Raw genomic sequence first — 52574 nt, forward strand, 5'->3', positions numbered from 1 at the left:
AATGTTGAGTCTAACTTGCCAAAGGAATTGGTGTAAGAAACACTATGTCGAGCCACACTCGACATATGTTAAAATAATATTAAAAAGATTATCTAACTTGGTCAAACGTAATAAATTTAGTCTTTATTTATATATTACAATATATTTGAAAGAAAAAATTGATTTTAGAAAATACGCTGTATAATGTCGAGTCTAACTCGATAAAGGAGTTGGTGTAAGAAATACTATGTCGAGCCACACTCAACATAGGAGTCCTAAGGGTTAAGAACAAAAATTAAAAAAATAACCATAAATATACATCTAAGTAAGAGAAAACATTATAGACAGAAAATTAGACAAAGATTCTAATTAAAAATGGCACTCTATGAAATTTTATTTGATAAAATTGACAGTGCATTTAAATGCATCTTAATGGAAAAGATTTACTTTCATTTAATTTAAAGTTAAAAAAAAAAAAAAAACAGTTTGAGAATACATTATTAAGCATTCTTATGTATACCGAGTATATATAAACACACAATATACAGGGTGTTTATAAATGAATAGTACAGTTTTAAAAACTGATAATAAATTGATGTATTACTTTATATGGGCAAACCTTACAGCATAAGCAGTGGCAGTTGTCCAAAGTTTCCGATGCATTAATCACAATCCTTCAATATATGCACCCTTGATCACACATCTAAACCGTAATTGAATCCTTTCCATACTGAGTGTAGTATGTCCACCATGATGTTCTGCAGTATATGCTTTATCCAATCGCAAACTTTCTCCAGGGACGTGGCCATTGGTGGTACTTAAAATCAGTCCTTAATGAAGCCCCAAAGAAAGAAATAGCATTATGTTAAATCTGGCAAATTGGGTGGCCAGGGAAGAAGTCTTTTGTCTGTTGTTGCAGTATGTCCAATCCAGCATTGGTGAAGCACACGATTAAGCTCTCGTACATTCCTGTGAAAATAAGGAGCACCATTCAGTTAAAAAAAGTAATCATCATGATTAGTGTTCAGCTGAGGTAACAACCAGGTTTCCAACATGTCTAAAAATGAGTTGCCGGTCACAGTTTCTTATTCAAAGAAAAATTGGCCATGAACTTTCCTGCAAGACACCACAGAGATAATGCTCATTTTTGGAGAGTCGCACTAATGCTCTATCTGTGTATGTAGCTTCTCACTTTTCCTGATACGGACACTCAGTTTGCTCATCTTGCCAATTACAGTCAAAAGTCGTTAATCCGGACACGTCGGGAGATTCCGGATTATAGATCGTCAGTTTAAATCTCGTAAGATGGCATGCAGAAGTTCTAAAATTAAAAATATGAAACCGTAATTTATGAAATAAAGAACAATTATGATCTAAAGGGTATCAAAATTTACAACAAAAAAAAAAAAGCTTGATATTTATTTATTTACTTTATTAAACATTTCTTTCAATGTAAGTTGTTTAAGTTGCTTCGTTTTATGTGATAATACTTTCTCCTTAATTCTATAAACAGGCATAATTTCTTGTTCAGTTACAAAGTTCCGCTGTTCAAGTCCCGTTAATTGCTGTTCCGAGAATACCGACTAACTTGTCAATCGAAATTTTTTCGTTTTCACTAACCTCTCTGTCACATTCTTCATGTCTTTATCCATTTTTTGGAGCAATTCCACTTTTTATTTGTTGGACATCGAAACATACTTTCGTTTTGTAGATCCTTTGGAAGTTCCAGCATCGGAAATCCTATTTGACATAATCGAAATTTCAAGTTTACTTTTATAAAATTGCTCTTACAGTCTGCAAAAAATAATAAGCGGGATCCAATTCGAAGATTAAGGAACAAAGCAATCATTAACATTAACTGAAATAGATAATTAGATAATTTTAGCTTACACCGTCCGTTATACATTAAACGCGCAGGCGAAAACGTATTCTGCACTTGCGCACACGCATATGCACAGTAGTCAAGGTCTTACACGCACGCGTAAAACGTCTGTGCGCATGTGCCAACGCGGCGCATGCGCAGAAAGTTTTTAGCTTTGAGGTCCGGATTATAGATCATTCCGTATTATGGGTGTCCGAATTAACGACTTTTGACTGTACATGAAATGTGGCTTCATCACAGAAGATGAGTCTTTCTACAAAACAATCTTCCTCCATTTTTACCTGTTTCTCTTCACAAAAGTTACGCCACTTTACTTAGTCTGCTGGCGTAAGGGCCCACACTAATCCCACTTTGTACAGTTAAAAACCATATGCAATACCTTCCACATACTATTTTTTAGCATATCCCATTTCCTGCTTGCTTTACTTACTTGCAAGGACGTTGCTGAAATGCCTCGCACACTCTTTCAGTGTTTGTATCAGACACACGAGGTTTACCAGAACTCTTGCCTTCACAAAGGCATCCAGTTTTCATGAACCGTCGGTACCATCTACTTACGTTATTCTTGTGTGTTGGGTCTTTCCTAAACCATGTATAAAACTCACACTGCACTGTAACACAGATCTGGGCACCTCAAAACAGAAAGACTTTTCCTATTGCAATGCCATCTGGGAAGATGATGCTGTGGCTATGTAGGGAACAGCTTTAGTATTAGTGCTTTTGACGATTTTTTGATTTAGCAACAAAATTTTGTCATCAAGGCAGATCCGGATTGGACAACTGGAAAAAATGGTGGATCGTCAAAAAACCCATCAACAAAATATGTATTTAGACTAAATGACAATTCTAAAAATTATCTCTTGTAAGTATACTGCAAAATACTGCCATTCTCTAGTTTTCAACACTTTAAAGTATAGATAAATTCTTGAAATACAGCCATAAATAAGTCGTATGTTATGAAAAATGAAATTTACAAAAAGTTAGGGCTCTACTAACTTTTGACTCTATATGCACCCTAAGATCACCCAAATGTGGCAATGTGTTCTGCGCTGGTTTTTGGTGCGATTCCGTGCTGTGGGATGGTTTGGTGGTCGATGCTGTTTGTATGGCAAACCTTTTGACGTTGAAACTTAGAGACATGGTGGCAAGATTTCAATCATGTATTTTAGATTGTGTCGAAAGTAAATTAAGAATTAAAAGGTACGATGTTGGAGTTGTTAATGAATCTTTTGTTCACGGGTGTGTTTATGTGGATAGAAAAACATTTTTGAAATTTCTGTGAGAGTCAGGACTTTTGAAAGAGTTGGGTGTGCCAGAAATGCGGAGCTGATATGAGACGTCGGACGAAGAATGGTGTTTCTGATAGACTTGTGTGGGTTTACAGTCAAATGGTTACTGCTAAAGTATGTGGCTGTCAGCGGAGTTTAAGATTTGGATTGTGGTTTTGGAGGAAGTTTTTATCGTTACTTTTGAAATTTTGAATCACAGAAAGACTTGTGATATAGCAAAATCATGGCACTTTTGTTGACAGACGTGTCACTGGCGAAATTTTACTCACATACGTATTATGGTAAGTGCATTTTATTTTGTAGAATGCTATGTTCATTGTTTTTTTACTATTAATTTCCGTTGTAATTTATTTTAGTTTATTTTGTTGATTTGTGAGCAATGCCTAGATTGTGCAATTCGTAGTTGCTTATTTAAGTTTAAACAGAATGCGGTGTACATGGTATTCTTTGAAATTTATTATTAAAGGGAGGTGTGCGTAGTTCATAGATTCTTTCGCTGCCTAGATTGTGCAATTCGTAGATGTTTTCTTAAGATATCGCTGTGTACATGCATTCTTGTCAAATATTTTTGGTTATAAACTTTGTTTTTGCTATCTAAATTTTTTGTTTTGGATTTTTAGCTTAAATTGTGTGCTCAAAACGTGGTTTTTGCATGTGTGAAAACTGCGTTTTTGGAGACATTTTTAGGCTTAAAGTTCGAAATGTAGACAAAAAATTTAGATAGTAATATGGCACTGCGCAGTTTCTCGCCAAAACTGTTTGGTGAGAAATTTGGCGACCTGAGGGCGCATAAGAGTAGTTCCGAAGTTCATAATGCATTTAATGTTAGTACATGTTACTTTAGTTTCTTAGATTCTATTATTAAAGGTAAATAAAGAAATGTTTAAAGTTGATGTAAATCAAATTAACATGATGAATAAATTTTGTATCACTAGTAATAATACAGCGTTAGAAATACTTTTTGTGAATTAAATTATGTAAATGTTAATAATATTATTAACAAGCATGTATTTTTTAATCACTTAGTTTATTACAAATAATTTATAATTATAATTTAAAAGATAAAATTATTATAATGAGTAAATTTTGTATCGATGGTAATAATTCACAGCAACAATTGTCATAACTGATTTCTATGAAAGATTCAAACAGTTGTTGGAATCCACTAGTGGTGGATTGATAAGCCACTGAACACTGGTAGTTTAAGCTGACTGTATGGGGAGCTTTTGTGGTTTTCTTTACATGTAATATGAATCTGAGCATATTCCTCTTAAAAAATCCTTTACGAAGGCATCCTTCCTCAGCTAGCCTGCATATATATTTACTTTCTATTTATAAATTCTCTCTTTTTAAATGCATATCCCTCTATTTTGTTTGCCCTTTTACGACAACTATCGGGCAACAAAAATAAGCTTGTTTTAATAAAGGAAAAAAAGAATATTTTTAATTACAAGTTAAACGAAATAATTTGAAAAGTAATGCAACTTTTTATTCTTCATATTGCTATAGCTATTCACACCATTTTTATACGAAAACATTACATACCAATGCTTTAAAATTGTAATAATATTTGTAGTTACCTGACTTTTTTTATTCCGAAACAGTTTTTCCAGGGGCGTAGCTAGAGGGGGGCATCTGTCCCTGGGCGCAGAATCGAAGGGGCCCCAAACTGATGTTACAACATTTTAGAATTAAACGTTTTACATCCTTGGCAAGCAGTAGGGGGCGCGAAATCTTCAGTTGTCCCTGGGCGCTGAAAACCCTAACTACGACTCTGAGTTTTTCCAACTGCAATTGAGTGATGTTTGTTACCACATGAAATTAATTGATTTCTGAATTTGAGAATAAACCTTATTTCTGAAGTGAAGAAGTGTCACATCTATAGGCTGAAAAATATGGTCAATATGTTTACGAAACCGTGTTCAGTTTTGGACATTTAAATAAAGTAAATAATATAAATAATACTGTATAGGATACAAAAAAAAAAAAAAAAAAAAAGTATTACACTGTTTCATGTAGGAGATAATTAATCAGGGAACCAAGTATAAGGTAAGGTTCCTTTATTTTAAGTAACAGTTATTTTATGTTTTGGATCTTTACAGTCACTTCCCCCTTCCGTTTTCCCACCAGAAGTTTGCATGTATTTATGATGAGGTTTTTAGTTTTGTAAAACAAAGCATGTTCTGCCTCTTGAGAGCACATTACTTGGTTGCTAGATAAAACTTATAGTGCCTGGCCTTGTATTACAATTGCCGACAGTTGAATTCCGTGCCATTATATTTATAGTGCCCGGTCTTGCATTATAACTGCCGACAGTTGAATTCATTGCTGGTTAAGTTTTGCGCCAACTTTGCTTTAAAGTAATATCTATATGTTGTTTCTAGCTTTCCCAGGATACAGACAATATGTTTGTTCACCTTGCCACCTACATGGAAAGAGGCTTCATTGCATAAGACGAGTCTTATTACAAAACCATTTCCCTCCATTTTTAACTGCACCTTTCCACAAAAGTCACACCTTTTTCATTTTGTCTGCTGGTGTAAGGGCCTGCAATAATCCCACTTTATACAGCTTAAAACCTAGCCCCTCATGCAATACCTTCCACACCATATTCTTTGGCATACCCATTTGCCTGCTTATTTCACTTGATTTGTAAGGACTTCGCTGAAATCCCTTGCTTGCTCTTTCAACATCTGCATCAGACACATGAGGTTGATCAGAATTTCAGAATTCTTTCATAGAGGCATTCAGTTTTCACAAAGTGTCTTTACCATCTACTTACGTTATTCTTGTGCGTTGGGTCTTTCCTAAACCATGCACGAAACTCGCACTGCATTATAACACAGATATGGATACAAAAAAAAAAAAAAAAAAAAGGAACACGCATAAAAGCCTTTTCTTATTGCGATGCCATCTTGGAAGCTGACACTGTGGCTACATAATAAGCATGATAAGCAAACAGTAGGTAACACATGAGAAACTTGGACAGTTGCCAATGCTTATGTTGTAGGTTTTACCAAATGTAAAGTGAAAAACCAATTTATTATATATTTTTAAAACTGCACTGTTCAGTTATAGATACCCTGTATATTAAAGAAGCAAAAGTAAATATTAAAGAATACTCAAAATCACTTATATGAGCTTTACACACTGTCTTTTGTTTTATTTTTACCATGTTACATGTGATTAACAATAGTATCAGGTAAAATAATTCATCCCTCTGCAACGAGATGGTTCTGACCAATTTTGACTATTTCATATATTACAATTTGAACTAGCTTTATATAGTATATTACACAGATCTGTAAAATAAATTACATAAATATTAGATGGTTAAATTTAGGCTACAAGAATATTTATTATTCTCTTGTATTTATCTCTGCAGCATTAAACATACACCTAAATTACATACTCATTTTACATAACACATAGATACTTACAAACATAGTCTGCTGAACATCAAATTATCATTTATGATAAAAACTTACATGTATTTTAAAGATTACATATATAAACTTTTCACAAAATAACCAACATCATCTTAATTGTGCTTAATGCATAGTATACATGTTCTCAACAAATGTTTATTACTATTTGGAGTACAGGAAAAAAAAAAAAAATCACTAATTTATCAATACATTAAGTAGAAACTGCAAGAGTTTAAATTTTACGCACATATTTCATTCCAAAAACGCACAATTTTATATTTTGTAATAATCTTAGCCCTTTTTTTTTTCTCAATATCGCTTATGCTACTCAAACTGAAATATAAATGGTCAACTGTATGCAAAACAAACTCTGCAATTAATCATTACAGAAATAAAATACCTGTTAGCAAGCTTCAGGAATTTCAAATTAATTTAAATACAAAGTGTCAAAAAAAATTTCAGTTTTAGTTAAAAAAACCTAATGTTTTTACCTATAATAAGCAAGCACGGCTAGTAACTTCTTCCGAACAGCGTAAAATATTTTGGCCTATTGGTACAGTTGGGATTGATGCACTTTGTATTTGGCATTATTTCAGCAGGTTGCTGGAAAGGAATACACAGACTTTTTGCACCCATTGATGGTGCTCCAGGATCTACTAATTCATCAGTTGTTTTAGCACTTTCTTTCTTTATTTTTTCTTCACAAGGTATATCACCACAAAAAGGAGCCATTATTATAAAGCGCTTGTCCAGTTTTTCACAAAAATGAGTCCAATTATATGACACACAAAGATGATCGTCTAAACTTTTCTTAGCTCTATCATACATATTATCATGAATATTGTCTAAAAGTTCAAGAATGGAATTTGGTGCACTATCAATACCCATGGTAATTTTTTCACTGGTATCTCGTCTTGCTGCAACAAACTGATTTCTTTTCATGTCTTTCGGACCAAGTTCAATTCTAATTGGAACACCTTTTAACTCCCAGTAATTGAACTTCCACCCTGGGGAGTAATTATCTCGATAATCTCCCTTAACAGATATGCCAGCACTCTGCAAAACAGATTCAAATTCACTACATTTGACTAAAAGAGCATCTTTTCTGATTCTTTCAGCGATACAGTTATACCACATGGTACGATTACAACTTGATAAGCTGCAACACGAGGAGGGAGGACAAGTCCAGTGTTATCACCATGAATCATAACCATAGCTCCAATCGTACGAGTACTCAATCCCCAAGAATTTTGGTACACATATTGCTTTTCATTAGTTTCAGGATCTTCAAAAATTATTTCAAACATTTTAGAAAAATTCTGGCCTAAATGATGAGATGTTGCTCCTTGTATTCCTCGACCATTAGCTGCAACATATGCTTCCGTAGTGGTAGTGAAATCAGCACCAGCAAATTTCTCTTTTTCAGTTTTTTTACCACGAATAACTGGTATTGCTAGTAAGTTTTCATAAACCTGTCCGTATAAATCTAAAATTGTAAAAACTTCATTTTCTGCCTCTTCCTTTGTAGCAAAAGCAGTGTGGCCTTCTTGCCAAAGAAATTCTCTTGTTCGAATAAAAGGCTGCGGATTTCTAAATTCCCACCTTACTACACTGCACCACTGATTCAGTCGCAAAGGAAGATCTCTATGAGATCGGATCCATTTAGCATATGATGGATACATTACTGTTTCACTGGTAGGTCGAATGGCAATGGGTTTTTCAAGCTCTGATGATCCAGATTTCGTTACCCAAGCAACTTCTGGGGCAAAATCAGCAATGTGAGTCTTTTCTTTCTCTAATGCAGTAGATGAAACAAACATAGGAAAATAACAGTTGGTAACACCTAAGGATTTAATAGCTGAATCAAAAAACTTTTGAATAGCTTCCCAAATGCTATATGCCCAAGGTCTCAAAATATAACAGCCACTAACATCATAGTATTCTATCATTTCAGCTTTCGTTAATACTTGGGAATACCAATCTGCTAAATTTTCTTCTTTCTTAACTTCAAGTCCAAGTCTTGTAATTTTTTTAACATTAGATTCTACAGATTCATTATTAGGCTCTTTATTCTTCGTACTTTCAATCTCTTTCAAAGGCTGTTGCTTTTTCTGCTTCTCATTGTGCGATTTAGCATTCTTGGCTATTTTGCTTGGATTTTCATTTGGTTTGCTGTCTGGCTTCCAATCCTTACCACAAGAATTTTTGTATTCTTCTTTTAATTTCAATAATATTTGAATATTAGCATCAATAAGACTTTTCTCTGCCTTTTCTGATTTCAATTTTCTTACAACATCACCTTGCTCTCGAATTTTTTTATCAAGTTCTTGAACATGAGCATCTTCAATCGCAATGACATTATTATTTTTTACTTCTGCAACATTTGTATCCTTGGCATCATTGCCGAGTTCTGCATTACTTCCTTCTAGCTTTAAATCGGGTTTCCAATCTACACCAATATAAAGTTTAAATTCTCCTTTCAATTTTAAAAGCTCTTGGACATTTGTATCTATGACATCTTTATCGACTTTTTCAGACTTAAGCTTTCTTACTATATCACCTTGAGATCTGATTTTTTTATCAAGCTCTAGAGCAACTTTCAAATTAGTTGAATCAATTTCCTTATTGCTTTTCTGCTTTGTTCGTTTCGGAGTTTTAGCTTGTTTTTCTGTAGTCTCACTCAATTTCACATCTGGTTTCCACTCTTGTCCAGTGCAGTTTTTATATTCATTCTTCAGTTTTAGGAGCAACTGAACATTAGTATCAATAACACTCTTCTCAGCCTTCTCAGATTTTAATTTTCGAATTTTATCCCCTTGTTCTCTAATTTTAGAGTCCAAGACAACCGAAATACTACTTGTAGCAAAATCAACCTCATTATTACCAGTATCATCTACAGTAATACTAATGTCACCTTGAGACACAGAAATATTTTTTTTCTCTTCTTGAGGAGACTTTTCTGCTGCTTTTCTTTTCAGAGTATTCAGTTTTTCTTTCTCACTCTCGACTTTTTCTCGAAGTTTTCTCACAGCATTTGGTAAAGAACTTGTATCTTTTGATCCATCAGGTATTGAAAAGAGAACTAAAGGACCTTCACGACTAGTATACCTAAGAGTTGTAACATCATATGGTTCATCACATATAAAGAAACCTTTTCGCTGAATTTGTATTATGTCTCCCTTTTTAAGGCAAGCGAGCTGAGGATCACCAAGCATATGAACAACAATTTTAGTATTTTTATTCATAAAGTTTTTGAAATCTTCATCCTTTCCCAATACTGGCTTTGATATCAGGTGGTCATAATATATACATACACAAGGAATTAAAGGAGTTTCTTCTGAATCTACAACCCACGTAACTTTTAAGGTCTTCTTGTAATCTTTATTTTCTAAATTTAATTTAGCTTTAATTAATTCAATCTGCCCATCAGGTTTCTTTTTAACATCCATAATTAGAAGATTTCCCCAATTTATAAATGTTACATTGTCACCTGTTTTCATACATTCAGCATCTTCACTATCTACAAGTAATTTAGGACCAATATAAATATCTTTTGTGCCAAGTTCTGGATTTTTAGGATGCTTGGCAACTTGAAGAACCTGTTTCGTAGCACCTTCAACATGTACAGGTACATAGCTGTCTTTCTCGATTGCATTATAACGTGGTGATACTGGATCAATAACTTTCTTATTAAATGCCCAAATTTTATCCCATTCCATAACCACTACTGATCGAGATGATCCTTGGGCGATAATGAACTGTTTTAAACCTTCTACAGTCATCCCTCTTCTCAAAACTCCTCTTACTGTTGGCATTCTTGGATCATCCCATTCATCAACAATACCCTGCTCCACAAACCATGTCAATTTTCTTTTAGAAAGAACAGTATTAGTCATATTTAATCTTGAATACTCATAAATATATGGCTTCCTTAATTTCAAAGCATCTAGTACCCAGAAATACTGATCATCCCTATCATGATATTCTGTTGTTCTTAAAGCATGAGTTACACCTTCTATACTATCTACAACAGGACAAGCAAAATCATAAGTAGGATAAACTTTGTATTTATTTCCAGTACGTGGATGAATCATTGCTTTGCAACGGTATAATGTTGGGTCTCTTAAACATCCATTATCAGAATTCATATCAATTTTAGCTCGAACACAGCAATGTTTTCCATACTCTGAACCCTTTTTCATTTCTTCCCACATCGACCAATTCTTTTCAAAATTGTTATTTCGATTTTTTGATTCTTGTCTTTGCTCACGTTCATTTTTCATCACTTCAGGATCTGTGTCATCTACATAAGCAAGATCACATTTAAGAAGTTCTTCACATTTTTCAAGAATATAATCAAAATGATCCGAAGTATATGTGAAAATATCTGGTATGATCTGAAGCATAGATACATCTTCAAGAATAACTTTTTCAAAATCTTCTTTCTCCTTTTCAGGATTAGTGTCATCAAAACGCATAATAAATTTACCTTGGAAGCTAGTCTGATAATGAGCATTCAAAAGTGCAGCTTTTGCATGGCCGATATGTAGGTACCCACTAGCTTCTGGTGGGAATCTAACAACTACTTTACCTATTTCAGCTCCAGGGAGATCTACAAATTTACCTTTATCTTCAGTTCTCACTTTATCTTTGGGGCCAGTTTCATTTCTTTCACATTTATTATTTTCTGGAACTTGGGGAAATCTTTCTGATGCAACTTTAAAAGGTTTTTGACTGGAAAGGAAAGTGTACCAGCGCTTTAAATTTACAGGTGCTTTATTTTCATGTAACATGCTGAGAAATTGCTTATTTCCATACAGCATAACCCACACACATATATCTGCCAATGTGATGGAATCACCAACAAGATAAGTCACAGAAGAAAGTATTCTATCAAGACGCTGTAAGCATTCTTTGAATTCTGGAACAGTGTACTTTCTACTGCAGAACTCTAACCAGTGATCTACTTCAGTCTTCTCCAATATTGTAGATCCATACAAAGAATCAGAAGTAGTTCTCGCAAGAAATCTACATATTGAATAAACAGACGAGAAACTTATCGGCTGTCCTTGTTTCGAAATGATTTCTAGTCCTGTTGCTTGGCCCCATTCGATATTAAGAGTTCCTTTAGTTAACTCGGCTATAATAAGAATTGGGGCAGAAGACAGTGACTCGTTACAAGTTATTTTAATATTATGTAAAGTATGCATGGCAAAACAATTCTGCAAATTATATCTGAACTTGAAAGAAAATAGTAAGTTTTTATTTCAGAATTTGCTGAAGCACGATTTCACATCTGCACAACGTGTCAGAAGCAATGTAAAATGATACACAGTTACATCAGAACCGCTTAAGTAATGTGGTTGTCAGCATTAAATTCCACAGCTTCGCAAAACCTTGATCGACAAGTTTCTTCAAGTTGCTAGTTACCCGGCCAAAACAGTTGTGAATATCATTTCTTTCTACATACATTTTCATTAATTCTAAATAACACCAAAAACATTCCATCTGAAGTTAAAGAAAAGTTTCAATTAAGGAACTAAGAACAATTCCAGCAAAAATATGCCTAAAAGCTCTCATATCTGTAAACTCGGCGAATTACTGATATTGACGAAATATTAGGGTTTCATTAGAGTAACGTATCCCTATTATGAATGAATATTCCGTTTACTACAAGTCTATATCTTTCGCATTATAATAAAAATTTTATTTTTATCTTCCACTTTTAAAATAAATGATGCTAGCTGCCTACACATCAGAAGCGGTCCTGTCGTTATTAACACTAACCTTGTAACTTCTACAAACGATATGTAAACTCTTAGCTTTTGATAGGGTATAACACAGGGGATTGTCTACAAACTTATCAAGTTGAACTTCCCAGATCATTGCATTAGACTGTTGGCAACAATTATTATTGATCATAATAACTACAACTACTTCTACTAAATAATAACTACTACTTTCCCTTCACGTATAGTTTCAGTTTGGTTTCGAATGGCTGAAATCAGAGTTTGAACAATTATGTACAGCCAAACCCCAAATGTTTACGGAAAAGTGTACTTTGCTGTGATTGGTTGGAGGGTTATCTTTTTCACGCCAAACTGGACCTGGCGCCAAATACGTAAATCTAGTAAAAATAGAAATCGTATTCCGCCATTTTCGTCGGTGAGTGTTTTTTCTGCACGTGCTAATTCTTAATTTGGTTTTGTTATTTGTATTATTTTTATTATGTCTTTGTCTAAGCAAACAGGAAAAATGAAAATACTTATAATCGGAGATTCGATGATAAAATATTTAAAAGAATATTTATTGCTGAATTTACTGGATTATGAAGTTCATTTTCATTGTTTTCCGGGTGCTACGATTGAAAGGTTGACACGCAAGATAACCTTGATAGACAATCAATTTGAGTTAGTTTTGGTTCACGTTGGTACCAATAACTCTTGTGACACTTTGGATAATATTTATCATAAATATGATTGTCTGTATAAGGTTATTGAGCGTTTAAACCCGAAGATCATTCTCTTTTCAGGTGTCCTCCCGCGTGAACGAAATTTATTCGAGAATGGTTTCAACCCGTACAGTTTAAAGAAGCTGAACAGAAAATTAGCTCGGATAAACACTAATCTCTTCGAAGCATTCAAAGGCCGAGAAGCTTTTTCTTTTTGCAGATCTGGTGAGTACTTGTCTGTCAAGAGACGGATTGCATCTGAACCGTAAGGGTAATGCACAGCTTGGGAGAATTTTTGTGAAGGACATAAAGAGCGTTTTGAGTGTGAAATCCCTTCCAAAGGTAAGTGCTATATCTTTTTCCTCTGTATCTGCTATTGAGTTTCCAGCTTTATCCACTGTTTCAGGAAAACATCCTTCTGTACCTATCACGATTTTGGATAATTATCCTCGTGCTTCTGTCATTTCAGATACTTCAAGTACTCACTCTAAACCTCTTTATTCAAGTGTTTTGAAACGGGTTTCTTCTGTTTGCAGCACTTTGGATAGTCATCCTGATACTTTAGGCTTATCAGATTCTAGTGTTTCAGTTTTGTGTGCTCCTTCAAGTGTTCCTTCGAAACCACTTTATTCAAGTGTTTTGAAACTTTCGCATGTCTGGACTACATTGGATAGTCGCCCTAATGCTTTAGCATTACCAGGTGTTTTGACTGATTTGGATAACCATCCCATTATTTCAGTATTGTTGGATTTTCCTGATGTTCTTTCTAAACCTCTTTATTCAGATGTTTTAAAATATGGTTCTACCAACACGTCTTTGGATAATCATCCCAGTGGTTTCTTGTTATCGGATTTTCCAGTTCTTGAGCCTATAGCCGACACTGTTTCGAGTATTCTTGACATCACTGCACCAGTTTCTCAGAATTCCAGTACTCCATCTGTTTCTCATTTTTCTGCTGATCCAAGTGTATCTGTTTCTCAGCTTTCTGGTTCTTTGTATCCTGTTACAGTTGCTTCTGAGCTTGCAATTAATTCCATTTCATCTGCTTTATCAGATTTTCTATTTCTTGAAAGTGCTGTTAACATTGGTCCAAATAATGTTGATGCCATTGCATGTGTTCCTCAATTTTCTGTTGCTTCTGTGCTCAATTCTGAATCTTCTGCTTTTCAGGTTCTCACCTATTCTAGTTCTCCTGTTTCAGACTCGGCTTCTTTCATCTCATCAGATCTTACAGTTGTTGATCTTCGATCTCTCGGCTGTTTTTCAACCATTTCATCGATTTCACTTTTTGAAGATGATAATGAATGTTCAAACTTTCAGTTTGGGGGTGCTAAGAGTCCAAATAAATCTGAAAATAACAATAAAATTGAACTCGTGAGTAATTATGATAAAGAAAATTGTGCTTCTAATGGAAAATCTAAGATTTGCCCTAAATGTAAGAAACCTTTTTCTTCTAAACAGTCCTTATCTAATCATAAACATAACTGTAAAGGTATTGTAGAAATGAAATATCCCAAAGTGTGTGAAGTTTGCATGAAGTCGTACTCCACTAGACAATCATTTTCCAATCATAAAAAATGTTGCAAAGCACCATCAGCTGAATGTATTCCAAAGGCATATATTTGTGACCGGTGTGAGAGAGATTGTAAAAGCCGCAGTAACCTTTTTCATCATAAAAAGATCTGTAGTATTAAAAATCCTACATCTAATAATTCTAAGCCATGTGTTATTTCTGATTGTAAGGAAATATTTTGTTCTGATAATGAATGTAATAAACATTTGGCTGAATATCATGATATGAGATGGCTATGCAAGAACTTACATTTTCATCAATAGGAGAATTTCAATTCTGGTTAGAATCGCATAGTAAGCAGACATTCAGTTCTTATAAAAAGTCTGCTGGAAGTAGATGTAGGAATGATAAAATTTTTCATTATTACTGTTGTCAATTTAATGTAATGCATAAAAAGAAAGTTCCTGTTTCCAGTAGAAAAAATCTAAAAGATACTTTACCTTCCAACTTTAAGTGTCCATCAAAAATTTTAGTTTGTGAAGAATCGCACCTTGTCACAGCCATATTTTATTCGAATCATAATCATGAATTGTCTTTTGAAAATAGCAGGTTCCACCAACTTAGTCAGAGTTGCTGTAACAAAATTAAAGCTTATGCACAGTTAGGTGTATCCACGGATCAAATTCAAGAATTTATCAGAGATAGAAGTGGACTGCGGGATAATAGGGAGGGCATATATGATAAAGATGTCTTTGTAACACGAAGAGTGATAAACGCTTACAAAAAGCGGTTAGTATGTTCCTTTCCTGGTGATGATTCACTTTCAGTTGCCACAATAGTTGAAAAACTCAGGCAAGAATCATATGATCCAGTACTTATTTATAAACCACAAGGAAAGCCAACATTGTACGGTCCAAAAGGGCTTGATGAACTTTCTTCTACAAATAAGTCTTTTGCATTAGGATTGCAGACTAAACAGCATAAAGATATGATGATTAAAGGTTGCTCCAGGATTTTATGTATTGATTCTACTCACAAAACAAATCAATATGATTTTTATTTATTAAATTTAATCGTTCCTGATGAGTTTGGTAGTGGTTATCCTGTAGCGCATTTCATTACAAATCAGTTAGACCAGGATACAATGTATAATTTATTCCTTAGTATCAAATGTGTAATACCGGAACTTTATGTCAATTGTCTTATGACAGATGATGATAAGACTACCCATCCTGCATTTGATAAAGTGTTTGGTCCTTGTATTACACATTTGTTATGTAAATGGCATGTGCATCGTGCTTGGCAACGTAATTTGTGCCGAATGGTTTCTAATCAAAAACTTAAAGATGAAATCTATTTTAATATGGTAGTATTACTTGAAGAAACCAATTCTGCTCGATTCATAGTGATGATGGATAATTTCCTTCAGAAGTTTCGAACTATTGCACCATCTTTTATACAATATTTTGAAGAACATTACTATAGCCGTGCTATTCTTTGGTCAATGGCCCATAGAAACTTCCCTCATGCGTTCACAGATACCAATATGTATTGTGAATCGTTTCATAATAAATTAAAAACTACATATTTTAGACGAAAATTTAACAGGCATTTAGATAAATTAATTGAAGTACTTTTAAAAATTCAAGAGGATACATACATGGCTCACAGCTATAAAATTAAAACTAATTACAAGCAGAGTACTTGTCCACCAACATATAATAAGCGACATGATTCGAGAATAAAAATTTTAGATAGTGATGTAACAGGGGCTGGTTTTTTGTTGTGGATTGTAAAATCACAGACTTCTAATATTCAGTATACGGTTAAATGCTTATATGAGTTATGTCCTCAAACTGATCAGTTACTCTAAATGTATTAGCTTATCTTGCCTTAATTTGTGTAGTCATTTATATAATTGTAATTGTCCAGATTTCAGTCCATTATGTAAACACATTCATAAAGTACATTCAGTCAGACAAAGAGATCCATCCTTCTTCGTAACAGAGGGGATGTTTCCATAACCGGCACTTGGCGAAATTGCGGATTTGTTTACATCGGAAGTGAGCGTACGTGCGCCAGAATATGGTAACCCTGATAATTGTTGCAACCCACACAGGGAATTTTCCTGAAGGAGGAAAAGGGAAATTTTCTGTTTACTTTTCGAACATTACGGTAAGAGAAAATAAAGTTTGAAAGTCGCAAATCATTATTAGTTCATATTTTCGCAAAACGTTTATGGGGTTTATTTTTCGAACATTACGGTAAAAGAAAATAAAGTTTTTTATATTTTCGCAAAACGTTTATGGAGTTTTGGGAGTTCGAACATTACGGTAAGAGAAAATAAAGTTTGAAAGTCGCAAATCATTATTAGTTCATATTTTCGCAAAACGTTTATGGGGTTTATTTTTCGAACATTACGGTAAAAGAAAATAAAGTTTTTTATATTTTCGCAAAGCGTTTATGGGGTTTTGGGAGTTAAAAAATGAAGCAAATTATTATTATTAACATAACAAAAAGTTCCTTTTTTAAGTATTATATATGTTATAAATATTGCTATTGCCATGAAGACAAACTGGGCAAAGTTAAAATGAAACCAACAACAACAGCATTTAATTTATTATAGCTTTTTTTCTTACTTTTACTAGAATTCTAATGATAAAATGATCAGTGCATTTAAATACATATTAAATGAAAATATTAAAATAAATATGGAGATGCATTAAATATGATTTGGACTAATTTAATTATGTATTCTTACATATATAGCTATGCCCATTTAATTTTTCTCAATAAAAATAATTAAGCTATCCTTATTATTTTTATATATCTATACATTTTTTAACTCTGCACATAGCTACTCAGAAAGAAAGATATATGGGTAGGATATAAGAAGATAAAAATTATTAATCTTCCCTTCAAAGTCAAATGGATATAGCTGTAGTATATGATTTCAAAAAAAGTAAATCATTAGAATATTAAGCTGAAAATATAAGTCTGAAGGAAAGAGATTTTTCTTAAATTCAAACTGTGCACAAAACATTTCAGATGCATTCAAACTCTGAACTGGAACATGCTAATTTATTGTTGTGGAACTAATATGAAAATAATATTGTTGACAGTATAGTAGTGTACCACCAAAGAATTTATGCTGGGAGAAGAAGCAAAGCTTCGATGACACCACAAAGCCAAATGATAACTGGCTTAATTTTTACTCTTTTTATGCATAAAATGTCATAGTTGTTAGTATCTCATTAAAATGTATTTTCTAATAATATAATGATTTGCAAATGATGGAAATTTACCTGTCATTAAAACATTTTGTTCTAAACATGCTTCAGCTTATCAAAGAAGTTAAAGCTATTCCAACCTATCCCCCATATTAAAGTTTTTTTGATTAAATCAGGTTCATGTCTAATGCATCAAAAATATAAATAAACCTTCTTTAGTATTTGTCAAACATCAGTTCTCATGGCCTTAAATTGGATGCAAGATTTATTTCACAAAGTTATGTTTTCACTTATGGGGCAAAACTTTTAAATTTGTTATTTGAATCTGTTACATTAGTTTTTATTTTAAAGAATATATTGTATGTCATATGGCCATGAAGGCAACCTGGTTAAAGTAGAAATGAAATCAAACTTTCTAATTAATGTGATTTGAAGCCATTGTGTTATACTTCGAGGAATATGTTATATGGTAAATAGGTGTGCTCATGTTTTTCCTGGAAAGGGCATAACATTTTTTTACAGAAATAAGTTACCAACCTAAATCTATTGTCATGGCAATTAAATTTTTCTGAAAGAGCAGGATTATTTATAAGCCAAGTGCTAAATCTTTGTATTGTTACCCTGATCATGAAATTTTAAATGGTGATTTAATTTCTTTTTTCAGGTTGAACTGCCCTTCAATGAAAGCTTTTGCTCGATGTGTGGCCTGTAATAGCAATAAATGGGACTTTTGTGAACTGAAATCTGTTAGGCTTTCCAAAATCCAGAAAGATAAAGTTTAACTTTTTATTTAAGCCTAATGTTCTTAAAATATATTAGAATATCCATAGGTGACATTTGATTATTGTTTAATAAAGACACCATAACAAAATAAGCTGATTGAATCACCAAATTTGTAACTTGTAACTTTTAAATATATCCAGACTGTCTGCTTTAATAAGGAAGTAACATACAGTGCGTATATAGTAGTGTTTTGATTTTCATTTATCATTTTATTCTGTTTTAAGTATGAGTTCAGCAATGCTCCAACATAAGGTATTCCAATTTATATGAGCTTTAAGTCGTACAGCTCCTTATTTTATTTTGCATATTTATACTTCTTGTTTTGAAATTGTCAATAATTCATAAAATGCTGATGAGCTAAACATTACTATGCCTATATATAAGAATTAGCTTTAATGAAATAAGAAGCAACAAAGTATATGCTAATTGCCCTAAAACTCCATACCCTTCTTCAAAACAGTACTTCAGTTATAACTGTGTTAACAAACGATGCAGTTGTTCAACATTTTTATACACTGTGCTGTTACTTTCATACTTTGGTTCAGGAAAGTAAATGGGATTTGATATTCTATATTTCTTCTTTTTTCCCCACATTATAATTATGAATCGAGTTATCAGAAAAGAATAATTAATTTTATGAAACCATTAGCATCAGAATAACTCCATTTCTTGCACATGTACTTTTTGTTTCCAATGGTGGATGCTTGCCTTTTCCGGAATTGGCCACTCCTAAAATCAGATATGGTGATCTATTATGGAGGCACCTAATAGGCAGGCCACCTTTGCCTCCTATGAAGGGACAGATAATTTACATCCATGCCTTGTTCATTATTCGAACCCGGGTCCCTCAGTATTGTACTCAGGCTTCCCTAATCACTATACCATCCGGGCAGCTACGACTTTATTTTAATATGCTATTTTGTATTGATATGTAATATGAAAAATACATTTTTATTATGTATTTTTTAAAACAAGTGCTTTTTAGTCATTGGTTCTATTTAACTAGAATTCACATGTATTGTTTTATATGCAAAATAAATACGACCCAGACTGATTGGAATCTGACTTCAGAGCTTTCGCTCGTTGCATCTGTCACATAGCTTCAGAGCTATAACTGTGTTATATTTAATTTTTAGTACTTAAATATTAATTTGTTAAAGTTAAAAAGTAATAAGGCTGAAGAATGTCTGTGATATATTTCTTAACAATAATGTGCAGTAGTCCCTCTTTAAAAATGGTTTTGATTATCTGCAGACAATAAAAATTGAGAAAGTTATGAAAATTAGATTATTTTGTTGAATTCAAATTGGCCAAATGATAAAGATATACTTGCATATAAATCACTTCTGCATATGATTGAAGCTTTACAATATGTGCTTATTAACTTCAGTTGTCTATAGTATTATTATTATGACAGTTTAACACTTGATATTTGCAGCACATTACCTCAGATTAGAACTATAGGATAAAATGTAGTTGAAAACTTTGGGAGGTTATAAATGAAATAAATGCAGAAGAAATTAACTCAAGCCATTACTATTGTGAATGAATAACAGAGCAGTTAGAAAATTTATTATAATTCAGAATTAATGTTTAGTACTGGCAAAGAGAAAGTGAATAGTGTATTAAGTCAGATAGTTTTCACAATAGAAATATTAACTTAAATAAAAAGAACAAAACTATAAATTTTCCCTCATTAATTATTAATATTTTTATTATGTTTCATTATTAAACATGTTTATTACTTGTGTATCCTGCCAAATAGACTGGCTGCATGGAAGTTTTCATAATTTTCTCTATGTGTGACATGAATTTATGCATCCAAAATGCTAACCTTTGTATGCAACACTCACTCATTTCTAATGCTTTAAAGTCCTAATACTCGTTTAATTTAGCATTTGCAGTATCAGCGTTGTTACACTATGAGTATTACTAATATTTTAATTCAGGGCTGCTTTTTATTTACTTTCATATTTATTTTATTCAAATAAATTAACTAAAATATAAAATTTATTGTGAATCGATTTTGTAATTATTTATGTTTATAATTTTTATCCCTTCCAGCTGATTAGGTGTGCAGAAGCAGCAGACTTGTAAATGTGAAGGAGCTATTTGCTTAGTTATGCAGTAGAATTCACCACCCTGCGGCAAGCTTCATTAAAGCTGTGAACAGCCAAGCTAACCATCTTCAGGGAAAGTGGCTGCATCAAGCAAACCCAGTGACATTCCAAAGAGGAATATCAGTCAAAATAAAAACTTAATACCTAAATCTCGGAAAATCAGACAATTAAACCACAAATCTTGTGACCAATTTTTCAGTTGCTGTGCTTAGTGCGATAAAGTTATATGGCAATAAACTGAAAAGCTATGGCAGGTATTCTATTGTACCCTTTAATGAAATCAATTTAAAGCAAGCTTATCATATGATAAGCAAAATGATTGTATCATTGGATATAAAGACTATGGTAATGATTGCATTGCTGGGTATGCAGGCTATGGTTCTACAATGAGCCAAATGTATTATCTCAGTATGCTGTGACTATTAAAATTATAACTTATGTATTATTACTTCATATTGGTCATTATGTTCCAAAATAGATGCTCTTTTTATATAGAACTATATAAATGTAGAAAATCTGAGAAGTTAATTTTATATGTAAAGCCTTCGTGCAAAATTAATAGCATCTTGTTAATTTCATATATGTTTTGTGAAAGTAATTGCTGCTGAATCTAGAATTAATGCATTATCTCAGATTTGAGACAAAATTTGTCAAATTAGAAGATAGTGAAATAGATAAATAGGAAATGAAACATGAAATTTATATATTTAATATTGAAATAAATATCTCAGTAAAGTGGCTGTATGTAAAGTATAATGGTACAATTTTTATAATTTTTTACTAAAATGCTAAAATTATGTGCTATGAAAATTTTATTTTCATTAATATTTATAATTTTTCCCTCGCAAATTTTTATTCAAGGTGTCTATGTTTTAGCTATTTTAGATTTTTCTGTTTTAATGTTAAAAATATCTTCTTTATCAGCATTACATTAAAATATATCTCATAATCATTTGAAAACGAAGGAAATTTCATTCTTTTCAATAGTTTAAGAATATTTTCATAAAACATAATTATAGAAAAAATGAACTGATACATTTATAGTTATATATATGTTAAGAAAATTTTTTAGAAGGATCCTTTTTTCCACACCAGAAACATTTCATGAGCTGTAATATGTAATATTAGTTGGCCTAATATGTAAAAGGAATGTTTAATCAAATTATTTTTATTATGCTTTTATAAATATCACTATAATTTTAAGAGTTATTGAATTTAAAAGTGAAAGAAAAAGCTACAGTTATTTCAAGACTCTTTAATAAAACAATTCTTTATTCTTGTATTCTCGTATGAAAATTTTCTGTATATTTAACATAAAATTGTATGCATGTAAATAAATTTTTTAATTTATTATTATCATTCTGTTAGCTTCAATTTTTATTCTCAATAAATTTGATACATATATTTAATATTCAGCTAAGTTTTATTAACCATGACTGATAAGCATTTTAAATTTCATCCTGTCAAAAAATTTAAAATTCCCTTTTTTTCTTGTAATTTTTTCATACACCTCTCATTTTCTGTTTAATTGTAAATATTGCATACTTATAATTTTATAAAGCATAACTTCCCTTCCCTGAAAAAGCACACAGATTCATTCTTAATTTAAAATTCAATTACAAGTCCAATGTGAAAATGAATTAGCCAATGGAACAAAATAACACATATGTCTTTAATAGAGGACAACATATCAATAATTCCCTTAGTTTCATTTATCCCATTAGCTTTTTTACCTATTAAAAAAATTCTGATTCCCTCCCCCCATGAGTGTAAAGTCATAAATACCACTAATGCACACATTTACATATACACATTTGATGCCCCTTAATGTAGTATAAGTAATGTTACTCTTCATTGATAATGTTTATTTTTATTTTAACTTTGCTTGTATCATTCACTTTTAAAATAAGCACAAATTTCTATTCTGTTTTTTTTTTTTTTTTTTTTTTGGTTATCAGTATTTATTTCAAGATTCACACATCTGCAATTTCCAGCTTCATTTATTAAAATATATTATGCATTTTACTCATTATTTACATTATTTATACATTATTACTGGTATTAATCTTATTATCTTTTATGGATTGTAAACGGACTCTGGATGAAGGAAATTTCCATTATTAAATATTTTCTATTAGCTTAAATAAAACATAAATACACACACACAGAATGTTTGAAATAGGTTTTTATGCTTAGTATAATGACTGATCTAAGGATGGAAAAATTGTACAAATAAAACATGTAATTTTGTAAAATCATTTCATTTGTCAAAGTAAGAAATAGGGCAAATATGCAAAATTCTATCTGCAGTGCCAGACTTAATTATCGATGCTCAGGATGGAAATCTCACTTGGTCACCCTATATTGGAATGATCACCATACAAAATGTCAACACAAATATAAAATTAACATTTATTTAATTAAAATTAAATATTTGAATTGATTTGAAAAGCAAGTCTTAAGATTAAGGGGAAAAATTACATTTAGAAAACAAATTTATATTTAAAAATGCTTATTAATCAGCTATTTTTGATGATTTAAAAAATATTGTTAACTTTTCTAAAAATAAAAAGGCTATAAATGTTTTTAGTGAATTTTGGCTATAAATGTTTTTAGTGAATTTAAATAAAAAGTTTGTTTATAGTTTTGTCAAAAATTAATTAACATGTTTAGCTACCGTATTTTCAATGCACAAAGACTGACAAGCCATTAAATCTTGGCACATTGTTGATCGAAGATAGTTTTTAATCTACTTCAACTTCGAAAAGCTTCTCTAGCATGGAGCAATTGAAACATACACTGTCCAAAAAAAATCTTGAGTGCCAAATATGAGTTAGGGATTGATTCTCCCAATACAGACCACATTTTAGCTTCGTTTTTTTTTTTTTTTTTTTTTTTTTAATATATACTTAAAAACTTAAGGTTCTTCGGAGGCCTCTCCTCTTAATCAGTGGCCTGGCTGTTCTGCTCCCCCTTTTACTCTTCTGCCTAGCCAGAATATGAAAAAGGTGCAATACCCTAGCCAAATTTTCCATTGCTAGCAGTACTTATTTCTAATTACACCACGGAGGCATGCGGTAATAAAGGAGAAATTTCCTTGCATTCTCCCCCACTTCAAGGGCGACAAGGAAGGTAAGGATCAGTCGCTAAATCCTGATAGTGACATATTATAGGCTACCACATTTTACTTCAGGCGCCAATAGGCAGGAAAAATATACGTTTGCCTCGGCGAGTTTTGAACTCCTAACCTCATGATTTCTAGGCGGGCGGGCTTCCGATTATACCGTTAAGGACCGCTTTAAAGAGCAAAAAATACCTATAACTCTTCCTATTAGTAAGGATTAGTTTTTTTCCGACTTGTTTTCCAGTAAATTAGATTAATATGACGCCATGTTTTATAGTTTTATTATATAATATTCAATTTGTTTTTCGTTATGACATAAATAGAAATAACTTTGCTTTGTTAAGTTTCCCAATTTATAGGTAACCTCTCGTGCATCGGCAAAGTACAATCCATCTCTCTGTTATATACAGTTAAAAGTCGTTAATCCGGACTCGTTGGGACTTCGGCGATTCCGGATTATAGATCATCAGCTTAAATCTGGTAAGATAGCATGCAGAAATTATAAAATTAAAAATATGAAACCGTAATTTATGAAATAAAGAACAATTCCCATCTAAAGGATGTCAAAATTTACAAAAAAAAAAAAAAAAAAAAAGCTTAATAATTATCTGTTTACTTTATTAAACATTTCTTTCAATGTAAGTTGCTTCGTTTCATGTGATAATACTTTCTCTTTAATTCTATTAAACAGACATAATTCCTTGTTTAGTTACAAAGTTCCGCTGTTCAAGTCCTATAATTGCTGTGTCGAGAATACCGACTAATTTGTCAATCGAAATTTATTCGTTTTCAATAACCTTTGTGTCACTTTCTTCACTATCGGAAGCGAATTATAATGACAAGGAATTTGATTTAAATCATATCAAAGACGGAGTACATCAAGATGAAATACTACATTTAGTAAGGAATTATAATCCAAATAAAATAAAAACATCTGCCCTGAAGATAAGGTTATTGCTGACAGATCAACTTCCAATTCATTGCGCGCCGTGGCGTTCCCCCCGCCGCAGAACAGCGTGAAATTGATAAACAGATTTCAGAATGGTTAGATAAACAAATGATTAGGCCTTTATACATTTTTTGCAGCAATTCCACTTTTTGTTTAATGGACTTCTAAACATACTTTTGCTTTGTAGATCCTTTACATATTAGTAAATATATATCGGAAATTCTATTTGACATAATCGAAAGTTCAAGCTTACTTTTATAAAATTGTTCCAACAGTCTGCAAAAAATAATAAGCCGGATCCAATTCGAAGATTAAGGAGCAACACAATCTGCTACATTAACTGAATTATATAATTTTAGCTTAGCTTATACCGTCCATTAGACATTAAACGCGCATGCGTAAACGTACTATGCGCCTGCGCACACGCATCTTCGCAGCCATAAAGGTCTTACGCGCATGCGCAGAAAGTAGATAGGGTGGGGCAAGGGGGGACATCTGTCCCCGGCCGCAGCATCCAGGGGTCGCTAAATGGATGCTACGGAATTTTTTAATGAATTTTTTTCCATTCTTGGCACATAGAAAGGGGCGTAAATTCTTCAGTTATCCCCGGGCGCTAGAAACTCTAGCTACGCCCTTGCCCTTAAGGGTAAGAATGTAGAGTGTCAAATGGTAAAGATCAACCCAAACACCTGGCATGTAGGAGGACGGGTCGCATGTTATGGAACATGTGTATATATGCTTATGCCAAAACTAAAATGCACAGACATACATGCAGTTGTGGTTCCAACAGGAGTATCTAGAATAAATGTATATTATGCAGCTCACCTTGCCTTTCCTTAACTTCATCTGCAATGTGCCCAGTTATTACGAAGATAATCTGCGATGTAAGATATTTTTTTTGCAGTGGTTCTTAATGACACCTTCATAATGGTACCCAGATATAAAGGTGAACACACCTTTACAAAGGTGTTCGCTGTTCAAAAAAATGAAATTCTTTATAAGGGTTCCTTGGCATAAAGGCGTAAGTTCCTTACAAAAAATCAATCTCTTATTTTTTTTAAAATGCAACCTCTAATAAGGATACGGACACTTGAAGCCAGGGTTCTTTATGCGAATGTGTTTTTCATTTGCATTACAGATTAATTAATGACACAAGATGGAATTAATTTTCCGCACCTTTATGAAAAACATCTTTCTACGAAAGCGCCCGTTACACATTTCTGCAGAGGGTGCAAAGTCCAGTGGAGTGAATTTGCATAAAGGTGCTGAAGATTTATTTGATCCCCTGCTTAATTAATCAGCAATGAAAAAAAAATTAACTTACATAAGGATGCACTTTTATGAAGGGTGCTTTTCTGAAAATGATACTTATCAGGGTTCAAACGGCCGCCGATTTGCACATGGGTGCAAATATCTTTATGATGCAGGTCCGTTCCTAGTGAGAGTGAAGCGCATAAACGTACGCTGGCTTCGAAAATCATGGGCGGCCGGACCTTTGCGATACCACACCTAAATATTGAATAGATAATAAATACAGCAAAAGTATTCAATTGTTTTGGGGGAAATATACAGAGCATGTCAACGTTGATGCTTTCAATGCAATAAATTGTATTTTCTTAGTGATTTAACAATTTAAATTTTTGTTATTTAAAACGATTTAATAGAGCAGTTTTAAATACGCAGATAATTCATTCACTGCAAAGCATTTTATTTTATTTTATTTTATTTTGTCTGCGTGTGCTTTTGGGACAAATAATCCGATAATTACCAATAAGAAAGGAGGTATAAAACAAGATAATTTAAATAGAATGAAAAAAGTACATAGCCCATTAGTAGGCAAAATGTATAAGATTGCTGAGACATAAGTTAGAATATCAGCGAACGCGCTGAACGAGCTTTTATGGTCTTCCTTATGTATAAAGTAAATATAAACCAGTTTTTCTTAGTAAGTCCTCCACAAATGGGATGGTATTCCTTCCCTAGGCATGTGTATGGAAGGCATCCCTTCCCTAGGCATGTGTATGGAAGGCATCCCTTCCCTAGGCATGTTTATGGAAGGCATCCCTTCCCATACACAGATAACTTCTTTATGCTTTGCTGTACAAAATTAAACAAACAATATATGAAATACTAATTATAATGATAAAAATTTAATGCAATTCAAAGATCATATACATCGTCGCCAGCAAGCCGAAATCACGAATTAACAACATCCCTTTCTGATGGAAATAATTTTATTGACATAAACTTTATTTTGCAAAAATCGATGTTCTATACTGTATTTCTAATATGCTTACCAAAAACTTCAATCAGTTTTAATTTTTCATCATAATGCAAAACCGAAAAATTAAAGAAAAATAATTCAATATTAATTTGAATCAAGAATTCAATATTATATAATTAAAGTGTATCACCGTTATCTTCGGACGGGAATGCAAAAATATTGGTCAATTTTTTTCCTGGTTCTTTTACATCATTTAATAGTTTAGATTCATTGCTTAAATTTTTAAAAGGATAGTTATTGATGGGCGTAGCCAGCTAAAATTACGGGGGTTGCCCGTTATGATGCTTATGGCTATACTGTTCTACTACTCCTTACAGCATCTTCAAGTATATAGGTAATTATTACGTGACGAATATATTATATTAATGGCAGTTATCTTAATATTATTAATAATGATATTATAAATTGTATTAATAATATCATTATGTAACATAATTATGGATATATTCCATTTAATTATCGTATTCATAATTATTACCTCACAGACATATTAATTTGCGTAACTAATTATTTTTCTTTTTCACCTTAACCGCTTTAACCTTTGTTAGAGCAATTTTAAAAACGAAATATAAATAACAAAAATAGAATAATGCTAGTAAAAGTACTTCTAGTATTTTACTTTCATTTCTGATGGTCACACTCACATACAAACAAAGAAATATTTAAAAAAAATTGAAATTCATCTTACTGTGGTTTCATAATACAACTATACATATAATTACATAATATTGAATGATCTAAAATTCACTTCGAAAACAAGTTTTTCTAAGCGAAGGTGTCGAAAGACATTTACTCAAGTATTTTGTAAATTTTACTACATAAATTGCTTTTCACTCGAAATTTATAAGGAATCTAGTATTAGCGAAAATGTTTCATTCAGAATGAGTTCTTTGGTACTCTACTTATATTCAAATAAGAAATAAATCCCATCACTTCACGGAACTACAATTTTGGCCTAACTTAATTTGCCAGTTTGGCATTATCATTCTTACTTGAGTAAAAGACAAAACACCTTCACATTTATTAATTATTGTTCATTGAACGGGAGTTGAATGTCAACTAATTGAAAAGTCAACTAATTTCCGATCAATAGCGATAATTACTTGTTTTTAATTTTTAATTTCTTTTTCAAAGTTTGAAATTTTATTCTTCATGATTTAAATTCAAGTACCCGTAAAAATTTTTTTATCATAAATTACATTCAAGTTACTTTAAAACACAATTTTCGGAATTAAACTTCCTACATATGGGTTTCCTCTTTTTTATTTATTTATATTAGGAGATAATATAACCAATATTTCTTTAGTAAATTAATTATATAATAAATATATTGAATTAAATACATAAAAGTTGTAAATGCACTTTTTATTTTGGACATAAAGTTAAATTGCAAATAAAAATAAAAGAAGGCAAACATTTTTCTGGCCTTTTATTTTGTTTCGGGAGTTAAAATATTCCCGAATTCCATTTTCCGTGGCTGTAAACTGATAAATATATCAATAAATTTGTCAAATGATATCTTCTTTGGTATAATGAATACGTATTCATGCCAAAGAATTTATGCGCTCTTCCGTCATAGTAGTTCTATTATAATTTTCTAACGTTTACAAAGCACTTGCGGAAAGTTCACAGTCACAAGATGTTATCGGCAGTCTAGCGTCTATGTGCAAAAGCACATCAATATTTGGGGAGGAGATTTTATTCGAAACTTTTAAAGCCAAAACTTGTGTGTCTGGGAGCTAGATACACATAAGCATCTAGTTTTGGTTGAGCACACAATGGACGCTTTTTATGTTCTAGTCAGTATCCTAAGTGATTTACAATTTTTCTCTTACCAATCTTCATTTAAGCGATTGATTGGAATTTATTATTTGAATATAAATTTAAATTATTTTATCTGTATTATTTTATCTTTGTGAAATTCGAATGCATTAAATACAGCGTGTTATGGTCTTCTAAAGAAGATGGTCACGATAAGAGGAATTCATGTATTTAATTTGTTTTTAAAACTGAAAAATGGAACATATATTTTTCTCTTGATTAATAGTATTCGAATATGTTGATATATAGCTTGAAGAAATAATAATATCTTACAAAAAATGAGTTTCTTTTATTAATTTACTTTTATGTCACTGGGATTATCATTTAAGTCTAAAATTATTTTTAAGCTTTTATTTTAATTCTGAATTTATTAGTTTATGGATTAGGAATTTATGAAAGCTTCAATAACACTTTAGATATACTCGATCACATTTAAAACTTTTTCATAAGTCAAATTATATACTCTGTCTTTTTAATGTGCCGCACAAGTTAACTTATTTGTTACCGCTGATTCCTAAGTGTAAAAGAGTTAGAAAGAGGGCTTTTTAACTTTTTCTCCCGTCAATGATTCTCATATTTCTTAGAATTTTTAATAGAGCATAAGAAATTAAACAATTCACTTCTTGGATATAGGAGCAAGGATCACGTTATAGCATACGGATAAATAGAAAACATTTCCCTTTTACAGCTCTATAAAATCGGTGAAGTTGAGACATTATTAGTCAATTTTAATCAAGTCATTCCTTTGCGATTAGTATTGCTCTTCGATGAAAAACTTGGAATATGAATTCAATTTAGAAGTCAAACAACAAAATCAACGTTATATTTTCAAATTTTCACAGGACTATTTTTGATGGTTTTACCGAACCACCATCCTCAGCTGCAGAAGCGCAAATGGTTCGGTAAAATCATTGAAACTAGTCCTGTGAAAATTTGAAAATATAACGCTGATTTTTGTTGTTTGACTTCTAAATTAATATTTGCTCGGCGTGTTATAGCATCTTAACTTCGAATATGAATTAAAGTAATAAATAAAAAAATTATCCCTCAGCCCCCTCAGTCTTCGCCAACATCAACCCCTCAGTCCAACCGTATGAAACAATCTTTGGTGTTCTGGAACCGTAAGGCTCGTGATTTTATAACTGCCCCGTGGCCGAGACTGCCAAGGTACAGATCCTTATACATAAGGAAAACCATAAAAGCTCGTTTGCTGGTATTCTAACCTATTTTGTTGAACTATCATTGTTCAGCACTCTTATACATTTGGCCCATTAATGGGGTATTTTTCTATTCTATTTAAATTCTTTTGTTTTTTTACTTCCTTTTAATTTGTAATTGGCTGATTATTTGTCGCAAACATAGACTCACACAAAGTAAATAAATAAATAAATCTGAAGGCTTTCAGATTTTACGTTACTATCAAAGGGCGTTTTTTGAACGTTTTGTGCGTTACATTTATTTATTAAACATTATGTTCTTCACATTTAAACCGTAAAATTCAATTGAACAGCAGTATTAAAAATAAATTAAAATTATCTTTAGAATTTTCAGTACATAGTCTCGCACGCTGGAGATAAACAATTTTTTTTTTCGTACACTGTTGCCATTGCTTGCTTTGAAATGGTTGTGTTTGTTATCCAAAAATTTGTTAAAGTTTTACAAAACATGAAATAGATAATAAAACAAATTCCAAACTCCGAATTTGGGCCTCCAGATGTCCATATTCGAATGAAGGACTACATTATTCAAAATTTGATGTCTCTAGGTACTGTTGTTTTTCACATTGCGAGAAACATACATACATTCATGCAGATTCTTCATTATTTAATTTCACCAGCGGCTGAGCGGTAAAGTCGCTGAACACTGGTAGTTCGGTCCGAGGTTTGAAGCCCGCGAACGGGCTGGCTGCATAGGCGTGTTCTTGGTTTCCCCCATGTTGTAACGTGTATATGAGCCAGTTTCTCTTAGAAAGTCCTCCACGAAGGCATTCCTTCCCCAGGGGCGTAGCTAGAGGGGGCAAAGAGGGCATCTGTCCCCTGGCGCAGAATCCAAGTGGCGCCATGATAAGAATACTTTTATTAAGAAATTTGAGCTTGATGTATTTCATAATTTCATTTATATTTGGTCGTAAAAATGACGATGCTACTCTCATATCATCTCTACATTTAACATTATTGATCTTTTTTCCGTTTTTATGTTGGTTAATACGGAATATCCGAATTAACCCAAATAAGATGTAGAAAACTGTAATAATATTTTTAGAGCATTTTTGGCCATCATGGGATAATCGCATCTAATGTTAATGCAAAATGAATTAATTGATTCTTTCGAATATTTTAAAGTTAAATCTCGATTATTAGAAAGCGAAATTAGTTCTTCCTCTTCGTTAATTCAATTATAGAAGTCTTCAGCACCCAAATCGACTTGGATACCACAATTGGCGGGCTTAATGTCTTAAAAACCAAATTTCTCCAATTCTCATGTGTACCATTTACTAGGATTAAACCAATTATAATTTTTACTATATAGGTACATTTCTAAAATTTTGCGCGACACTTTACGAATTTGGCGGCACACAAAAGTGCCACGGCACAATGGTTAATAATCACTGGTGTAGAGCATTGATTTCTGAAAAATTCTTAAAACGACTTTTTTTTTTTTTTCTTTCAGTTTCAAAGCTTGTAGAAACATTAGGTTATTTCGAGGCAGGAGAAACGAAAAATGTGCAATGCCCTCGCCGGGACTCGAACCACGGTCTTCTAGAATACGACATATTCATTGCTCCTATATCCAAGAATTGAACTGTTTGATCTCTTATACTCTGTTAAAAATTCTAAGAAATGTGAAAAACATTGAGTTAGTGACTGGGAAAAAAAGGACAAAGCCCTTTTTCTAACTCTTTTACATTGAAGAATAAACTATAAACAAGTTAATCTGTACCCCTTCTGTCAATTTAAAAAAATAAAATAGTTGAATAATACAGATATACTAATTCAATTTTATACTGAAATTAATGATTTCCAATAAATCTTTTAAATAAAGAGAGAAAAATTGTAAATGTCTCAGGTTATTGACTAGAACATAAGAAGCGCAAAAACCGCATTCTGTAGCTCAGCAGTCGTTAACTCTTCTTACAGATAAAGCATTGCTTGAAATCCATTTTTATTCACATTCAAATTATTGTTTTTATTAAATATCTTACTTAGATTAAAATCTGTGAAAAAAACTGTCATAAGACAAGTTTTAAATACTGTTTAAAATATTCTTCTTATGCTGCTATGAATTTGCTGTTCTGTGTAAGATCATTAAATGGCGAAGTTTAAATATAATTCTATTTGTACCTTATTAGTGTCTTACGCTTCGGTGGCTAATAAATTTTCATTTACGGTTACATTAAACCATCGAGTCTCCCTCGAAAGGCTTTCAGAAAGTGAAATTCACAAATTGAATTTCACATTCTGTTTCTTAGACAACTTTGAGTTATTTCTAAAATAAAATAAATTCTTTAAAATTCTAATTAATTAAAATAATTCTTGAAAAAATATTGCATGCATTGTTATGCACTTATTTCATTATGCATCATTGTAAATAAAATAATTATTTACAATCTTTTTAAGGATTACAAATGAGAGTAATAATTTATGTAATCTGGTTTTGGATGTATTATAAATGTACTTTAAATGTAAAACGTACATGAAAGAGAATTTCCGAAATTCTTAAATAGTACAGAAAACTTATTAGCTCGAAATTCAAATCCCAAAGAATCCGAAATTATCGAAAATCCATAAATGTTTCATATTAAATAGGTTTTTAAATGGGCTTTTGTTTAATTATTAAATCGAATACACTAGATAATTTATTTAAATAAAAGCAATACAAGTGGAGAATATCCCATCAATTAATAGTGCAAAATCTGTCTTGAAAATGGATTTATTAGTCATTGTATAATGAACAATCATTGTAAAATGACTGCTATTTTGATTTTGGGGAAATTCCGTATCTTTTTTTACACAAAGGCCTTTAGTATTTGTTTGAAATATCGGTTCGCAATTTGTGGTGAAGTGTAATAAATAATTTTAAACACATTTGAATACACACGTTAAATTGAATAGGGAAGAGAGCAAGCAGTCTTTAAAATGTTGAATCCCATGGCAGAGATTTATCTCATTTTTAACAGTCATTGACGATTTTTGTGAAAAGCTGCGGCAAAGTTAGAGAAATGAAGAAGTCGCTTGAAGTTTAATGGCTCATCAATAGTTGTCAGTAAAACAATTTTAAACAAAAGGCTTAGAAACTTTTCACAAGCCTCCACTTCTAGAAAGTATCTTCTAACCGGTGATTCTTGGAAAAGGAACAAATAAACACATCAATGGTAAATGTTGACCTCTCCTTAGAGGCGATCCCCTGTATGGCAGTGCAAAATTTCTTGGAACTTCAGGTGTAGTCGTTTTGGGGAATCATTTTCATTAATGAATTTCTGAGAACAGAAAATATGCAGTTCCCCGTGGAAAGGTGTTTGCGATACCTGGAAAAACAACATGTATAGACTTTCTTTGACCAGGGGTGCCTGAGCCCAGGCTACCTCTAGTAGAACAATAAGTAATTGTTCTAATTTATTTTTTCATAATGAGTACAAAACTTTCCCAGGTATAAGTATAGGAACCGGGAAGTTACATTTCGTTATTTTTCGAGAATTATGTTGTTTTAAATTATACTTAGCCAAAACATTTTTCGTCATTTAAAAAACTTCTGTAATTGTAATTTCGAAATCTTGGTCGTAGTCATATCCTACGACCAAGATTTCGAAAATAAAAGGCCGCGTAAGGGGACGATTATAATGTAAATGTACACAGGCAATTGCAATCAAAAAGAAAAGTTCACAAATGGAGATTATAACATCCCCCATGTGCAAACTTTCAACGGTACACGGCTAATCGGTTTTGAATTATGCGATGCATATATATATGCATACATACGTACGTACATCGGAACGTACAAATGTCCAGAAAAAATCCCTTTTGAATCCATTTTAAAATCGTTTTTGAAAAAAAAATCCTGTCTGTATGTACAGACGTCACCACGATCAAATAAATAAAATAAAAAATAAACAAATGGATTCGGCTTGGTTTATGAGATTACTGCAAAGTCTCGAGGGCTATCTTCCTAAGGGAAGGGATGCTTTCGTGTAGGTCTTTCTACGGGAAACTTGGTCGTATACACGTTACACATGGGAAAAACTACGAAGGCCCGTGAAGCAAGGCCGTTCGGGGAATTCAAACTTCGGACCGAACTACCAGTGTTAAGCGACTTTACCGCTCGGCCGCTGGTGGATTCGAGAACAGTCAAAATGGATATTTCCATTGAAATACGGTGATCAAATATTTTCGCGATTTCGATACTTTCTTTACTTTGTACAAAGAAATAAAAAAGAGAATTTTAACTTCATCCGAAAGATTTGTTTTAAACAAATACTACTTAAAGAATGAATTAACTCATTTTATGTTGCAGAATTCTTATATTTAACAGTGCTTGAGAGCATTTTTATAACGTCATCCATTCATCACAATGTCATATTCTTCAATAATTTGACATCAGATAAAAAATTAGCTATGTATGTAACCATTTTTATTTTTTGCTATAGTTGTCTTGATTTTAATCTCTCTAAAAGTTAGCGAAATTGATTTCCCTTTTACAGATTTTTCCATTATTTGATCCAATACAGTTATTTCTTTCCCAATTTTCTTTTCAATACAGCTTGCGATATGATGAGAACTTCTCTCGCGCTTTTCTTGTACATCTATCCTCATTTGAAATTAACCAACATTGTTCGCAATAATCTTTGTTAAGTTCATGTGAATAACAAAGCAAAATTTGTCGCTAAAACGGAGTTATTAATCCTTCCATAATGAACAGAAGAAAATAATTTGTCTTTATTTTGAGGGAGTAAGCAATATCTGGGGAGTAAGCAGGATGTGGCAAAAGCTCCCAATTAAATTCACTAATTTTTTGCAGCGTTGTTTGAGCTTTCGTGGAGGACTGTATGCGGTCTAGCGTTATCATGATGAAGTAACACTTTCTTGATATTCACCAATCAATTCACCAATAATTAATAAATATTAATTATAATCGTTTTTTGATCAATTTTGAGTTTAGACGGCAAAGTTGTTCGCTATAAACTTCAGAATTAATCCTTTGATTTGGTTCTAACAGTTCAAAACGTCCTGAAAATGGGGTTCATCATCAATGCTGCTTTTTACAACTTTAAATTTTTTAAACCATTTCTGGGCAGTCCTTACACTAATAGTGTGTTCATCATGTACACTATTAATTTTCATCGCTGCAAACCTGGCAGATTCACCACGCATACTCTTAATGTGCAGGAACTTATGGACTGACCAGCATTTTCCCGCCAGTTATTAGCTGAGGAAGGATTTTTTTTCTGATCTAAATGAAAAATCGTAGATTTTCCGTTCATTTTTTTGTTAATCACATGAATATTTTGGGAACCTGGCAAGCAAAATTTTAAAAATTTAAGCTTTATCTATGGAAAATTAATTAGCCCTTTTTTTAAGTATAGGTAGTGGTGCAGAGGGAGGGTGCCCGGGGGCACAGGCCCCTTTTCCCTCACTGGCTACGCGCCTGGCATCAAAGTAAAAGAAAATAATAATAATAAAAATAATAATAATAATAATAATAATAATAAAAAAAAAACCGGCTTGGACATTCAGTATTAGTGGTTACCATGGAAGGCCAAAGACAACAAATCTAATTTAATAAATATATCACAATGGTTTTCGCGAACATAGAACGAAGTTCCTCAGATACATACGTAACTTATCTTTTATCTGATGTCAAATTATTGGCAGAATATGACATTGTGATGAATGACGTTATACAAATGCTCTTAAGCACAGTTAAATATTTGAATCCTGCCACATAAAGTGATGATTATTGATTGTTTAAGTAGTAGCTGTTTGAAAACAAAGCTTTTTTAAGAAATTAAAAGTTCCCTTTTTTATTTCTTTGCACGAAGTAGAGAAAGAATCATAATCGCGGAAAACTTCGGTTATCATACTTGAACAAAAATATCCATTTTGACAGTTCCCGAATCCATTTGGTGCCCACCAGCGGCCTAGTGGTACAGTCGCTGAACACTGGTAGTTCGGCCCAAGGTTCGCAAGGGCGCCTTTGTAGTTTTCCCCATGTGCAACACGTATACAAACCAGTTTCCCTTAGAAAGTCCTCCACGAAAGCAATCCTTCCCGTAGGCAGATAGCCTTCGAGATTTTGCCTTAATGTCACAAACCAAACCAAATCCATAAGGACTTTTTTTTTTGGCGTGACGTCTGTACGTACAGACTGAATAAAGGACTCTTTTTACAAAAGGGATTGTAAAATGGGTTTGAAAGGGATTCAAAAAGGAATTGCTCTTGACAGCTGTATGTTCGCACGTACCTATGTATACATGTATATACATATATCGCATAACTCAAAACGATTAGTCGCAGAGTGTTAAAATTTTGTGCATGGGGCTGTAATATCCTTTTATGCACTTGTCTTCTTCATTCCAAAAACTTTTCCCTAATATACTCAATATCATGACTCTTGACAAATGGAAAACCTACCTAAAATGCACACTTTTTCATAACTACATCAAGTTTCAAAATCAACTTTTTAAACAAGTCAGAGGATTGCCAATGGGCTTACATTCCAGCACCTCGATCTGTAATATCTTTTTATTTGTCAAAGAATTTAACTTCCAAAAAAATCTACAACCACAAGAGTTAAATTACTACAAACACACCTACAGATTTATTGATGACCTTATTACAATTAATAATTTTGGTAAAATTGAAAACTCCGACATTTATCCGAATTGTCTTAAACTTAATAAAACTAATAATTCACAAAATAGCATAGACTTTCTAGATCTTCAAATCATTAACTACAAAAAAATTTTACTTTTTGACAAAACAAGAAACTTCAATTTCAATACTAACAAATTAATAAATTGGAACTCCAACATATCCAAAAAAGTAATTAACAATACTATAATTAATCAAATACAACGAATTAAAACTATATGCACAGATACAATAGATTTACAACGCGAAATTTTGATCCTTATCAAAATTCTCAAAAATAATCTAATTCCCTTTCAATTTATCAACCATTGCCTTAAAAGAGCAGGCGTTAAATACTCACTCTAAATCATTTAACTGATAGGGATATGATAATTTATTCCTAAACCTGAGAAGGCGGTATAAGTTGGATGACTGTCAGTTGAAAGATTTGTATATAGTGTAATTACTCAATTGTATATATTGTAAAAAGCTAATTGTCTTCAGACATATACTGTTACTAAAAAAATGGGCCTATTTCCTGCCTTTAGACTGTCTACTAGCTCTTGGATAGCGAAAATGCCTTTTTCCTTTCTTAAATTCTTAATCATTGCGACACGACAATTAGCCAGAAATTAATTAATTTCCATTCACTAGTATTTTTAAAAAAATCTTAACAGACGGTCTCTCTCAGATAAGAACTCCACAAAATACATCCCTCAAGAATTCCAAGTCCTACCCACTACCATAAATTTCTTCACCCAAGTCTTGCCGACTGATATAATTCAAAGCCCCTACTGCCGCTAAGAATTTTCGGACACCCTACACTTCTGAGTCAGACACGAAGAGAACACACTGCCAACTCCCCCACTAGAAAGAATGTAAGTTACTTAATACCTTTCTGGCCTTTATATCTTCATGTACATTCACTGATCTTATTTATATTATTTTCTATTTTATTTTTATATTATTTTTATATTCTCTTTGATTTGTTTTTGCAAAGTTTGCATTATTTATCTTTTTTATAATCTTCTATGTTTATTTCAACTTTACTTTGATTTCGATTTCATAATGACAATTTCCAATGTTTAATTTCTACAAATAATATAGTACTCAAATACATAAAGATGATAGTGTCGGGGACGATTACTCGAGTTTTACAAGATTTCTCTACAGTAATTGATTTTTACTCCAAATTGAATTGACTAAAATGCTTCATGAGAATCAGTTCTTTGAGTAACAACTATTCGCGGAAATATTTGGCCTGACTAGAATTGCCGGTTTGGCTTTAATTTATAACTCGAGTAAAGACGAAACACTTTCATATTTACGTATTTCTATCAATTATTGATCATTGAACGGGAGTTGGTTTGTTCCCCTTGAAAAGTCAACTAATTTCCGATCAATGACAATAATTACATGTTTTAATTTTTACTTTTACAATTGTAATATTATTCTTCGTGATGATTTAACTCCAGTCCCCGTTAAAACATTATTAACATTTTGCTTTCAAATTACTTCAAAACATCTTTCAAAATATAACTTACCAGTATGGATGCACACTTTTAAAATAATTCTACTTTAATTAAACTTAGGAGATAATATAATCAATTAATCAATACGGTTTAGGAAATAAATTATTATTAACTAACTTTGCAGCAATTGCGCAAGTAATAATAACTTGTATTCGCACTAAATGGATTTAAGTTCATACAACATTTGATATGCTAAATAGCAGCTATTAGCGCTATTTATCTCTTACCTAATGTACCCACTTTATATATTATCTCCAACCTTTTTAAGTTTTAAAGTTCTTATACAAAAACTTTACTGTATTGAAGGTTAGCAGCCTCCTTACTTTTATATCTTGCTAGTTTAACTCATATTGAAATCACTAAATGTCATTCCACTAGATGACAAACTTGAAAATTTAACGCCATGCCTGCTACAGGTAAACCCAAAAAACAATTTCTATGAAAAACATTTAACTGTATTTACATGATTACATGCGGTACTTGACATATTAAATATATAGGACAGACTAAAAACAATCTTAATTTTCGAATCAATAACCATAGAGCTCAAATCAAAAAATTCAACGCACAAAAAATAACATTAAAATAAGTACACCATCACAACTTAATACAGCAGAATTAGAACACTTTAAACACCATGACTTCAACTCTATTCAACTTCAGATACTAGATATAATACCCAATCACAAAACACGAATTTTTCAGGAATCTCTCTATATACTAAAACAACGTTCACTTTATCCATATGGACTTAACACTTATATACATAGTCATAGAGATACTTCTAAGAAGTCTATTTTCAGCCAATTTAAACTCTACAGCATCAAAACGCAGAGAGGAAAAAGAGGAAGCAAAATAAAAAATAATGCGGGATTTTTATCCACTTTGGATACACTTGCATTGAAAAAACAATTGAAATGTTTTTTTGACTCAGACTGTTTTCCCAAGAAACTTCTCAACTGTTACACTCCTGTACTAATAAATTCCTTATCAAACTAAAAAAATTCATTCAATAAAGCTACGACGACACACAAATCATTAAAGACATGATTCTCGATTTTAGTTTTTTCGGACTCTCTAATAGTCTCACTCAACGCAAAATTTATTTTAAAGTCAATTTTCTACATCCGCAGTTTGACAATATTCATTTCTCAAGAATCATCAGAGATTGTAAAGATTACTTCCCCGCAGTTGATACATTAACTATGGTTGCATTTAAATATCAAAGGACCTTAAGCAACTTGCTGACTAACCACCATGAAATAGATGAAACTGCAGAATGACATTGTAAGACACCAATTTACAGCAATTACGTAGATTCTCATCACCAGCACATAATTACTGGCAACCTGAATATCATACAAAACCATCAACTAAAAACACTAATGAGTTATGGTACAAAATTTAGACCAGTCAGAAACATGACTACAAATTACTGTTACAAGACTTTCGAAAACAACATCAACGAATTTATAGTTAAAGCAAGCTATCAACTGAATTTTCCCATAGATACCTTCTTAAAATGGAAAGCTAAAATTCTTCAACGCATATCCACAGAAATCAGTCACCTCAAATTTAAAAGTACACTGAACTGGTCGCAACTTACATCTGATATTAGTAAATTAAAACAGCTTTTTACTATTACAAAAATAGATAAAGCAACTAATAACTTTAGCATTATATGAAAACAATTCTACACTGAGATTATTCATAAAGAACTTCTCAACGCAACTACTTATCAATCAGCCAACCTTACAGAAACATCTATAATAAACAGGATTAAAACTTTTCATAAGAAACTCAATATTACTTTCAATGCAAACTACAACAGATTTACTAATCTTTATGCGATTCCCAAATTCCATAAAACACCATTAAAATTTAGATTTATAGCTAATGGAACTAATAATTACAAGAAAAATATAGACTATTATTTTTCAATTCAACTTAATAAAATCTGTAAATTTATTTTCAATGATTGTAACACTAATCATAACTATTGCTGGATCATTCATAATAACACTCCTGTCATTAATACCATTCATACCATTAACATCCAAAACATTAACTGCTATGATTTTGAAAACTTATATACCTCACTTCCTCTAGAAGAAATCTATACCAGTATATATATATATATATATATATATATAATGTTGTATCATCTTAAATTCATTCAGTGCGAAAACAAGTTACTACTACTTGCGCAATTGCTGCAAAGTTAGTTAATAATAATTTATTTCCTAAACAATATTGATTAATTGATTATATTATCTCCTAAGTTTAATTAAAGTAGAATTATTTTAAAAGAGTGAATCCATACTGGTAAGTTATATTTTGAAAGATGTTTTGAAGTAACTTGAAAGTAAAATGTTAATAATGTTTTATCGGGGACTGGAATTAATTCATCATGAAGAACAAAATTTCAATTGTAAAAGGAAAAATTAAAAACATGTAATCATTGGCATTGATCGGAAATTTAAAATATAACCGGCCTTTTATTTTTGCAATCCTTGGTCGGAGTCATATCTCCCCATCACAGAAGTGATTTAAATGACGAAAAATATTTTGGCTATGTCAACTTAAATAATAATAATAATTTTCGTCAAATAACGAAACTGAACTTTTCCTGCGGTCTCCCGGTTCCTATACTTAAAGTTTTATAGTCCTTATGAAAAAATAAATTAGAAGTTTGACTCCCATATGACAAAAACTGACCGGGATAGGTAATTCAACATTTGAAGTTTTTGATATCATTTTCATTGAGTTCAAATATTATAATTTTTAAAGAAGTTACAAGCATTTAAAATGTGTAAACAACGTAAACTTTGCCTTTTAAATTTTGGAGAAAATGTAAAAAAAATTATTTCAACAGTTATTTACTGATAATTTATATTTGCTCCAAAGAAGTGTTCATTTCTAAAAAGAAGGCTACAAATGTCAGTACTGACAACTATTAATGAATTTAACTTTGTTTATGTAAATGCTACACACATTAAACTTCGAATCACATAGCAATTTGCAATATGTTTCTTTTTGTCATATTTAATATTATGAGATTAAAAATAATGAAATGATATGAAAATGATATCTATTGTTTCCAAATTCACATTTAAAGTTAATTTGCTGTTTCTCATGGCACTTATAAGGTAAGTTTGAAGAAAAACCTTAAATTCGGTTTTTTTCAAAAAAAAATTCTTTCGCAGTTCGTATCTTTCGAAATGCTCCATGCCTCTCACTTTGAGTTAAAAATGAATGATATTCGAAAGAAACTATCTTTCATAAGTTACAATAAATCAGTGTATGCATTTTTGGATTTGAGTCTATTAAGAAGTTTAAACTTGTGATAATGTTTAACAAAAGGTGACATTTTTCCGAAAGCTGGGTTTAAGTTCTCAAAAATCCTTTTTTAAAATTTCTGATCCATAATATTCAATAATGGACATACAAAAACTTTATAACTAGCTTAAAGGAAAAAAGTCTTCCTTTAAGTTAGTTATAACATTTAAGTTACTTAAAAGTAAGTCTTCATAACTAAGTTTACGGAAAAATTAGGAAAAAATATTGTAAAATTGGATCGCAAGGAGCATTTTAAATCTTTAATTAAAATAGTTATTTATTTGGTTTAAAATTTTTAATTTAAAATACATTAAAATTTTGAACATATGTTTTATAAACTAATGTTCTAATAAGTATAAAACTTTTTGTTGAAAACACAAAAACATAAAACAAACTAAACAAAAGAACAAAAAGGTGCTTAAGTTTAATTGCAACCGCTTATGGTTGAAAGAGATAAGAAACGACCTTCAACTGAGCCAGTTCGTCCTATAGGGAACCAAATGAAAAATGACGTCAAAATGTAGACACCAGCCCGCCAGAGTAGATAGCCAATCCTCCTGCTTCTAGCAGAGGTTGTTTATTAGCTGTTTTATTAACTGAGAGCATATAAAAGTTCCTTTAACAGATCAGCAGTTCTGTTCAGCAGTTAGTTCATTCTAACATTTTTTAGACAAAACTTTTGCTGTTTTCTTTTTGCTGTTTTTGCTTTTTGCTGTCATCTATTTCAATATTATTGTGTTACTTAATTGTTTGCTTTTATTTCAGCATGGATTCTGCTTTTATCGAAAAATTTAAAAATTTTTCTTTCGTAACTGGGCACACTTGGATAGCAACAGAGGAAGATGCTATAAATTTTGCAACAAAAGTTGGCATGCTGCCTGCAGAGAATGAAGCACCGCTGTGCCCAAAATGTCAATCTGTTACAGTTAAGAATAAAAGAAAGGAATCGAAATTGGGCTGGCGCTTCGTCTGCTCAAACAGAAATAAGCAGAATTGCTCGGGAACAGTCAGACCCACAGCGAATACATTTTTTCAGGGCACTAAAATAGCTATTCGAGAGGCATTGTTAATAATTTTCTATTTTGCATTAAATATGAATTTCACTTTTATAAAATGGAATTTAGATGCGTGGCGTAAGGAACAAGGACTACCATCTGTTTCTACAGAGACAATTACAGACTTCATGTCCTATTGCAGAGAAGTCTGCGAAATATACTCCTCCCACCACAGCGAGAAATTAGGAGGACCTGAAAAGACGATTCTTCTGGATGAAACTTTTTTAACGAAAAGAAAATATAATAGAGGCCGTGTTACAAAAAGTATGACCAGAACGGTCCTTGGCATATATTGCCGCGAGGATAAGGAAGGGCTTTTTTTTCAGGCAGGCAAAATCTTAATTTTTAATAATTCATATTAAAGTTTTAGCTTAAATGTATAAGCACATTTAAAAATGTTTGATTTAAGCAATATCTATTTTTATTTTAGGTGAAGGGAAAAAAAAATCAGATTTATGGCCATATATAAAAAAATTTGTCCATCCGGACACAAAAATTATATGCACGGATTCAGCTGCCCAGTATAAAGATGTCCATAAAATGTTCAAAAATGCACAGCATAAAACTACGAATCACAGTAAAGGTAACGGTTTAGATTGAAAAATTAAATTAAGTAGGAAAAATTAAAACCCCATTTGTTATTTAATTTATACATATATTTCTTTACAGGAGAATATGTAGCTGCTGATGACAAAACAAACACCATAAACCCATTAGAGGGAGAGAACAGAATTTTCAAAAAAAATGTCACCAACAGAAGTTCCGAGGAAATGTTGACGCAATTTATGGCATTGCATTACTATCGTCGAACAAGGTTGGATAAAATACCAAACAAAGGACAAAAAATTTTGAAATTTATTGAAGACATCGTAGCAGTTTTTCCGGGGTATGGAAAAAAAGGGCTCGAGCTGAAGTATTTTGACCCACCTACTCCCGAGTCGGAAGGAATAGAGCATTTAATGCCAGTAACAAAGCGCCCTCGGCTGGATGAGAGAATTACATTTCTTGAACAGGAAAACGATTCTTGGGGTATTTGACAAATCATTATTTGTTCATATTTTAGTTTATCGTTATTGACATGCATAATGTAAATTTGACTCTTTTTGCTTTTTTCAGAATAAAACATGTCTGCTGTTAAAGTGGACTTTGGACGCGGCATAAATCAAAGGCTCGAGTTGAAGTATTCTGACACACCTACTCCCGAGTCGGAAGAAATAGAGCATTTGATGCCAGCAGCAAAGCGCCCTCGGCTGGATGAGAGAATTACATTTCTGTAACAGGAAAACGATTCTTGGGGTATTTGACAAATCATTATTTGTTCATATTTTAGTTTATCGTTATTGACATGCATAATGTAAATTTGACTCTTTTTGCTTTTTTCAGAATAAAACATGTCTGCTGTTAAAGTGGACTTTGGACGCGGCATAAATCAAAGGCTCGAGTTGAAGTATTCTGACACACCTACTCCCGAGTCGGAAGAAATAGAGCATTTGATGCCAGCAGCAAAGCGCCCTCGGCTGGATGAGAGAATTACATTTCTGTAACAGGAAAACGATTCTTGGGGTATTTGACAAATCATTATTTGTTCATATTTTAGTTTATCGTTATTGACATGCATTATGTAAATTTGACTCTTTTTGCTTTTTTCAGAATAAAACATGTCTGCTGTTAAAGTGGACTTTGGACGCGGCATAAATCAAAGGCTCGAGTTGAAGTATTCTGAGACACCTACTCCCGAGTCGGAAGAAATAGAGCATTTGATGCCAGCAGCAAAGCGCCCTCGGCTGGATGAGAGAATTACATTTCTGTAACAGGAAAACGATTCTTGGGGTATTTGACAAATCATTATTTGTTCATATTTTAGTTTATCGTTATTGACATGCATAATGTAAATTTGACTCTTTTTGCTTTTTTCAGAATAAAACATGTCTGCTGTTAAAGTGGACTTTGGACGCGGCATAAATCAAAGGCTCGAGTTGAAGTATTCTGACACACCTATTCCCGAGTCGGAAGAAATAGAGCATTTGATGCCAGCAGCAAAGCGCCCTCGGCTGGATGAGAGAATTACATTTCTGTAACAGGAAAACGATTCTTGGGGTATTTGACAAATCATTATTTGTTCATATTTTAGTTTATCATTATTGACATGCATAATGTAAATTTGACTCTTTTTGCTCTTTTCAGAATAAAACATGTCTGCTGTTAAAGTGGACTTTGGACGTGGCATAAATCAAAGGCTCGAGTTGAAGTATTCTGACACACCTACTCCCGAGTCGGAAGAAATAGAGCATTTGATGCCAGCAGCAAAGCGCCCTCGGCTGGATGAGAGAAATACATTTCTGTAACAGGAAAACGATTCTTGGGGTATTTGACAAATCATTATTTGTTCATATTTTAGTTTATCATTATTGACATGCATTATGTAAATTTGACTCTTTTTGCTTTTTTCAGAATAAAACATCTCTGCTGTTCAAGTGGACTTTGGACGTGGCATAAATCAAAGGGTCGAGTTGAAGTATTCTGACACACCTACTCCCGAGTCGGAAGAAATAGAGCATTTGATGCCAGCAGCAAAGCGCCCTTGGCTGGATGACAGAATTACTTTTTTCGAATAGGAAGATAATTCTTGCCGTGTTTCGCAAATCATTATTAGTTTGTATTTTATTTTATCGTTATTGATGTGTATTATGTAAAGTTCACTCTTTTTGCTTTTTTCAGAATAACCATGTCTGCTGTTAAAGTGGACTTTGGACGCGGCATAAATCAAAGGCTCGAGTTGAAGTATTCTGACACACCTACTCCCGAGTCGGAAGAAATAGAGCATTTGATGCCAGCAGCAAAGCGCCCTTGGCTGGATGACAGAATTACTTTTTTCGAATAGGAAGATAATTCTTGCCGTGTTTCGCAAATCATTATTAGTTTGTATTTTATTTTATCGTTATTAATATGCATTATGTAAAGTTCACTCTTTTAGCATTTTACAGAATAAAATAGCTCTGCTGTGCAAAATGGACTTTGGAATCGGCATCACATAGGCTTCACTTCATCTCATAGGTAAGTAAGTAGTTTTCTTCTTTTATGTATTGATTGATTTCAAATAGATATGTGTTTGTTTGAAAAATGTTTAAGACAGAGGATTAGGGCTCCTGGCGATACCTCTATAAAAAAAACGCATCTGGATCCCTACCTCAATGGTGATGTGGAAAAGGAATCATTGAAAAAAGGCCGATGTAAAATGCATCAGTACATAAAGGTCTACATAGCAAAATTACAACTAACGTAAATAAACGTTTTACATTTGCTCAGAAAGAAAATGGACACGAAATAAGAAAAAACTGCTTCAGTGATTTGAAAGATTTCCAAAAATTAAATCATTACAATTTTATGCTAAAATAATGAGCAGAATTTTCCTAAAATCAAAGTATACACAAAATTTTTGAAGATTACTGCAAAATTTTAAAAATTACATTATAGTTTGCATTTCCTAAAAGTTACATATAATACCTGCATACCTTTAGTTGTAAACACAACTGTAAATGATTCTCTGAATATATATATGCTTAATGCATTATCAAATATACATACATACATACAGACCATTATAAAGTAAAAGACACTAACATATATTATGGTAAAACGCAAAATATATAATTGACAGCTATTTAAGTGTGTCTCTATTTTTTGGATGGTACGTTAAAGCAGTTAAGCTTGCTAAAGCATTAAAATACAGTTTCTCTCATCTAGAGCCAACTGGAATTTCATAAAAGAATGCAAACATAGAACTAAGTAATTTCTAAATGTGTTTGAAAATTAGAAGCCATAAGATATTGAATAATTTAAAACAACATTGCAGATGTTTGAATGTTTGAGTAGATGCCAATGAAATTTACTAAAATCACATTCCCCACCCTCTAAGTCCACAAACTGATCCTTGGCTTCAAATACAGGAATGGAGTAATGTGAAAAGAAACACAATCAATGAATCTTATATACATATATCTTACATATATACACATACATATATATCTTCTTACACTAGGGGGAGAAAAATCGAACATCAAAAATTAAATCAACTATACGTATTGCTAACAGCAATTTACTTAGAAGAAAATATTACGAATAAAAATTATAGAAAAATATTTTCTTTTAACATACTTAGAGCAAAATATTATGAAGGGGGGAAAATATAGAAAAAGCTTTTCTTTTGAACACGGTCTTACTTAATGTATACTTTTCTTTTAATTGATTACATTTATCAAATTCAATATATGCTTTTCTCTTAAGTTGATTACATGTATCAAATTCTTCTTTTCAATAGCATGAAATTATGATTTGATATATCTGTTTATCAAAACTTATAATAGATTAATAGAAACATAAATATTATAGCTAAGTAGGAGATACATATTAAACATAAGTTAGATTTAATACAACCTTCCTGCACTTGTACAGTTACTTAGAGTGCTAAAAGAATCAGAGTGATGGCTATTCGCAGTCAGTTACTTAGTACAAGCAATTGCTTGAACAGTATGGGTCAATATGTCCATGGGGATTGCAACGTATGTCATTTTAATTTCTTAATGAACACCTTTAGCAAAACCAATTTCCTGCACAACTCAGTATTTATGAAGGTCTCTCAGAGTGATTTTGCTTACATGCTATGAGACTATCTCTATATATGGAGATAATACCATACCATGTATCATAAACATAATTCCAGTTAAAAACCAATATGCAGATGCTATTTAAGTGTGCCTCTGTTTTTTGGGTGGAAACTGTATATATTTATTTATATCCATATCTAATATAGAGAGTATCACAAATTTTTTAAACAAAAATATCCAAGTTTTATTGTTTTTTTAAAAATAAATTACAGAAATGTGACTCACCACTAATGATGGGAGAATAGTGAAATAGACAAAATATACAACTTATTAATCCTATTAATAAGGATTATTCCCACTCAGCCTTGTTTTACAATAAAATAAATGGATATAGTGTCTTTCTTTATAATTTTACATATAATTATGAATATGCTTTTTATTTATGACATAAATAAAAATCACTTTTCTTTGTCAAGTTTCTCAATGGAGCTTCCTGATCAAAGTTTGCAATACCATGCTGAAAGTACCAGTTCTTGTGTGATCACCATTTTATAAACACTGAGTTGGCAGACATGCACCTCATGTAATGGATAAATGACAGTAAAGAACGAGCCACCATAAGAATATATTGGGAAAGATACCCAGCTACAATTTATAATATAATAATGGTATCCACATCCTTTACAAATTTATATAGTTTCTGACAGGGCTGTTTTTAGGTCATTGGCTGTTCGCGTACTTTCCTAAGATTGCCACCCCCAAATTAAAAAAAAAAGGGTTCAATGATAAATAAAATTTTTTATTTCATACTCACCAAGTATGATAAATTGGTATAAAAAGTACTTACATATGACAAGTACTTACAATGAATTAAAAATATTGAGGCGTGCTATGGCAATAGTCCAACCGCCTTTCTACTTTTACGCGCTGCACCCCCGCTAGGAATGGTTCTGGTTTCTGAATGCCTTTGCAGAGGTCAACTGTTAGATTCCTTTTAATTTTTACGTTCTGTTCTAAAATTGTTCCAAAATGGTACCTTCACTTAATAAGCAATCAAAAGTAATCTGCAATCTACAATTACAAAGTTGGCAAATAAAATAAATAATTCGGAACAGTTAAATAATCGAATCCTGTAAACTGAATTTAATGTGGACTGACAGGGTGATGAGTTACAAAAAATATTGATTTGAGTGGATTAATAAGAAGGAATGGGCTATTCACAACTTGTATTTCATACAGCATCTTAATCCACGGCAATTTTGTTAATACTTTCCTCTTTGTCCAGTCTCTTAAGGCATCAATGTCATTTGCATTGTCATGTTGGTTTGTTTTCTTTTCTTCTCATTCATCATTTTCACTTGCATAGAAACACTTCTAAAACTGGATGAAACTCTGCCTAGAAGAATTGGACTTGTAGTAGAGCACATCCCTGAACTTTGAGCAAGCCTTATGCTGATGCCTTTTGTTCAGTTTACTTGATTATGGCACAGCATGCTAGGGCTATATGCCTAAGAGAAAGGATGCCTTTGAGGAGGAATTTATAAGAGAAATTGGCTCGTACCCATGTTACACACACAGCGAAAACCATGAAAACACCCATGCAGTTAGCCTGTTTGCATCAAATTGAAACATTGGTCAAATTGCCAATATCCAGTGAATTTACGACTTATGAATAGACATATATAACTGGCGGGCTTGCCCGCTAGTCTATCATATTTGCTGTTAATGACCATTAGCATCAGAAAGAAATGAGAATGGCAATCAGCAGTGTCCACCTGACTTTCTTCAGGTTTCAAATAATAGTGTCAGAAAGAGAAAACAACAAAAACTGCTGAAATAGCATATCATAACAAAACGTTGAATAGAACAGAAAAACATAAGGATATTCATAAGTCCTGTAAATTACAACAATACAATGATTGAAATGTATTTATACTGTCTGCAATGTTAGAAATTATTACATTTTTGTTATTAATAAATCACGTTATTTTAAAATGTAATAACTATCAGCAATAATTTAGTGTTTAAAAACCAAGTTACACGAAATGTTGAGTTGGTGGTACTCTAGTGTATACTTCTATATAATAAATCTCTTGACGAGACTTACAGCACACAATACCTCAATCTCTAATGATAGAGTATATAAAGGCATATAAAATTTTTTAATAAAACTTCTTTTTGTGTACAGAAATGTACTCATGAATGCAGATTTAAAAGCGTCAATACGAACAGCATTGTAATTACTGCAGGTTCACGGATCCCACACTGAGGCATTATTCAGGGTTTCACCCGCCTTAAGGCTTTAAAAAGATGTTCGAGTCACGAAGTTTTAGGCGATTCCACTCTTCAAATATGGCGAAAGGTAATGTTTATGTGGTAACATAATCATACCAGTTTCTTCTGCTGGCAGTGTTAGCAATTTTTTTGACTAAAAATAATAATTTGAAATTGATGATAAAGTTGTAATCATTAGTAAATATAAAAGTTGCAATCAAAAGAATCATTTGGGAGAAAATTACGATCATCAAGCATCACATAGTTTAAGTTTTAAAATTAAATAAACTGCACGTAGAGAAGTAAAAAATTAATAAATGGTATTTTCTGATTATCTACACTCTATCACAATGCTGCATAAAAGTATCGATGAGGCAACACACCAAAAAACATTTATGTGCAACATTTGCACCTAGAATATTGCTAAAAAGTGTTCAATTGTCAGCCCAAATATGCAGGTAGCATCGACCCCCAGATTATGATGTCTTGGGACTTTTAGCACAGTGATGTACCATATACTGCAATTTTCATCATCTTTTGCAAAATCCTGCATTTAGCTTTCTTAGCGTATATATACAGAGTAATGTGGGTCGCTTAAAGGCATCATGCAGCTCTTTTTGGCCTAACATTTTAGGATTGATTCTGGTGCTGAGATTGTTCAATTCTCTCTCTCTTTTTTTTTTTTTTTTTTTTTTAAGACTAAACAGATAGTTATGTGCATGGAGAATAATAATAATAATAATAATAAAAAAAAAAAAACCGAGATGTATATGCAAAAAGATTACAGACAAAATACGCGGCCCAGGATGTTTTGAAAGTAAGGTACTCAAAAGAATCATTTCTTTCCTAAGTTGGTCTGCGTTAATTAGAAAGTACCTATACATTAATGAAAAACAGGTGAATTATTATGAATTCACTTATTTAGAAGTCAGATGTTATTACATTTGGTCAGAAACTAAGGCATGCTAGTTGACTCCAATACATGACATCGGAATATTTAAAATCTGTTAAGCAGAAAATCTTCTTGAGAGGCATTGAATGAAAAAGAGAGATACAACGATCTTTGAATTTCATCCTGCCCCTGAGCTAATTTATCAGAATTCAGCTTAGGGAAATAGTTCTATTATGATTCGTATAAATTAAGTAATAAATCATTCAAGTTTTTTGGCTATTAATTTAATTGAGACAGACAGACAGACAAAGTAGACATTAACAGCTACAATGACAGACAGAAGACATAGTGTAGCAGCGAAATAACACTTCGCTTAGAGATACTTTTTATATTAATAATATTATATTAAATTTTCTTTCCAAAAATGTAATTTAGAATTGCAAATAGGCAGACAGAAGAGCATCATGGAAGATTAATAACTGCTCGGCGCTAAATTCTCAAATACCCATAAATAAGTATATTTAGTACAATTGTTTGCAGCGAAATAACCTATACCATTCTGCTTGAAATAACTTACTGTATTTTATTTTAATCAAATTAGAAAGCAGTATTATTAATTATACATTCTGAACTGTAAAAACAAGGCCTTAAATATAATCAAATGTAGATTGTGAATAAACATAAGAGTAGGAATATAAGAAAAATTATACTATGTAACAATTTATATTTGTTTATTGGCAATAAATAGCAGTTCTAATTTCAATAATTCTATTTACAAGAACTTGCAGAACTTCTTAATAAATTTTGCCAAAATTATTAACTTAACGATCCGAGTTCATCGTTCACTGCAACCGTAACTAGTAACCGTAACTTTCGGCACCAAAATTGTCACGTCGCGCGGAAAGGATGTCTCGTGTACAAAGTAAGTACTAATTTGTTATTAATACAATTTAATATTTTTATATTATTATTTAATATATATTATGATATAAATTAACTTTAATTTCATATATTGTTAGAGGATTCTAACGAGAATAAAGTAAATTCTTAGTTTAACATGATTACTTAATTTATCCCTTATTTACGATACTGAGAATTTTTTTTTTTTTGCTTTTACTGTATGTTTTAAGCATTTTCAAGTATTTCTAGATTTATAAAAATAGTTCATGTATTTATAAAAGAGTAGGTTTCTTGATTGATTTCATGATAGATATTTCTTAGTTTTAAAGCATGAAATTGTATATTTTAAAGCTGATTTCTGCAAATCGTATATTTGAAAACATTAAACAGTTGTATTTAATGTAATTTAAGCAATTTCATTTATTATTTCTTAAACTTTTGCTCAGCAAAAAAAAATATTATATTTTGTTTTTATTATAATTTGCAGTTCAGCAAATCGCATATTTGAAAACATTAAGCAGTTGCATTTAATGTAATTTAAACAATTTCATTTAATATTTCTTAAACTTGTGCTCAGCAAAAAAAAATATTTTTTCTTACAACTTGCAGTTCTGAAAAGCGCATATTTGAAAACATTAAGCAGTTGTTTTTAATGTAATTTAAGCAATTTCATTTAATATTTCTTACACTTGTGCTCAGCAAAAAGATATATTTTGTTTTTCTTATTATTTGCAGTTATCCTGATAATTAGCGGATGATATCTGAAGGAACAGCGATGAGTAGCGTTCAGGATGGCACCATAAATTCGGTAAGTTCGTGTTTTCTTATTTTTTCCATGTTTGGTAGGTCAGAGTTGTTTTCCCTTGTAATTTTTTGCCAAGCCATTGGAAATGATAAAAAAAATTTTAAGATTGAAAACTCAAGTAAATGGATGTGTCTGAGATAATGAGAGCTAAAGTTTTAACTAGTCTGGTTTTGAATGATATATTTAGTATATTTGTTTTTTAAAAATTTTAATTCTCTTGTAGTATTAAATTTATGTAAGTGATGTATTTTATCCTGTTTTTCATATTCAAAATAATTAATATGTCCTAAACTTTTTTTTATTAATATTTTATATCATATAAGTAAACACTTTTTAAAAAATTTAAACAGCTTAATTTTTTTTTTCTGAAACTTTCATTGTAATCCATCTCATGAAGTTAGTTTATTATAGGCCTTTAACAAACATTTTTACTTTGACTAGCTACAAACTTTACTTTTAAAACCTAAATTATAGTA

The 52574-nt window shown here is 31.8% G+C and overlaps 1 protein-coding gene and 1 long non-coding RNA gene across 2 annotated transcripts; one reads left to right on the top strand and one right to left on the bottom strand.

The window, feature by feature from the left end:
- Nucleotides 1-348: 348 nt before the first annotated feature.
- Nucleotides 349-11944, bottom strand: GluProRS (Glutamyl-prolyl-tRNA synthetase). Its single transcript, XM_035353498.2, is given in 3 exon segments — nucleotides 349-1300; nucleotides 7070-7684; nucleotides 7687-11944. Coding segments are annotated over 2 exon segments (4698 nt in total). The 5' UTR covers nucleotides 11789-11944; the 3' UTR covers nucleotides 349-1300; nucleotides 7070-7088.
- Nucleotides 11945-12525: 581 nt separating this feature from the next.
- Nucleotides 12526-22034, top strand: LOC146995402 (uncharacterized). Its single transcript, XR_015043026.1, has 2 exons — nucleotides 12526-13371; nucleotides 20620-22034. It is a non-coding gene; the product is annotated as an uncharacterized LOC146995402 (long non-coding RNA).
- Nucleotides 22035-52574: the final 30540 nt, after the last annotated feature.

The sequence above is a fragment of the Stegodyphus dumicola genome, chromosome 9, assembly GCF_044657685.1.
Source record: "Stegodyphus dumicola isolate Sdum_Otavi_A_Nest chromosome 9, ASM4465768v1".
NCBI classification, from domain to species: domain Eukaryota; kingdom Metazoa; phylum Arthropoda; class Arachnida; order Araneae; family Eresidae; genus Stegodyphus; species Stegodyphus dumicola.